Source organism: Apodemus sylvaticus, chromosome 2 (assembly GCF_947179515.1).
Source record: "Apodemus sylvaticus chromosome 2, mApoSyl1.1, whole genome shotgun sequence".
Classification (NCBI taxonomy): Eukaryota; Metazoa; Chordata; class Mammalia; order Rodentia; family Muridae; genus Apodemus; species Apodemus sylvaticus.
The window spans coordinates 48,372,792-48,428,471 of NC_067473.1; the positions used below are offsets into that span (position 1 = coordinate 48,372,792).

Consider the following 55,680-nt stretch of genomic DNA (forward strand, 5'->3'; position numbering starts at 1 on the left):
TTTCTTTCTTTCTTTCTTTCTTTCTTTCTTTCTTTTTTTTTTTTTTTTTGAGATATTTCACTAAAACTTCCTCCCCTGCATTTGCGTTTGTGATGCTGCTTGGCTGTGAAATGGCTAGAATGACATCAGCACCATGGGTTCTTCCATAGGTGTGTGACTCTCCTGGAGAAGTTTGGTGCTAACACATTTGACTCAGTGTTAGGACTTGGATTTCCGGCCTGAAGAAGCAAAGCAATCACCCAAGTACTTTGGAAGTAAGATAGAAATTGATGACTTCCTTCCTTTCATTTCTACTTGGTTCCTAACAGGATATACTGCTTACTGTCAACACAATGCTAGGATAACACAGGAGTCTCTAACAGTGCTAGAATAATAACAGTATTTTCCAGAAGGCAGAGCTTAGTCTTCAGGTCTGATAGGACTTTATAAAAATGAACTGGAGTAGTGGGAGTATTATAAATGGCTCGGAGGGACAGTGCATGGATTATGTGTAATGGTAGCAAGGGGTGTATTTCATTTCATGATGACAAGCCTGCAGACCTCATACTTGTTTTCAGGAACACAGAGTACCTGTGGTAAAGTGAGGCAGTCAGGGCCTTCAGGTACTTTAATTAAGTATGGACACAGGGATACTTCACCACTCCTTTGGAATTCCCATTCAATATCACCCAAAGTCTCTTATTCCCTAAATAGAAATGGCTGAGTCCAAGGGCGGTAACTACATCTCGGGCATTCTAACCTCAGATTCTCAATGTCCTGTGCTATAATTATCCCTTTGAACCAGGACATGCATGTGTTCCTAAATATAGAGAGAGGGGAGGTGTCTCTGCATGTCGTTCACATTACGTTGGCCTTTATCAGGATGGTGCTACCCAATAATGCTTTGCTGTTCAGTCAAACCTCCCTCTCAGACTCACTCCTACCAGCAAAGCAAAGGCATATTTAAACAAATTATTTACTAATTTACAATTTCATACGTACATTGAAATCAGATTCATTTCATTTTCACTTTGAGAAATGACACTTTCAAAAATGTCAATTGTGAAGGTAATTATTAATAACATGAGCAAATCACTTTTTACTCAAAGGATGTTATTACATATGTATATGGTTGGCTGCCTGCTTAAGGAATAGGCCTCATAAAGGTAGTGGATGACATGGGCATATTATTATTGTTATTATTGTTTCCAATATACTGGTGAGTACACTGAGTCTTGATATTTCTTGTTTTTTGGGAAGGGGTCTTAATCTTTAGGCCAAACTGGCCTTAAGCAAATGATGCCTCTGCCTCTGCCTCTGCCTCTGCCTCTGCCTCTGCCTCTGCCTCTGCCTCTACCTGCCCAGTTGGTAGTAAGTATTACAGGCACCCACTACTACACATGATTCAAAACTCTAAAGTAAATCAAAGGTGTTAGAGATCATTGGGTAAAGCAATATTTATATGTAAGTCTTTTATTCAATAGCTCAAGTCATTAACTGCAAAGGTTCTCATTTTTGCCTGTGTGTGTGTGTGTGTGTGTGTGTCACTTTAAAAGCTCTATTAAATCTGATTTGGAACAGAAATGTACAGTAACTGTTCTTTACATGTTACAGCACAAAATGATTTAAGATCAAGCATATCACTACAATGTGCTGAACCACATTTGAACATGTTGAGTTCACATTTTTCCCACAAGTTCTACTAAAGTCTGAATATTTAATTTCTAATATGGACATTAAAACAGCATTGTATAAAAACTGAAGCAGTTAGCATCTTGAGTGCCTTTGATAACAATTTTATGAAAAAGTTCTATCAGATTAATAATTTAGGAAATTTGCATGATTCTTTTTGTTTGTTTGTTTGTTTGTTTTTGTGTTTGATTTTCGAGACAGGATTTCTCTGTATAGTCCTGGCTATCCTGGAACTCACTCTGTAGACCAGGCTGGCCTTGAACTCAGAAATCTGCCTGCCTCTGCCTCCCAAGTGCTGGGATTAAAGGCATGTGCCACCACTGCCTAGCAATGTTCATGATTCTTAATCCCCATCCTTTACTCTTTCAGTCTTCGCAGTTTGCAGCGGTATAAATGTAAATTGTTTTTCAAAGTCTGCTCCAAGGATGACAGAAGCACTCCTTGTTTATCACAGCTAAAGGGCAGGCAGGAGGAATCCTCTTTCCATACTGTGTCTTTCTGAAGTGGAAGGTCACTGGCAGATTTAGTACACTATTCGTATTTCCTCAATAGCACCAAAGACAAAGAGGTGAAAAGAAAATTCAAGTCTAGCCTACTTCTGCTCCCAGAATCCTACAGTAAGAAAAGGCAGAGAGGTCATTGCCAATGAAGCCAACTTTGAGCTGTCAGGTGAGAGTTGAGAACTGTCACTCAACCCCAGAAGTCTGGAGGCTCATGAACCTTGGGCAGGCTTGTGTCACTGGAGAAGGGAGAGGGACAGACAGAAGCCAGATGGCCCTGTGAATGTTGACAGTGGCTGGGTAACAAAGATAGCCCTGTCAAAATACACTCAATGCAGGCTGTTCCCACCAGGAATCTGGAAAATAAAACAGCAGGTTTTATTGGCGGTAGTTAATTTTTTCCCTTCGGATTTGGTGGCCCTTTAAGGAAATAGCCCCTTAAACTAAAATACTTCTCTGTTTTGTTTTTGCTTGCTATGCATCTTCTAGATACTTTAAAAAAACACCATTTCATATATAGGTCAAAAATGACCTGTTCATTTTTTAGTCAGAATGGATACAGCTGAGAGCTTAGTATCTGTGCATATCTGGCAGTTCCTAAAAGCCAACCACAGTCAAGATGTAAATTGGTGTAAGATCATAGCATTCAGTGTCATTCAATTTGAGCCTAAAAGTTGAGGGATGAAACACATAATGGATACTGTAACTTGCCCTGAGGATGGGGATCCCCTGACCCATGAAATCACACATTTACGACTTGATGTCACACTACCACTACCGTCTGCTCTGACTCTGTGGGTGGACGGTCTCGCTCCTCCATCTTGGAGCCGGCCTGGAGCTGAGTCAGCAGATCATGTTTTCTGTAAACTCTTTGAACCAATCAGAACCCAGTTAATCTTATTATTCTTCCATGGGCTTGTGTTCCTTTTGATGAGAGTCAACAGAAGTCATGGGTAATTCTTTCCTGGGTGCCAGGGAACACTTGTGTTTCTGCTGCACAAGGTCAGATCTTAATTTAACAACCGACTGACTACTTAATTTTAGATACACCGAGGAACACATTAGCTCCACGGCACTTCCTCTGGTTGAGGAAGGCAAGGCCCTGGATAAGAATAACAAGACGATCATTCCAAAAGGTGAGATTATGAAATATTTGATCTGTACCTCGCCAGCTTGCTTATGGAGTATCAGCACTGGAAATATTTGGAACACATGGATACACTGGGTGTGGTGGAAACTCATCACTTCAAGTCTGATTGGTCACCTGTGGGCTCATCTATCTAATTATAGCATAAAGCTGGGATTGATTCATTGACTTAAAGAATATCATCTCAGTAATTATTATACATCACAGAATTATATCATGAGAAAAACAGATCAAGGAGGGATGTGTTAATGAGGAATACTCATGTGCTTGATGCAGATCCACAAGAGTCTTTTCTTTTCTCAGGGTTTCTAGGGGTGTAAACAACATTTGTGAGTAATTAACATAAATCTCTCTGAAGTCTTATTTTTTTAATCGTTGATTAAATGCAAAATGTAAATGTTTTATGTTCAGATTGAAAAATATCCTTTAAGATGGAAAAGAAAATTGCTGAACTGAGTAGATCTGGAAATGTATTTCTGTGGATGATACTATAGAGTTGTGGGCTCCAAGGCCTTAAGATGCAGCAGACACCAGTGCTCATCAGCTAATCACTGAAGAATTTCTGGGGAATTGTCTATATAGAAAGTGGCTTTATTTCTATAGAATTCCTATCACTTCTTTATTGTTGGAGCACTAAAAATATCATAATCTTATCCTTTAGTTGTTTTTATAAGGGTACCTAATAATTTATAATGAAAATATGCCCAATGTTTCCCCCTAGAGTGAATTAATTTGTGAATTGTTTAAATTATTTTACAAAACCTTTTCTGAGTTTATGAGTTTGTAGGTTAAGGAGTGGATGGTACCTGCACTTCATGAATCCTTCAGTTGCAGTGAACCAGCTAAACCTGTGTGGTCTGTTAGAGATGACCACATCTCCACCATCTCTTTGATGTGTACTCATGGGTAGATTGCCTGGCCAACTTGGCTTTGGAGTCACTTGTAGAACTGGAAGTAATCCAATGTTCACTTGTGTTGTGAACACTGGATTACTTAGTCCATATAATGCAGACAGTATAGGAAGCTTCAGTAGACCTTTGCTATGGTGACTATTAAATTCATTAAATACATACTTTCTGAGGGACAACTATGATTTGGCCTTAGTGCTAACTCTGAAAGAGCAGAAAGAGCATTGGGAAGGTGTCTACCATATATTATTTTTTAAAGGATTCATTTATTTATTTTAATTAGCTTTTCATTACATTTGTTTACATGTGTGCATACATGTGTAGGTGCATGTTCATGCCATGACAAACTTGTGAAGCTAGGAAGATTACCTTCAGGAGTAGGTTCTCTATTTCTACCAAATGAGAACCAAGGGTTGATCTTAGGTCATTTAGATTTGGCAGCGAGCAACTTCACTAACTAACCTATTTTGATAGCCCAGGTTTATTATTTTTCATTTGCACATGCACATGTGTATGTGTATATGTATACACATGTACATGTGCATATAGAGGCTTGAGATCAACACTGGGTATCTCTCACTATCACTCCACACCTTATCTTTTGAGAAAGGTTCTTCACCTGAACCTGGAGGAGTCCAGAGCAAGGGTTTCAGACATAGGTGATAATGCTGTGTTTTTTTGTTTGTTTGTTTGTTTGTTTGTTTGTGTTTGGTTTGGTTTTTATGTGGGTGCTGGGTATTCTAACTCATGTCTCCATACTTTTATGCAGTAGATGCTTTACTGATTGATCCATCCTTCAGCAACTAGAACACAATATTTAAAAGCAAGAAACTCTAATGTTGTCCACACTGTACTGGTAGGTAGGGCCTGGCGGGCCCTGAGCCTGAAACACAACTGGCATTGAATATGTATTTTTTGGATGATGGATAGAATAACCTAAATCCCTTAGGATGATTACTGCTGGGAATCCATGAAACAGTTTTCTTTTGTGTGTTTGTCCATCAGTAGAGGAATGCTGCCCATACTATGACGCTGTCTTTCAACAAGGTATTGTGCATATTCTGTGATGATCTGAGTACCAAAAAAGAGACAGTAGTACTGATAATGTCTTCAAGAGAATTCATAAGTGGATAAACAGCTTTTTTTAAGGATGCTTAGTAACAGACCGATGTCATCCTGGAGGCCTGTAATAATTTCTATTCTACATTTGTCCTTGTAGAGGACACATTGTAGCAGAGCACAAGAACATATAAGACTTGCTTATTAAGTCTGCGAATAGAGAAATAGATGAGAGGGGAGAGATGCATTCAGTCTTGGAAGATGGGAATAGAGGTCAAACTTTAGCAAGATGAAAGACAAGGGGAACAAACAAGGAGTGGCCTGGAGACTGGCTCAGCAAATGGTGTGAAAAATATAGATTGGAGAACTTAGAGCGGGAGAAGTTCAAATTCATCACACAACATGATAGCTTCCAAGCTTATCTCTTTTGGCCTAAGTGAATAGATGGGTCATGTATGAGAGAGAGGCATTTACCTTTCTTAAATGAGTAAGCCAAGGGCACGTTTTAAGTTATTTGAAATTGGCAAATTGGCCTCATCTCCCTTGGAAGCCGCCTCTCACTAATTATTGAGATATACACACTTCTTCTCATATAGACAGATGTAATAGCTAAGGGAATAACACCTGTGCTTGAACGAGACAGGTAACTGATTAATCTGTCAGTCTGCTGTTTTTCCCACACCAAGAACTGCCCCCACTGGGCCTCACATGTTTTTATGAAACTCAAGCATTTCAAGTGTAGGATATTGTATGTTAGCTGTAGAATCATTGCCATATGATAAATGCTTGGATTTCTTTATTTTGCATAATGGAAACTTTACACCCTTTTAGAGACATATCCCAAAATGCCCACCTCAAAGCCCTTGACTAGTCCTATCCAGTTCTGTTTCTGTGAGTCAGCATTTTTGGATTCCATGTTTTGAGACCTTGCAATATCTTTTCTGGAGTTTTATTTGTTTTCTGTACTGTAATGCTCTACAGTTTCATCCTTCTTGTCACAAATGACTTCATTCCCTTCTTTTTACGACAGTACAACATTCCACAGTAATGTACAGTGAGCATGAGAGTACAGACCTCAGATGCTCCAGAAATTCCCAGAAATAGAGTACATCACCATTTCTCTCTACTTAAAAGCATCTTTTGAGGAATTCCCATAGTGTTTTTAGTATGGTTGTTACAAAAATAAAACTAGCTATGTGCGATGGAATTTTCCAATCAGCTATACTGTGATGAGTAAATCACAATGCATATGTATACTGAATTTTCAAGTTAAAGTACCCGTGGTGGTTTGTGTACCTGAGATGTTTCCCCGTATTCTTGAGCATTTGCATACTCAGTTCAGATTTTGTGGCACTGTTTGCGTAGGATTAGGGGGTGTGGCCTTGCTGGAGGAAATGTGTCACTAAAGACTGGCTTTAAAAATTTAAAAGCCTCCATCTACTTCAAGTTTGTTCCTACTTCCTGCTTATGGTTTGAGATGTGAACTCTCAGCTGTTCCTGCTGCCTATAGTGCCTGCTGCCACACTTTGCTGCCATGATGGTAACAGATTCTTATTCCTCTGGAAACATAAGCCCTGAATAAACCTTTCCTTTTATAAGTTACTGTGATGGTTTGTATGTGCTTGGCCCAGGGAATGGCACAGTTAGGAGGTGTGGTTTTGTTAGAGTACCTTATTGGAGTAGGTGTGTCACTTTGGGCTTTAAAGACCTTCATCCTAAAAAAAAAATTGATAAAATAAAATAAAAGTAAAAATAAAGACCCTCATCTTAGATGTCTGGAAGCTAGTCTTCTCTTAGCAGCCTGTAGATGTAGAACCCTCAGCTCCTCCTGCCCCATGCCTGCCTGGATGCTGCCATGCTCCCACCTTGATGATACTGGACTAAACCTCTGAACCTATATGCCATCCCCAATTTAATGCTGTCATTATAAGAGCACCTTGGTCATGGTGTCTATTCACAGCAGTAAAAATCTAACTAAGACGGTTATCTTGGTCATAGTGTTTTATCACAACAGTAGAAAAGCAATACTGAGCTCTTAAGATACACTATTTTAAGTCTTGTTTTCCTTTACCTTAGTAAAACTGAGGGAATTAAAAAAAGAAATTAATCTCATTTTCTTAAAAGTATTTTATTGTATTTGGTTAAATGATGATTATTGAGTATGATACTAGGATTCTCCTCATATATTAATTTTAATAACTCTATTGTATTCTATTGAGTGTGTGTGTCACATTTATTAGTATAGGCTGTTTGAGTTGTTTCTAACGTTTTGGCTGTTTACATTCATATAAACATTCTCACATACATATCTTTCCCCCCAACCCTGATGATTTTCATAAGATAGATGTCTAGATGGAGAGTTAGAAAGAAAATATTTTTAGCTGTGATCATTTTTGCTTGTAAGGGAAGCTATTCTGTTGTGATCAGTCGTCCTTCGTGCAGGGGTCTTCCCTTTCCTGTGAGCTTGCTTCCTTCTGGAAGTCCACGCGAGTGGGTACAGTGAGCTCCTTCCTACACTCTGAGTCATTTCCTCAAGCTAGCATGCTTCCACCTACCTTTCTGTCACAAATGATTTTGACTTAGAAATTCATGGAGAAGAAAATATCTCCTTCTGCTGTGTGAAACTGGAGATGAACCAAGCTGATGGAGCAGGCCCTACCAATAGAAAATTTACCCAGAAACCAAATATTAATCAGTGAAATCCCAAAACTGAAAGTGAATTGGGATCTCCTCCCAATAAAAGGTATGAATGATGCAAAGAAAAGACAAGATGAACTTCTTCGAGTCTCATCTTAATGAGATGAAACGTAATGAATACGTTTGTCTACATATTCATTCTTCTAGCCACTCTATTAAATTCTCACCGTATATTAGCCATCACACTAGGATTTATTGTCATATCTGCCTTTTTAAATTTCTTTTTCCAAAATATAAAGTTATATATCTTTGAGGCAATGCAAAATTAATGTTTGTTTTTGGACTAATGTCTGCATGTGTGCATGTGTGGGTGCATGCATGTGTGTGGGGGGGCATGCATGTGTGTGTGTGTGTGTGTTTGTGTAAATATATGTGCCAGAGGACACCTTGTACCATTAAGAGATAAAGACAATATTTGGATCTATCAAATTCTTTCTATCATCCATAGACTTTCTTTTATAGAAAAGGCAAATGACATAAAGAAATAATTGCTAGTTGTGCTGTGTTAATTTTAAACAAGGATCGAATGTGACTGTAAGGTGAAGTCCTGATAGGACTTTCTCTGTTAACTCTTCAGGACTAGTGAACTCTGTTGCTCAAATCAGTGATTGAAAACCATGTATCTAGTTTGCTACTTAGTACTAAGGACTCTGGAAAAATAACAGTGTATGACCACTAATAAGCATCAAAGTCATAAAAATATTTTATTTTGTTATGTTCTTAAGATTAAAAATACAAATCACATAATGAAGATAAATAAAAATAAACAGCATTTAAAATAATTATAATAACTTTTCTTTTTTAATTTTATTCAATATATTTTTTTATTTACATTTCAAATGATTTCCCCTTTTCTGGTTCCCCACTCCCTGAAAGTCACATAAGCCCCCTTCCCTCCCTCTGTTCTCCCACCCATCCCTTCCCACTTCCCTGTTCTGGTTTTGTCTTATACTGCTACACTGGGTCTTTCCAGAACTAGGGGCCATTCCTCCGTTCTTCTTGTACTTCATTTGAAATGTGGATTATGTTTTGCATATTCCAGTTTTCCAAGCTAATATCCACTTATTAGTGAGTGCATACCATGACTGATCTTTTGAGTCTGGGTTACCTCACTTAGTATGATGTTCTCCAGCTCCATCCATTTGCCTAAGAATTTCATGAATTCATTGTTTCTAATGGCTGAATAGTACTCCATTGTGTAGATATACCACATTTTTTGCATCCATTCTTCTGTTGAGGGATACCTGTGTTCTTTCCAGCTTCTGGCTATTATAAATAGGGCTGCTATGAACATAGTGGAACATATATCCTTATTACATGCTGGGGAATCCTCTGGGTATATGCCCAGGAGTGGTATAGCAGGATCTTTCGGAAGTGACATGCCCAGTTTTCTGAGGGACTGCCAGACTGATTTCCAGAGTGGTTGTACTAATTTGCAACCCCACCAGCAGTGGAGGAGTGTTCCTCTTTCTCCACATCCTCGCTAACATCTGCTGTCTCCTGAATTTTTAATCTTAGCCATTCTGACTGGTGTAAGGTGAAATCTCAGGGTTGTTTTGATTTGCATTTCCCTAATGACTAGTGAAGTTGAGCATTTTTTAAGATGTTTCTCCGCCATCTGAAGTTCTTCAGGTGAGAATTCTTTGTTTAACTCTGTACCCCATTTTTAATAGGGTTATTTGGTTTTCTGGGGTCTAACTTCTTGAGTTCTTTGTATATATTGGATATTAGCCCTCTATCTGATGTAGGGTTGGTGAAGAACTTTTCCCAATTTGTTGGTTGCCAATTTGTCCTTTTGATGGTGTCCTTTGCTTTACAGAAACTTTATAATAACTTTTCTTAACAAAACCAAAAATTGGAAAATGTTCCTACTCAACTCTTGCCTTTCCTCTGGTTGAGTCAATGCCCATGATTGTCTCTGGGATGCGACCAGCTCACCAATCAGGAGACCCCTCTGTGAACTAGGCTCAGCATTCCACACAGCAGACACCTGTACTTCCTTTGGAAACCCGGGGTCTGAGTATGGGCTACAATTGCATAAGAGAAAAAAGATGTAATTTTTTTTTAGGTTTGTTCTGGTTTTAGTCCATTTTCACTTCCCAGGGTATTTCAGCCCATGACTGTCTACAATCTTTCCACACGCGCCCCTCCTGAAACTCTTTCTAGAAATCCTGGCTCTATAGTGGAGTCCAGCATGGTGCCCCAGGCATTTTTACTTCTGGTTTGTTCATCTGTGTCTTTGTTTTGAAGCAATCTCTGCTATGCAGCTCAGCCTGACCTCAGACACTGTGCATCAGTCATTAGATGCTACGTAGGAGTAGAGGATTGTGCCACAATGTCCAACTGCTACTGGCATCTTAAAAAAAAATACTGGAAGAGGGGACAATGTGCCCTAAAGACACTAATGTGACAGAATGATATTGATTGACACGTGCTGAGGACAGAGCTTGTCCTTGTATATTGGAAGCAATTGCCCACTCACCCCTCCCTTTGTTATTGACAGAATTTTTGTTTTGTTATGCCCAAGACAAAGTCATGGCAGGTGGGAAAACAAACTTGGATGTAATCAGGAGTGAACCTACAAAACAGTTCATGAAAAAATGTGACTGTTTTTAATCCTTGTTTTGGGAAAAGGGAAAGCCATGGCTTCATGACAGAGGAGTTAGCACAGTTCAAGCAATGCTCTGAGGGGTATCATGAACCTACCCATGGCCTTGACAGTGAGGCATCAGGGCCGATGGGACACCCTGCCCTGGAACTCTCTCCTTCATTGTGCCTTGCAACACCATCCCAACCACCTGACTACTTCAGTCAAGCACCAACTGGCATCCTGATCCTATTTTTTTGGACAGTGATGTTTCGACTCCAAAACAAAAAGTCCGGTGTGAAGAGAAGCTTAGGAAACCTCAGACCACCCTATGCAACATAACACCTCCCTGTACAGAGCCAAAGCAAATGATTTATGTGCCTTTGGAAGCTGGTGTTTATTTTTGGAAGTTATTGTCACTGAGAGCTGACTGTCAAGAACAGGATCAAAGTGTTTTTTCTGTTCAAAGCAACAGTGTGGCTTCTGAAAGGCCTTGGAAGAGTGAATCATCCTCCCTCTCCTCAGGCTCTGCTATCAGCTGTGAGAGTTTCCGGGGGAAGGCTCAACTTCCGCTTCTCTACAAGGATCCATAATGCCTTGCAATATACAGTCAGAATAAGGATTTAAAAACAGGCGTGTGTGTAAAGTACTTTGCAAGGTTATTGAGACAAAGCCAGCCCTCCATGATTCATGACTTATGGTACTATCCCCATCCTATTTCTTTCTAAACATATTCTATAGTTTGTGTAGTCACCAGACTTCTTTTTCTCCATATCTAAACTTTGGATATAACTCAGCCCATCTGTAAAACAAATTGATAACCATTTAGATCATAACTAAACATTTGGGACTTAGCATTTAGAAATATGGAATTCAGCTGTGTGGTTTATTTTTTGAAAATGTATCAAAAACATAGAAGAGCTTCAGTGTGTTCATGAGTTAAATTTGTATTCAAAGTTAGCATGTCCCTTCTGAGAAAGAATCTGTAATTTGCCATTAACTGTGTTTCTACCCTTAGCAAGGTTAACAAGCCTTGTAAATGAAATCAATTCACATAAAATTTTCTTGCTATTGAGAATGGGATATTAATCAGTAGGCAGTGCGTGCCTGCAGTGCAAATTCAGATCCCCAGCACCCGTGTAAAACACCAAGCACGGTGATGAACATCTGCGACCTCGGTGCTGAAGAGAAAGGAGGCATCTGGATCCTGGGAGCTCACTAGCCAGCTAGTCTGTCAGAAACTGTGAGCTCCAGATTCAGTGAGATGGTTTCTCTCAAAAGTAATGTGAGAACCACAGGGGAAGATACCCAACTTTGACTGCTGGCCTACACACACACACACACACACACACACACACACACACAGAGAGAGAGAGAGAGAGAGAGAGAGAGAGAGAGAGAGAGAGAGAGACAGACAGACGTGGAGACAGACAGACAGACAGACATGAAGACAGACAGACATGGAGACAGAAACAGAGACACAGAGAGAGGTGGGAGAAGGAGAGACAGAGATCTCCAGAACAATGTTAAGTGCTCTATAGCACATTTTTTCTTAATAGAGATCCAAGTAATTTCTCTAGACTGAGAAGTAAGATACTTGATGCCCCAGTGCCATCGGGCTTTTCTTCATATCCTCAAGCAGCACTTTCTTTAATAATTTCCCATTGAGCCATCAGGCTAGTCACTTCAAGTTTTCCATACAGATCAGTCACTCTCTACCTGCCCTTCTCATCTTCCTCGTTTGTCTTCATACCTCCAGGCCATTCCAGTGACACCCCTTCATGGCCATTCTGGCCCCTGAAGGCACTTACGTTGAACTTTTTTAGTCATCGAAACTATCAGTTCTTCTGGAGACAGCCTGTAGGGTGGGCCTGTTCTGTCGTGGTTTCCCCATGATTTTACCAGTTTTTTTGTTATGACTATAAAACAGTTAAAAATATTGATGACAGTCCCCCTGTTTGTTTGTTTGTTTGTTTGTTTGTTAAACAGGGCTTCTCTGTGTAACAGCCCTGGCTGTCCTGGAACTCACATAGATTGCCTGCCTCTACCTCCCAAGTGTTGGGATTAAAACTGTGGGCCACCATGCCCAACTGAGAACATCCCTCTTGATGATGTTTCAAAGATTATTGAAAATGTGAGGGACCCGTTTCACCAAACAACTCTAGCCTCTAAGGAACAAGCAATGGTTCATGCACTGGCCACCCACATTTCAATCAGGGTAAAGTTTCAACTGGGTATCTGAACAGGTGAGGGGCTCTGTGTCCCATACTAATTCCATAACCATGCAAGCACCACGTCTGTAGTCACATCACATCGGCAAAAAAGGCAGCAGTGCTTAAGGGTTAACTGTATCATGTACTTGTGTTGTCTGAAGAACTTAGTGCATACTTGTTTAAAAAAAAAGTATCAAGAACTTTTCCTGTCACCACAGAAAGAAGTCATTTGCCACTTTTGAAAGCAGATAAATTAGGGGTGGGAATAACAAAGAAAACACTGTAAAATACAAGAGAAAGCATGACCAAGGGTGGGGCTTACTGCTTGCCTTGCCTTGTGAAGCCCTGGGTCTCCAATACTGCAAGAAAGTGATTTGTTCCCTCTCAGGGAGGTGATAGTCCAATGAGAATAAAAACACAAGTATGCGAAGAATTTGCAAAGCAAATATGGAATGCATGCAAATTCAAATGACAGGAAAATGTCGCCTAAGAAGAGATCTTCACAGAAAGAGGGCAAGAGAGGAAGTGGAGAATTTTGGTAAGGCCTGCTGCAGGAGGAAGCCTCCGGTGGGCCAGGCTCGAGGCAGTGGGGACCAGTGTGCAGAGCAGCCAAGACAGCCTTCTGAAGTGAGCAGCAGAGCAGCCAAGACAGCCTTCTGAAGTGACCAGCAGATGTAAAAACACAGAGCAGAGGGAAAGGAAGACAGATCCAGAGTCAGCAGTCGATTTGTTCCGTTGGAAGAACTGCATTCCTGAGAGAAATGGTCAGTTGTAAGAACAAGGAAGACCTAGATACTCCTCATCCATTTATTAACTCCTTCACTCACCATTCAAGGTATATGTGGGAACCCCAGATCATTCGGACATTCTTCTCCAGACACCAAGGTTGCACCCTAGCTCTCTGATCTAGTCTACTTGCAGTCGATGTTCAAGAGGCAATGGGCCAGTTTATACTAAATAAATAAGTACCATTTGAATCTATTTGGTGAAGAAGATCCCAGACACGCACATTGGTCTGCAAGGAGACAGTTCTGCCAGCATTAGGGAGGATGCGCTGTAGAGCCTGGGTCCTTCTTACATCTATCCCCCCTCTTTGTCCTGTTCCAAAACAGTCCTAAGTCTGCTTATCCAGAATTTGTTGTTGGTGGTGGTTTTGTTTTGATATTTTGACAAGGTCCCATCCTTGAAACTCAAGGCTTGAAACTCGAGAGCTCCTACCTCAGCCTCCTGAGTGCTGGTACTACAAAGGCTATACCACCCAACAAGGCTCATTACAACAAAATGAACAAAATCCTCACAATGTTACAGTCTCGGTGCAGTCTGTCCTGAGATCGGAGACCTTAGCTATCCGAATATTTAGATCTGTCTTTCAAGATTATCTGACCTTGAAAGCTGAGAAGATGCACATTCAACTGTATCTGGAAATTGCTTGCAGACCTTGCTTCTGTTTCTCCCCTTTAAAAAAAAACTCAGTGCTGTGTCAAGTGTCAGAAGGAATGCATTGGGCTTGGCAGAACTGCTAACTAATAATAATTTCATATTGCTTAGTCACCCCACTGTCGGACTATTTTCAGCTTCTATACTTAACTAAATTTCCTGCCTTTCACCAAAGGAGCTAACTTAACGTTAAAGAGATATATTTACTTTTCTAATTAGATATCTTTTTTGTTTGTTTGTTTTTTAGATATCTTTTTAAAAAGCATAGTGAATACTTACTTTCATTTTGTATAGTATCCTCAGGGGAGACAGGCTGGTCAAAAGCAGTGACTTGTAACAGGGTGGACAGAAATGGTCAGAGGAATTAATGGGCATCTACAGAAGTGCTAGTCCTAGGTATAACAGACGTTAAGATGGTCCTCATCTCCAATGTGCCAATGATGTTCTGAGAGCAGCAGACCTGGCATCCAAGGACTGACGATGAAAGGATCTGTGCTGACCGATCCCCTTTGCTTCAGTTGAGTTCTAAGGTTCTAATGTGCTGGGTAAAATAAGGAGGCTGAGTTAGTATCCATTGGATACTAGCAGGATGAAAGATGAAGCGCCCTTCTGGAGACAGCACTGCAAAGTCAAAGTTAGGAAGCCTAAACACTCAAGGGGCAGGTAATTAAAGTTTCAACAGAATCTCTGAAGTTAATAGGATGGAGTTTACATATACATGGATTAAGATCTTAAGTATTTGCGTGTATTTACCAAGAGAAGGTAAATATATTGGGTTTTTTTCATTTTGCATTTGTTATGTTATCGCACCTATTGCTCTGAATCCTTGTTGAGACTGAGAGATCACCTCTTTTAAAATTATTTGCAGATATGGATATTGATGATGAGCCTAACGATGACCATCTTGCAAGTTATGACATTCAGCTCTGTATTCAGGAATCCATTGAAGCCAGCCAAGCTGTATTCCATCCTGAAAGGTAGCGTTCTCACCAATTCCCCTCAGCATGTTTCCATGTTTCTTTATGGCAACCACTTGCTGTGAGAATCAGTCCGTCTCTATAAAAATGCTTATTTCCCTCACGACACTCCTTACTCTTTTTATGATGTGAGGCCTAACAACTTAAAAGTGCCAACTTTGCAAATATTTTAATAATCTGTTCTACAAATATGCGGCTCATGTAGAAAATGGAAATTTCCCAAGTGGGAATTCCACAGCTGAATTTGTTTGGAGATTGCCTATAATTTAAATTATAAATTATAAATTTAATTATTAAATTATAAATTTATAAAATTAAATTATAAATTTAAATCCTCTGCGGCCTTCAGAGGAACAATACGTAGATCTTGAACACATTTGTGATGACTGTAAAATACACAGACAGAGGTCTGTATGTATGCCAGCTGCCACCTTGTCAGCTAGCTAACCCTTGTGAGTAGATACATTAAACCATACATAAAATTGACGTTACAAGCATAGTAACAACAGAATCTAAAACTGCAAAAACAAGTACTTGTTATACATGACATATCATGAAAAATTAGGCCTTGGTTAACCTTTACATTCTATGATCGTGCTTAGAATTTTATAGTCTGGAACTTACTAGTGCTTATGAGTATACTCATTGCTATGAAATTATTGCTTTTGAGTTGTGTGTGAAGTGCATGTGTATCTGTGTGCTTTGTGCTGTGCTGTGTGTGTGTGTGTACAGTGTATGTGTGTGTGTGTGTGTGTGTGTGTGTGTGTGCTTGCATGCACTCATGAGCACAGTAGCACACCCCTCTGAAAAGGTCAGAGGTTAATATTGAGTGGCTTCTTCTTACCTTTCTGTTTAAAATGGGATCTCTCACTGTATCTGGCATTTAGCTAGACTGCCTAGCTGGGCAAGCCCCGGGCATCCCCTTGCCTTTACCTGGGATCTCAGGCATGGGCTGAGGAATATGGATTCAGGTCCTTATGCCTCTACCAGCTAGCTATCTTTCCAACTCTTCTACTCTTGAACTTTTGAAAGGGAACACAGAACTAGATCATATAAATCTTTTAACTTTTAAAAGGGTACCGTACAATATATGATGGTCTTTAAACTTTTTCATAGTATTGAAACCTCAGACTGATTTTTGGCTCTGAGCACTCCCCACATGACATTCAGAAACCTGTAATGTTAGCAGACACTTCTGCTGAGGAAAGCTACTACCTGTGTTATGAAGTTCCTGTTTCCATCTAAGAAGCAATGTGCCACACAATTGCCCCATGAGCTTAACTCCGGACTGCTGGGTCACTGAACAGGAGTATATTCAGTAAATGTTCTGTCTGTTAATCAATTGGTTAAATACTTCTAACATGCACACGGGCTATCAACTCTCAGTATCTCTCAGCAATTACTAAGAGCCAGGTAACATTTACTGAGCACAGAGTTTTGAAAATAGGAAGAGTCTTCTTATTTAATCCCACCCAGATGAAGAAAACAACAACCAGAAAGGCTAACATGCTTTTCCAGAGCCATGAAGTCGGGCTATGACCTGCACCCAACCCCTTGATTCTGACAACAGTCATTTATCCTATTTCTATTACTTGGAAAGACTGCGCCCCCACAAAACCTCTTAATCCTGTACTTTTGCTCTCTTTACTAGTGTATTCTGTGTCTGGCTTCGGTGAGATTTTCAAGTGGAGAAATTCAGCTATATGATTTTCTTGAAAATTGATATGATTACAGATGTTTATAAAAACTCAAGTGTACTGTTTAGATCCTCAAAATGCATCACCAGGACAAATGAGGTTTGATTGTTTTTCTTTTTCTCTGCTAGATTGGTACAACTAAGTGACCAAAACAGAAAGCTCGTGAAGGCCATTAGGCAAGGTGAGTGGGCATGGATGCTACAAGGGGGCAGAACTGAGTGTTCACCTCCTCAGGGCCAGTGTGTAACACATCCATACATTTTGTGTAGGTCACATTTTTGAGCTCCAGGAGTATGTGCAATATAAATATGCACTCGAAGAAGCAGATGAGAAAGGATGGTTCCCATTGCATGAAGCTGTAGTTCAACCCATTCAACAGATACTTGAGACCGTTCTGGATGGTAAGAAAACACGCAAAAACTAGAGCAAAAATGTAGACATTGTTGTTGTACCAACTGAACATAGCAAAGAAAAATAAAAGGCAGAAGGAAAGTCTCCCACAGTTGGTGGCCTCTGCACCTGAACTTTTGCATCTGTTCACCTAGGAATGCTGTCAGAAAGTTACTGTCACCATGTGTGATTGATAAAAGTGTGTCCTAAGTCCCAAGTTAGTTTGTCATATCTTCTCTTATCATTTCATTTATCATTAATTATTTTAATCAATATTATGTGTATAATATTAGGTGATTTTGGCTTATATGAAAATCACAGAAGCAGATGTGGTTTTTAACTTCTCAACAAAATGTTTTCATGTCTCAGCATCCTTTAAGACACTCTGGGAATTCAAGACCTGTGATGGAGAAACACCCTTGACTCTGGCAGTCAAAGCTGGTCTGGTGGAAAATGTCAGGACGTTGCTAGAGAAAGGGGTCTGGCCCAACACCAAAAATGACAAAGGAGAGACACCTCTTCTGATTGGTAAATGATTTTTTTTTCTAGAATTTTGATAATTTGAGACAAATACAAATATTTAATAAGTGTTTTATAGAAGCCACTGAGCACTGGCTAAAATTTTGCCCAAATGCCTTCCCTTCCCCAACTTTCCTACACTCCCAGTCATATTTCACCTGCCCACGGATTTCATTAACTTGTCCCAGAAAAAGCACCGTGAAAGTTGGCTATGTAGTTTAACTCTTAATTCAGGAGGGTCCTAAATTATTAGTTCAGTGGCACCATAGGTGTCAAATCTAAAGGAATACCCTTGAGATGGGGTCAGGCTGAAAGGGAGAGTTGTATGTGCAAGATGCTGCCAGAGAATGTTCTAGAGAGGGGATGACCAAGAAAAAAGAAAGAAAGAAAGAAAGAAAGAAAGAAAGAAAGAAAGAAAGAAAGAAAGAAAGAAAGAAAGAAAGAAAGAAAGAAAGAAAGAAAGACCATTTCTCCATCAGAACAGTCAAAGGAGACTGAAGAGAAGAGGAGCTGGGGACAACACTGAGCTTGGCCCCCAACAGCACTGTACAGTGTTACAGTGTTAAGAGGTTACAGCAGTGGCACTGTGTAGAAAGGGTGGCATTGACACTTGCTGTGCATCAGCTTCTCAGTGTGTGTCTCTTACTAATGTTGAATAAGAATCTGATGACTGGCTGAGTAGTGGTGCTCCATGTTCTTTAATTCCAGCACTTGGGAAGCAGAGGCAGGCAGGCTTCTGAGTCTGAGGGCGGGTTGGTCTACAGAACAGGAAACCAGGACAACACAGAGAAACCCTGTCTTGAAAAACAAACAAACAAACAAACAAACAATAACAACAAAAAGAATCTGATGACTGAAGAACAAAGAGGTGAGCCTGACTGTGTAGGACCCAAGATAACATTGGCTTTCCTGAGGGACGTGTGGATGGAATAAGAAGTTGTTGGGGTTTGGTACCTGAGATCTGTGGGTTTGGTACCTGACATCTGTGGACTTATATCTTGGCTGTGAAGCTATGATAAGGGACTTAGTAGTTCCCCAAGAAAAGAGAAGTCATATTAAGCCAGATGCGCTGCTGGGCATTCTGGCTATAAAGACAAATTGATTACCCTTTTGCTTAAAATTTGTTGAAGCGATAAATACACATAAGTTGAAATTTAATGTAAATGCTACAAAGGAAGCACATACTGAAAGTAAATTAAGGGAATTTTAAAGAAGTCATTGTATCTGAAAACATTAAGGGCCTTAATTTCCTGAACTGTCCTGAGAAATACAGAGACAGCACCAATAGGACTTTAATAAGAAAATGGATTATCCATGGGAGTTTATCAATTTTGCTCTTGGGCTACTTTGAAATCTGTGGCTCATGGATCATTAACACACAAAGAAGAGATATGAGGGGGAATGGTCCTTTATGTAAGTCCATTTCTAACAATTTTCTTGACTTAATCTTTTATTTTTGTGTCTATTAATGAAGTATGCTCAGATGGCAAAAATAATTGGTCCTTAAATCGACCCAGGACTCTTCCTCCAGCTCAGCCATCTGGCTCTGACTTGCAATGCTAGATGCAATACAGTCGTGTTAGCGTTCCTTGATGAGTAGCAAAGTATCAGATTTGTGGCAATCTGACACTTATGATGTTTTTTGCCCTTGGATGGACTCTGTGTTCATTGAGGGGATGTGGTGTCACCTTTCCTCTGCTGGATTGCCATGTTTGCCCTAGCCAGCACAGCTGGGTGTGGAAGAAGCTCTGAGAACTGTTTGTCCTGGGGTCTCACATGCACAGGTCTCCTTTCTCCACAACTCTCCACATTTACACGTCAGTTCAAGTCACTTCCGATAGTTTACCTCACAAGTCAAAGTGCACCCTCCTCTGCTCAATCCTCTTTCACGTTCTCTGTCCTTACCCAAACGTCTCAGAGTTCCCCTCTCTGTGCGTTTTCTGAGTCAGAAAAATCACTTGAAGATGCTATGTAAGTTACTAATAAAAGTTATGTATTCAGAAAAAGAAAGAAAATGACAAAGTAGAAATAAACATGGAAGGGTTGGAGAGATGTCTCAGCGATTAAAGGCTAGGCTCACAACCAAAAATATAAGAAATAAACAGAGGAAACCACAGATTTCCAAGGATATCTTAAATAATACTAAGTCTAATTAAATAGAATTCTAATTAAAACTTTGACTATGTGAACCATATAACTAATTCTGTTTTGTTTTGTTTTGTTTGTTTTGTTTCCAAGACAGGGTTTCTCTGTGTAGCCCTGGCTGTCCTAGAACTCACTCTGTAGACCAGGATGGCCTCAAACTCAGAAATCTGCCTGCCTCTGCCTCCCAAGTCCTGGGATTAAAGGTGTGAGCCACCACTGCCCAGCTAACTAATTCTAATAAAGCAATTGAAATCTGATTTTCAAATTCAAATTTATGCATAAATACTCACAGATAAAAGAGTGTTATAAAACTATACATAAGCTCACATTTTATTATCAACTGTATTAAACTAATAATGTGCCTTATGGGTTTAATTATTTCAGTTGGTTATTAGTTTAGACAATCTTTACATGTTATCTGTAAAGGATGAATCCCCACTTTTGGAATTATTATTTCTATGGAAAATACATTCTTCCAAAGTATTAAATAAGAAGTGAAAATGTAAATTTTAAGAAAGTACTTTAATTGAAGATCCCCTGCATACACTTTTTGTTTTCATGAAGAAAGGTTAACCATGCTAATAGAATCTTCAAGAAGGAAGTAGAAAAGCAAGAAACCCGTTATCATGAGATTTTTCCTCCCAAAGTTTAAAATTCTGAAGCAATAACAGTAAGATTAAATCAAGCTCACCCCTCTTGGCAGTGATGGCAGCTAGGATGAGGTAATGCGTCTTAGAATGGTAGTAGCAGGTGGGGAGTTCAGGAAGAGGCGTTTTATCAGTATCTAGTGTAAGGGAAGAGATGCATTTCACCTTCCTCTTCTGAGGTAGGGTCCAGCTCTTCACCCATTCCTTGTATGAAGTACAATTTGCTGATGAATACTATCTTTGATAAGGAAAAATATTTGTTTCAATGGCAAAGAAACCAGATAAATCTTTATTTATGGAGAACATCCTATAAATAATACCAACCAATACTAAGAATAATTTATTATGCTCATATTTTAAACTATACAAAATGGTTCACATACATTATTTAATTGTACAACATACATAATATGTTCCCAATTTTTTTTTGCAAAGAGATTGAAGTTTGGAATGAGTACACACAAAATTCTACCTTGGTGATGAACACTTTTCGTGAAATTCTTACTCACTCTGAGTCCTGAAGACTCAGAATGCGCAAATAGAAATTTGGGCATGAGAAAGCAAAAGCCCATGATAAAGGATATCCTTTCATAGAAGAAACGGAATGGCTTCTACCTATTTTGATATTAGTTTATATAAATTAGTTCCATATAAAGTCTTCGTGTTGATAAGGCACCTTCTTATTAATCTTCCTGTTCAAGCTATAAAGAGGGGCTCCTATGACATGGTCTCTGCACTGATTAAATACAACACCAGCCTTGACCAGCCCTGCGTCAAACGGTGGTCAGCAATGCATGAAGCAGCTAAGCAAGGCCGCAAAGATATTATTACTTTGCTACTGAACCACAGAGGCAACGTTCACCTAAGAGATGGATTCGGAGTCACGCCCTTAGGAGTCGCTGCTGAGTATGGCCACTGTGATGTGTTAGAGCATCTTATTCACAAAGGTATGTATGTGTAGGGAGTTCTTCTGTCCTATTCTCAGTCTCTCTTCATTTAGCATGGGTTCCTCCTTCTCTCCTGAATAAATGGGTGGGGCTTTATCCTAGCCCCTCATTAAACCCCTGTTTCACCAGGTAAGCTCTATCCATTATGACCAGCAGAGATCTAAAAGACCAGCCCTGATTGCTTTCTCTAGAGGCAGCCTGGTTTCCACATAGATTTGGGAAGGCCTTTACCATTATCTTTGCTGGAATTCTCTTCTCTTCCACTTGCTGATGTCCCCATCCTTCTTAACCGGGATGGAAAGGTTGGGTTTATCTGTAAATCTTCTATCATTTTCTTTCCCAAATCCAACTGCCACAGAGTACCAAAGTCTGTCTTATCTTCATGCTGCCACCTGTCAGGTACTTCCTGTCTGACCAGTGTGATCATTTGCTAACTATTCTCCAGATCCCCATTCTTCCTGTCAGGGAATCCATACATAGTGCCTCTTGCTCAGGTGCAACGTCAATAATATACTCTACTCAAAACACCATTGCAATGGAATTGTTTTCCCAGGCTTATGGTTCACATCTCCAACCCTGTGCTTCCCCGTCCAGGCAACATAGAATACAGGTGTTCACTCTGCATCAATTTAGGTCAGATCCTTGCTCTCTTTTAGGATGCTATTCAGAAAAGCTCAAAGTGAGTCTCTCGAGACATTCTCACAAATCCTTTCCCATCTCTCCAACAGATGGTGTCATTCCCTACCCTTCAGACCTCAAATAGTTCAACTCTACAGCTAGGAAGAAAGAAACTCAATTCCTACCCGCTACCTCCTAGCTTCACCTCCTCTCTAGGAGACCCTTGTCTACCTACATGTCCAAACCCCAGACTCCTCACCCATAAGTGAATCACAGGATCCTCAAAGACGCTTATATGGGCAAAAGTTAGCATTTTTTTGTGTGTTTCCAAGTGAACTACATTGAATTATCACATAATCCCTGAGGAATAAGTTATATTTGTTTTCAGAGGAAGAATCAGAGACACATAAAAACCCTGTCCCAATTCAGGAAATAAGCAGCAGGTCCATTAACAGAGATGGCTCTCTTCCCTCTATGGTATGTGGTCTACTAACGCTGTCACTGCAGCTGGCTACACTGTATGTCCTCTGATTATCTGATCCTTTGATTTTATGTGGCCCTAAGATGAATAAGTAGTATTTATGCCCTGTAGGTAGCCATAAATATTTTGTTGATTGAAAGAATGCTACCTGTTATCACCAAATTAAAAAGTCTCGTGATCATATTGCTCAAAGCATGGGTCCATTGTGGCACCTGACTTGTTTTCACTCACGTTTTTGTGACTCCCTCTCCTTGAAAGTTTAATGAAATGAAGCATGTTGCCTAGCTGTTATTGAACAGTTTGGCTTTTATCAGAAAGAAAAAAAAAAGACAGACTACTTTAGCAGGCTCTCTTAACACTGCTCAGCTGTCTAAGCCACGTGCTTTGCACTGCCAGGTGGTGATGTGTTTGCTTTGGCGGATGATGGGGCATCTGTGCTGTTCGAGGCAGCTGGAGGAGGAAACCCTGACTGCATCTCCCTCCTGCTGAAGTATGGAGGAAGCGGCAACGTGCCCAACAGAGCAGGGCATCTTCCCATACACCGGGCTGCCTATGAGGGGCATTATCTGTAAGTAAGATACTGAGGCAATCGCTTTAAGTTATAAAACACTAAGGTTTGTCTACAGTACAATCTCTTGTTATATGATACTCCCCAAATCTCAAAGGGAAATATCCACACGGTTTTTTTTTATTCCAATGCTTATAAATGATTTCATAGCTTTTCCTCTTTCATTCTATGCTCTTGACCTTCACAGAATGCATTTATAACATTCTTTAAATAAAAAGTATTCCTTGTAGAAGAATAAAGTTGTAATTGATAAATCTTCACCAACTGGCATTTCTGTATTTAAAAAAAAGGTTCAACAAATGACTACAAAGTCTCTGAACATTTTGCCATTGACTAAGGATTACAATTTGTAATGATGCTGTGTTGTACTTCAGTTATTTCCTTGCACTGCAGGATGTATATGATACTGCACTGGTGAATACATTGTTAAATAGAAAAGATTCATTTCATTGTAACTTAGATTGAGTGGAACTTTCAACCCCAAAATGTTATAAGCAACACAGTAATAGAAACCTAGAATCACAACATTAAACTATCCACTAAGAGAAGATGGTTTTAAGAAATTAAAAATATGTTACAAGTTCAAAAACCTTGAGACAGCTTGGCTTTATTATTTCTGCTAGACACACTGGCAAAGTTAAAGGGCCAGTGACGCATAATTGATGCGAAGTGACATGTTGTTAAAGTTTACCTGGATTTACTCCCAGTGTTCATAAATTCACACATGATAGCTCTGAATTAGGCACAGGAGATCAAGTTATCCTTGCCTGTGGCTCTCCTGAGTGTCTACATGGTTAGTGAAGTGTGAAGTTCACAAGCATTCATCACATGTATTTAGAAACATGAGCTAGGAACAGTTATTTCATCTGGGTGGATACAAGTTTGGTGGAATACTGAAGATTCTGCTTTTCACTAAGAATTCATTATGAGCTGTATAGGAGACAGAATGTGCATGGGCAATATTAGTAGATGGCTTAAGAAAAATCAATAAGATAGAAGGGATGAATAAGAATCAAAAGATTAAAACTCCATCCCTTCCTTTTGCACAGAATGTAGGACCTTGGACAAGTCCTGGTTCTCCTTAAGTCTTTATATTTTTTGTCTTTAAATGGCTATGCTTATACAGTGCCAGTCATTTGTCAAGATTGCATGGTTTCTAGTGGTCAGGATTATGCAGTGTGCTTCTACACCATCACAGGAGATGACTCTCTTTGGCAAATTTTGCAGTCACGTCTATTGATTTACAAACTTTATTGTCAAGAGGCAAAACTGTGGGGAAAGCCCCGAGGACTCAAAGCTAGAACCAAACATGGAAGATCCAGGATGCTACTTGAGAATATTTAGCATGGGAAACTAAATCAGAACTCAACCGAATCACAGTAAATTAAACGGGAGTCTCTGGACTCCCAAAGGTTAAACAAGTCTCACAAAGTTATGAAGAGGAAATATGGAAAACAAAACAAAGTGAATTCACTTGCCCAATGAGAAAGTTTTATTTTCTTTATGCAATGGTGTATTTAAGGAGGTATTTTCCCCCCTCTAGTGCTCTGAAATATCTTATCCCAGTGACATCCAAACACGCCATTCAGAAAAGTGGCCTAACTCCAATTCACTCAGCAGCAGACGGACAAAATGCCCAGTGCCTGGAATTGCTCATCGATAACGGTTTTGATGTCAACGCCCTGCTTGCTGACCACATTTCCCAGAGCTACGATGATGAGAGAAAGACTGCACTATATTTTGCCGTCTCAAATAATGATATCCACTGCACAGAAGTCCTTCTGGCTGCAGGGGCAGACCCCAACTTAGATCCCCTCAACTGTCTCCTTGTGGCCGTGAGGGCAAATAGACATGAGATCGTCCGACTGCTTCTCTCCTATGGGGCTAATGTCAATTGTTATTTTATGCATGTGAATGACACTCGATTCCCCAGTGCCATTCAATATGCCCTAAACGATGAGCTTATGCTGAGGCTCCTGCTGAATAACGGTTACCAAGTGGAGCTATGTTTTGACTGCATGCACGGAGACATCTTTGGAAATTCCTTTGTGTGGTCAGAGACAGAGGAGGAGGGACTGCCAGGATGGACATCTTGCATAATAAAAGATAATCCGGTGAGTTCCTTCCCTTATTTGTTTTGGATCAGTACCTCAATACATTTTTCTCTGGAACTGTTAAGTTTTGATTTTTTAAAAATCCTTTTGATTTATTCATTGACAGCCAAAGTAGATCAAGAGTATGATGTTTAATTTTTAGTTATTTATAAAATATCCAATTTTTTCCCTGTTACTGATTCCTAGATATATACCATTGTGGTCCTAAAATATAATTGAAATGGCTTTAGTATTATTAATAGTATTAAGTCTTGTTTTATAGCTGAATGTATAATCTATTCTGGGAGATATTTTATGTTCTAAGTAAAGTACACAATCTCCCAGTTTGACCCATAAAATGTCACTCATTTGAGTATGTTAGAGCAAAGAAAATAAATTTTAATTTATACGCTTCTCAGTTTTTACTTATTACTGTAGACAGATAAGCATAAAGAGGGCCAGGAAACAAGGCTATATCTTGTCTTGGGTTGGAAAAACAGTGTCATAGAATTTTAAAATGCAATTATTCACCTGTGCCTACTTGGTGGAATATTAGAACTATAGAGAAAAAGAAATCTTCTATGTCATGTTCACTGTGATCCCAACAGAAGCATGAAAATGCATTTAGTACTATTAGTTCAAAGTAATAATAATTCTAATGGCATTACTTTTTCTTTTGTCATCATAATCATGAGTATTTTCTTTCTTGTAAAAAGACAGAGTAACTTTTCATATAATGCTGATCATACATATGATATATTAAAATACCACTAAATCATCTGTTATCATTTTTCTCAGTTCTGTGAGTTTATTACAGTTCCGTGGATGAAGCACCTGGTGGGCAGCATTGTCCGGATACTGATAGATTACATGGATTATGTCCCTCTGTGTGCAAAACTGAAATCTGTGTTAGAAGTACAGAGAGAATGGCCAGAAATACGCCAAATAATAGGTAAAAACAAATATTTCCTTTACTTTAAATTGTATTTGCTTCATGTGTGTGTGTGTGTGTGTGTGTGTGTGTGTGTGTGTGTTATTGTGAATGTGATTATGAGTGTGTTTTTCTATCCTTGGAGAAGCTTACAATTAGCAATGACCATACTAGTTCTGAGCATCGTTCTCACACAGGATTTGGTGTGGGAATGTAAATTCCAAAAGAAAAAATAAATGATGGTTCCAGATCTGAGGAAGGAAATTTGTAAGGATGAACCCAGAGCACCTGCTCATATCATGCAGGCAAGAACCTCAGTGACTCTCAGAACTGGGTCAGAAGAGTCCAGGAGGAATCCTAAAGAGACTCTCAGTGGCCAAACAAGACCATTCAAGTTTCAAAAACACAGTTGTTTTAATGAGTAACATTAATATGCCCAAAATGTCTAAATACATGATACCTTAAAAACTGATCATTTCAGAGGGTTTATAGAAAACCAACTTACCTTGAAATTTGTTAGAAACACATAAGCCATTTTTTCTGCCTTGTTTATATGAACCATGTCACAAGTAACCAAAAGTAGATGAGCAAAAAAAAAAAAAAAAAATCTCTTCCTGTAGTGTCTCAAATAATAAGTAAAAATTTATGTAACTATCATTTTATACTCTGAATAAACAAATAGATATGTTTTCTATACCTTGACTATTGCCAGTAACATATTATGGAGGTCCCAGAGAAGAGAAAATCATTTGCCAAAGAGATCAGACATAAGTAGGCTTGTCTCTGGATTTAGTTACCAGCTTTCAAAAAATAGAGGAGAATGGAGCTACACTGTGGCAATACACTCCAACCATGGGAAAACATAGGAATGTGGGTTCTTTAATGATTAAGTGACACAATAAAAATGGATAGAGAAAGAACTTAAAGACCATAAGCTATTTAAACAATATTCTGTAACTTTTTAACCCTCCAGCCAAAGGAGAGCCCCAGACGATTGGCATCTGATGTTGACTGCTGACCTACATATTCGCACATTCATTCACTTAACTGCCACACTCATGTGTCACACACACACAAACATAACAAGAAGAAGCATTAGGAGCTATTTACTTCAAGGATAAAAGCCATCACATTTTGTTATACTTGATTATAAATTTTAAAGTACATTTTTTTATTACTAAAGCAAAGGCATAGGCCCATAATCCCAGCATTTGGAGGCCAAGGCAGGAAGGTCACATTTTTTTTGTCAGTCCAATACTTAGCATAGGTACAGATCACTTAGATGATGAGACTTCAAAGGGGTGACTGCTGTACACACAAGAATTGTGGTTTATGGGAGAAGGGGGAATGAAGGTTGTAAGGCTGTGCAACCATCTTCTGTGGCTGACGAAGTTCTATTTCATGACCTATGAGGTAGGAGAAGTTGTTCGTCTACATGATACTTGCAATGCATGAACCTATGTGTGTATGCAGTTAGTCCCATGTTTAAAATTTCAGAAGGCTTAAATAGTTTGTCTATTTCAACATGACAACACAACTAAAGTACAAATAAATTAATTTCTTAAAGTTTTGAGCATAACCCCAAAGCCAGGGGTTGAGCCTTGCGTGTCTTAATAACAGAGGCTTTTCCTGCAGTAATCACTGTCATCTCTGTCATAAGTAGCACAGATCTATGTGTGCCACTGTAAATGGGGTTCTAGTTGTGATGAGTTTAGAAAGATACTCCAGGTAAGAGTGATGTTAGGATGCTTTTCTGAGATTTCAGTGGTATATTTCTGCAGCAGCTTCAGCTGGTTGCTGTGAGCCTGCTAAGCCACTGGGTGTCAGTCCTCCTCCAGCTACAGGTAAGGTGGCTTGTTTGTCAAGGCACAAAATAAAACTGCAACTTACACAACATGGGAAGGTACCTATTTTGATCATAGTCTTTTTGCCTCACGTTTGTAGAAAATGGCCTAATTTATTTGAGATGGGGATTTGCCCTGTAGCCCAGTCCAGTCGGAAACTCTTGTTTGTAACTCAGGCTGACCTCAAACCTATGACCTTCCTGCCTTGTCCTCCAAATGTTGGGATTATAGGTACATGCCACCAAGGCTAACTTTGTTTTAATATTAAAAGAATGTAGATTGAAACTTTATAATCAAATATAGCAAAATTTATCACTTTCATATTTCCTAAGGTTTATTTTTATTATGTTTCTGTGTGTGTACCCACATAAGCGTAGCACTTCAAGTGAGTGTGTGTGTGTGTGTGTGTGTGTGTGTAGGTCAGAAGTGAACATCAGATGTCATTCCTCTGGGGCTTTCTGATTAAGTAGACAAGCTGGCCAGTGAGCTTCCAATATCTACCTGTTTCTGCCTTTCTAATAAATTGAACTCTTAGAACAGCAAATATTTTAGCTACTTAGCTGCCCCCCTCCCCCAACATTTATTGAATGTTATAGCCCAATGTATCAAAGATTTTTCTAGTAGTTTATATGAACTGTTTAGCCTTCAGACACTCCTATGAAGTAGATACTATTGTTACCAACCTTACATAAACGAGAATACTAATTATAGGGGTTAATCCTCTGTGCAAGGTCATACAAAGTAACACAGGCAGGGTGTTAATCCCAGCTGACTGAGTCCAGAGCCAGCATTTACTCATGTTCTTGTTCTATGCTGCCCTTTCACAGGTTCTTTTTATCCGTATAAAACATCAGTGTTATAATCCTAAGAAAGAGTGAGCAGTTGAAAAATATATTTACATATCACCAGATCTGTAAATGTTAGTATCTAGTGTGTTGCAGACACTGGAAACAAGCCTCAGATTGAATCGTGAATGATTTATGAAATTGTCTAGTGATGTTTTACTAATAATTATTCATCAGAAAAACTAGTAGAAAAGAGAGGAAATAAAGAAATATGTCCAAATAATATTTAGTTCTAAAATAAAACAAAGAAGAAATGTAGGACCATTCGCTATTTAACATCCAATCTATTTGTTTATTTAACAAATTGGACACCTACTGAGAGCCAGACTGGCTCCTGGCACAGACACAGACGGAATTCCTGCCCTCACGGAGCTCAGATCATGAGGCAAGGACTAGAGTACTTAATTGAAATGTGAATTGAGGTCAGCGTCATCAGCTGCTAAAGTGCCTATTTTCAGAAATACACTGCATGCTACTCTGAGACAATCTGTAGCTAACATGTGAAGCCAATAAAACTTTCAAATTTTCTGCTTGTTTCCCCATTTATTTTAGAGAATCCTTGCTCCTTAAAGCATCTGTGCCGATTAAAAATTCGCAGAGTTATGGGACTCCAGCGACTCTGCCAGCCAGCCTCCATGGAGAAGCTTCCTCTCCCATCAGCGATACGAAGATACTTATTATTTAAAGAATATGATCTCTACGGACAATCACTAAAGTTAATATAACTTTAAAATGATATTTTTAAAATGTGATCCCTAAAGTATTTTTTTTTAAATGTGATTCCCCTAGAGAAGTCACTGGAATCATTTTTGTATTCTTAAGTGTATTTAACACCACTGAGAATTTTGTAGCTGTGTCATGTCCCTATGGGAAGAACATGTACACTTTTAAAGACTTTTAAGCTTCTAAGACAAGTAATATGCTGTATTTGAATTTCTATTGATTGTCTTTAGTTGTTATGAGTCTTCAAATTCTCCCTATCAACTGAATATCAATGACTAAGAGTCTAGGCTTAACAGGTAAATAACTGTTCTCTCACCCCCGCCCCGCACACATATGCCAGAAGCTGCCCTGCCTATTATTAGAACCACTACTCTAGAAGAGCTCCTTTGTGCGTGCAGATTTGCCCTGTAATCCAGCCTCTCCTGAGCTCCTTGGCCCAGTCCCTAACAACTTCCTTGCTGCTAAATTCTATAAACAACTTTCGCTCCCTTTCCTGATGGTTCTTGCAGCATCTAACTCCATTTCCTGTTAGTCCTTGGGTTTTGCCATACTGATATCCCGCTCTTTCCCCTCTCTCCCTGTTTCTCTAAGCTGCTCCTCTTCCTGCAGGCCTCTAGTGATGGGTCCTTTGTCCTTTTCTGATAAGCTGTTTTCTCTGGGAAATTCCATTCACTAACTGTGGTTGTGATCCGTTTGCTGGGAACCCTAATGTTTACAGCTGAAGTTCAACCTTTTCTCTCCTATGCTTCAGACCTGTTGGACATTGACCTAATAGACCTCTAAACACAAAGATTTCTGTAGTGCAACACGTCCTCAAATCCTTCCTTCACAGAACACTTGTCTCTTACATTCTGCACTTCAATATTAGCACAGTTAATTCTGTTTCCAAATGAAAGACTTGGCATCTGTCTTGACACACACTCCCATCCCTATTTTCTCACACAGCATGCAAACTCAGCAAATGCCACTGGGTTTCTCTCTTAAATCCACCATTTCCTGCTCAGTCCCACAAATTCCACTATGCATCTGTCTGTGTTCTTCCTCTTACTGAGACAGTACAGTGCCACTTACCCAACTCCCTGGTCTTTCTTTTCTCTGTCCTTTACAGAGTCCACACACAGCATTTCAGAATGAACTTTCAGAGACTTTAATATAGCTCATTCCCTTGCTGAAAATAACTCCCTATTATTTTGGGATAAAAATCTCACATTCTCCCAGGCCCTTCCTGCTTTAATGCACCCTCTGTAGCCTATCTGCATATCCCCAACCCCTTTTGGCGATGTCATCGTGACACATCTTCAACAGCAATTCCTAGGCCTTATGGAATTGTAAGACCAGAGGTTTTCATTTTATTAATAAAAAATAAGGTCTTCTTTTTAAAGGATACCAACTATTATCACCAATTCAGTTTGAAGGGGGCTTATTCTTTAGAATGCTAGAAAACGACATGGTGGTAAGCTCACTCATTAAAATGGATTGCCATTTGCTTTGAAAAGACAGACCACGCTGTTATCTGTTCACTGACAAGCAAAACTTCACTGTGGTCCACAAGTGTCTGAGTCTCTTTGATGGGAACCATTGTGAACCTCAGGACCTTTACATTTCCTTCACCCTCTCTCTCTAAAGTGTTCTTTCCTCTCTTTTCTGCCTCTCTCCCACTGATTAACTGATGCTTACACTGCAGATCCTGACTCAACTGTGGCTTCCTCTGGATGAAAGCCACTGAGGAGAGCTGCTCATGTGGTATTGTAGCACTTTATTTCACACTAGACTGGAAGCTCCAAGAGGGCAGGGTCGTGTCTGCTTTATTTCCCAGTATGTCCTCAAAGCCAAACACACGTCCTAGAATGTGAATATTATATAAGAACCAGACCAAAATAAGCAGTGACTTGGTGGTAATATGATAGGCTAGAGTTTCAACTTGGTGTGTAAACCCAGTAATATACTTATTTAAATTGTTTATTCTTTCATTTGTAATAGTGTTTTTTAACATTTATTTTATCATAAAAGTAAATATTCTTTTGGTAGTAATACCTTACTAGTTTGTAAAATTTTCTGAATTACATTTACTTTCAGTTACCTTTGAAAGATAAATAAGTCTGGAAAGAAAATTATATAATTAGTGTTTATGGTTTCAATGTATCTTCTTGAGGATTTTTTAATACAAATTATACCATAATGTATTTAGCTCAAACTGTGATGTTTCATGTACAATATATCATAATTCTTGTGTTGCTTTCTTTATTGTGCTTAAAGTCATTTATAAAATATTGCTCTAAATAAATGAAAAATAGAAATGAAGATGTGAGTCTGCTGTCTGTACAAGAACTATTTGGGTATAAAGTGTTAACTGGATACACATGGAAAAGGTTTGTAAAGTTATTGCCTTGACTTCTTGAAAGGACAAAACCTATCTTAAGACTTGGAAATGGTGACATATCTGAAGCACATTGCGACTGAGGCCTTTCCTGTAACAGGGTTCTTGGTGGTGAGAACACTAGATGGAAGGAGGAATGGATTCCTGTCTAACTAGAACTGTGTATCTCCTCCCGTGTCAGTGGCTCCCCAGAGTCAGGCTATGAAGCCAAACACTCTACACTGGGGTCAACGTCTCCATGTGCGCTGATAAGGCGGGGCATGGATGCCGTCTCCCTCGTGCTGCCAAGATGCTTGTGGCTGTGTTTAGCTCCTGTTTAGTGTCATTCAGAGAGTCTGAGTGGGAAAGAGTGAAAATGATCTCTGAGATGGGTGGGTTTGGGTGAATGTTTCTCTAGGTTGCAGTCAATTCACATTTTGATTTCTGGTTAAATATATTCAGCAGCAGCACTGAAAGTATGTTTTCTTGAAGAATATGGTTTAATGATTTAAATTGATTTCAGAAGATACTTCTGGGCAAAAGAAAGACAATGCAGAAAGGCGAGAAAACCATTACTTAAACGTGTACTACACCCTTCAATGCAGTCTTTAAAAAAAATCAGTACATGTATGTACCACACAGCATGAAAAATACAAGAAATTCATGACACAGAGAAAATAATCTTTTTAATAGTCATTGACTTTCCATTACATATTTCTATAAAAATTTGGGTTTTAAGTCCCATTATTCTGTGTACCTCTCAAATCATAAATTATTTGAATAAATAAAAATTGTATCTGTTTCAATTTATTCATTAAAAATTAGCATTACATATAAATACATAAATATATATATGTGTGTATAATACAATATGTGTATGGTAAATGAGTACTTAAGAGAACACGTGTGTGTGTGTGTGTGTGTGTGTGTGTGTGTGTGTGTGTGTATTTAATATGGGTCGTGGTGGCCCACGCCTTTAATCCCAGCACTTGGGAGGCAGAGGCAGGCGGATTTCTGAGTTCAAGGCTGGCCTGGTCTACAGAGTGAGTTCCAGGACAGCCAGAGCTACACAGAGAAACCCTGTCTTGAAAAAACAAAACACAACAACAACAACAACAAAAAATACCATGACCAAAAGCAACCTGGAGAGGAAATGGTTTATTTTATTTTATATTATATCTTGTAGCCCACCATCCAGGGAAGTCAGGGCAGGAACTCAAATCAGAAACCTAAAGCAAAAGCCATGGAGGAGTACGGCTTACTGCCTTGCTCGCTGTGGATTGCTTGGCCTTCACACTTCTGTCATCCAGGATCACTTGCCCAGGGGTAGCACTGACCACAAAGGGCTGGGCTCTCCCATATCAATCTATAATCAAGTAAATGAGTGACAGACTTGCCTATGCTAATCTTATGGAGGCATTTTGGAAAGAGTTCCTCTTTCCAAAACGCCTTTAGTGTATGTCAAAACAAAAGCAAAACTAACCAATAACATATATGAAGCAGGATCATGTACTTTGTATTAAGCAGCCATTTCCTTAAGTGGACTAAGTAAGTAAGAAAAAGACAGAAATCACAGGATCTCACTTAAATGCAGAATCTAAAAAGGCAGAAAGATGTAGAAAGTAGTAATTACCTGAAATGGGTAGCTTAGAAAGGGGACTGGTATCCATCAAGTAATATCAATTAGACATGAATATGTTGTTCAACATGGTGGCCATCTTTAAAAACAATGTTTTAATACTTTTAGTCACTTTTAATATATCTTTTATATAATTATGTCATTTATATCTTTATATAATATAGTATTATATATTTTTATAATTTTATATGATTTATATATACTTAGTTTCCTTTTTATAATGAAATACTTGAAAGTAGGCAACTTAAGGAAGGAATGGTTTGTTTTAGCTTATGGGTTGGTTTGAGACGGTTCCAGTCTTTGCGGTAGAAGAGGCATGGCCATGAGACATGAGGTTGTCTTCTCACATCTGTCTGAATGAAGAAAACCCTGAAGGTTGAAAGTTGTTTGGTACTCATCTAGTTTTATTTGGCTTGTTTATTTAGTCCAGATCCCTATCCCATGGAATAGTTTCACAAACTTTAGGGTGGGTCTTCCTTCCTACATTAATTTTTTTCTAGAAATACCCTCACAAGCCCAGAAGACAAGCCCAGAAGTGTATCTTCTAAGTGATTCTAAATTTATATAAGTTAACAATGCATATTAGGCATCACAATGTAAAGCTACTGTGGTGGTTTGTATATGTTTGGAAGTGACACTGTTAGGAGGTGTTGTCTTATTAGAGTAGGTGTGCCCTTGTTGGAGGAAGTATGCCACTCTGTAGGTGGGCTTTGAGGTCTCTGAGTGCTCAAGCTCTGCCCAGTGCAGAAAAGACTCTTCCTGGCTGCCTGTGGAACAACAACCTCCTGGCTGCCTGCAGAAGAGTCCCCTCCTCGTTGCCTTTGGATAGAGATGCAGAACTGCCATATCTTCCACCACGACGGAGGAACTAATACAGGAAATTAGTATCTTAGGCTATTGCCCTGCTGAAGATATTGAGGTGGATCATAGACTTTCTGAACTAGTTTGTAGAAGTGAGGAAGTCTGGAACTGCAAGCTAAAAATGTCCACGAGTGGCCGAGAGTGTTGATTCTGATGACAGCTTGAAAGGTGAGATGCCAATTAAAAGACAGATAATGCAAACTTGATCATGAGCTTTTACCGGAAAGTGAAGGACTACCCCTGGACCTGGGACAGATGTTATATTACTGCAAAGAGTGTGACTGCATTCTGCCCATGTCTTTCATAGTTTTTTTTTTTAAAGATTTATATATTTATTTCATGAATGCGAGTGCACTGTCACTGTCTTCAGACACACCAGAAGAGGGCATCAGATCCCCATTACAGGTGGTTGTGAGCCACCCTGTGGTTTCTGGGAATTGAACTCAGGACCTCTGGAAGAGCAGTCAGAACTCTTAACCATTGAGCCATCTCTCCAACCCTCTGCCCACGTCTTAAAGATTTGAATGACGCTAAATTAAGGAGTAATCAACTAGGTATTTCGGAGGAAGATATCTAAATACAGGATAATATCCAGGCTGTAGCATAGTTTGTACTCACTTCTGATAGCCAGAATTATGTGAGCAAATAGAGCAGAAAAATAGGAAAATATAACAAAAAAGAAATGTAAATCTAATCAAGTTAAGGACAGTTCAGTGTTGACAAAGTGGATCGAATTTTAGCTCCTATAGCCATGATCTAAGAGGTCCACACATCTTGAGCTGGCACCAAAACTTGATGTAGTAGTGTGTTTATAGGCATGCAAGATGGAAGTGTGAGAGGTCATGTAAGCTTACTCCAAACTTCAGAAAGCTTCTGAGAGCAAACAATATGTAGCAAGGTTGGATTCTACAAGGCCCCTTGAGTAGGCTTTATGTGAAGCTACGGATGTATAGCCTATGCTGCGGTGGAGACCCTGGGATAGTGGAGATGCCAGAAATCTGGATATCAACTGAGAAAAGCTGAAAGCACTAAAAGTACCAAGTGGAGGTGACCCGAGGGAGGCCGTATAGGACACAAGCAAACTGGTTGTAATGGAAGGTCTACGTAAGCCCATTAGTTCCCCAATGATTCCACATGACCTGGCTCAAGAGCCGCAATGCCTGGTACTTGCTTACTGGGTTACAGTCTTCTTTTGGTCTGATCTTTTTTTGTTGTGTCTCTTTCCTCCCTTTTAGAATGAGAATGTCTGCTTTTCCATTTTTAGATGTATTATGATTTTTATTTTACATGGGTTCACAGTTTAAGGGATCACCTTGTGATTTAGAACAGGCCTTGGTCTTTCAAATAGTATCAGAACTCTAAGACTAAGGTTAGACTGAATGGATTTGATAAGATGGCCATTGTCAATGAATGGCAGGGATAGAATGCTATGGTTTGAATGTAAGATGTTTCTCAAAGATTCATGGCTTTGAACACTTGTATATTCCAACATACATTTGAACAGATGCTGTTTGCTGGGTTTGTAGGTTGTAGAGATTTTAGGATAGTGGTTCTCAACCTTTAGGTTGCAACCTCTTTGGAAAACCAAACCAAAAAAAAATGTTAGCATTATTGGTTCATAATGTAGCAAAATTGCAGGTATGAAGTAGTAACAAGAATAATTTTATGGTTGGTGTCAGCACAACACAGGAACTATATTAAATGATAGTGGCATTAGGAAGGTTAAAACCCACTGCACCAGGAGGTAAGACTGAGCTGAAGGAAATATGGCATTATTAAGACATTATAACCTGGTCTATTTCCTAACCAGTGTCTGTTTTGTGACTTCAGAGCCAATGTAACCAGCTCCTGTATACTCCTGCTGCTATGTTGCCAGATGTTAAACCTCCATAACCATGGCGAACTATATTCCCTCAAACTGTAAACCAGAACACCTGCCTCTCCACAGGAAAAAACAAAGGAAAAGATAGCTTCGATTTGAGGTATTCTCACTGTAGGATAAGTATGTGAGGCAATGTATATGCTAATTGGCTTGATTTAGCCATTCTACAATATATATACATATTTTAAAACAGCATGTTCTATATCATATAGATGTATATATTCTTTTCAACTAACAAACATTGAGAATTAGATTGCTTTAGCATTCTTAGATACAGCATTCAAATATATCTGATCATTAAAACTGACACTGAAAAAGATTGAACCCTGCTTTGCAGATTATTTATCTTCTTGAGTGATATAAGTATCATTATACATACATAAAATAGGAGCATTTCCATTGTTATTATCACAGAGTGATAGAATTACTCATAAGCAGCAGAAATTAAAATATTGGTCTCGAGGAACGGAATTACACATTTGAGAATATATATACCTGGCCAGGCGGCAGTGGTACACGCCTTTAATCCCAGCACTTGGGATGCAGAGGCAGACAGATTTTTGAGTTTGAGGCCAGCCTGGTCTACAGAGTGAATTCCAGCACAGCCAGGGCTATACAGAGAAACCCTGTCTAGAAAAAACCCAAGAAAGAGAGAGAGAGAGAGAGAGAGAGAGACAGAGAGAGACAGAGAGAGACAGAGAGAGAGAGAGAGAGAGAGAGACAGAGAGAGAGAGAGAGACAGAGAGAGAGAGAGAGAGAGAATATATACATACCTATGTTAGAGCCCTATGTGGCAACTCACTGTCATCTCTAAATATTTTTACAGCATTCACAGAATGAAAACTTAGCACAGAACTTTTGAACCTAGCACATAAAAACCTCACATCTTCTTTGGTTTTATGGCTCCCTAGTCATCTATTATGGCCAAGAGGAGAAAGAGACTTCTTAGAGGAAGAGCTGTGTAGGAAGAGGAAGAATAGACTCATTTGACCTCCATAGCCCATGTTGTGTAACCTCAGGGAGTGCTGGACATGTCTGGGGATTTGCTGTTTTCAACAAGAGACAGTCTAGTAATTTGAATCGGGCACTGGGAGTGTCTGAGTTCTAACATTGGACTGACCAGCAATTCCATCAGAAGGCCTAGACTGGCACAGGCATCCTGCACTTCAGATTCTTGTAAGAAGACGGCCTTTGCTTCTTGAGTTGTCCTGCTTGGATTTCCCAAGGAGACTTCGGCTGACTTGTTTTGGAAGTCACCTATATTATTAAGTTAGAAAAAGTGGGGAGCATGCGTTGAGTTGTGTGAGTGGGAGACGCCAGTGTCCATTCTTTTCCATCTGAGGTAAAGCCATATTCTCTCAGCATTTGTCATACTCTGGAAATTAAGGTATGGCACTGAGGGGGCTGCCAATCTGTGCTCCAGAGTGTCTCAATACCTCTGAAATCCTGAGACTACATTACTTTAAAATTATTTCAGACACAGCAATCTGTGTAAGCACCTTTGTCGGGAAGATACTGACACCCACTTAGGCTTTGCATTGAGTCATTGGGACCCCTTAGCCTGCGTTCTGTCCCCTCACTAGTGGCCCTTGAAGGGCTCAAGCTGAGTATCACTGATGCTGAACTGTATATGTCTCTCATCAACAGATATCTGCTCAAAAGGAAATGAGTCCTCTTACTTGACAGCCAAAAAGAGAATTTAAAGAAGGAGTTGTGCTGTTTACCTATAATCCTAGAACTCATATGGAGGGTCATGAGTTTGAGACAAGCTTGGCTTGCTCACCAAGTTCCAGGCTAGCCTATGCAATTGTACGTTCTCTAAAATCTTAGTAAAATATAAGATATAGCTTAATTTTAAATATATGAAAAATATTCTACATGTGTTTATATATAACACATAAAATTAGAATTTTAGTATTTATATGAAATATAAGATTAAAAATAGTTTAGAAAATAGTTAAGAAAATAGCCAATTCTTTAAAAATGAGTGATTTCAGACCGCTTAAGAATAACAAACTTTGCTAAGGGCGAGTAGAAACCCGAAAGCCACAGACGATCTTAATTTTTTTCTACCACCTCAGATGTATCATCATTTGTTACAGAAATGGGAACAGGACCTTGAGAAATATCCAGACCATTCTAGTACACAAGGAAAGACCACCTTGGTACAACACCCTTCACTTGTCCTGTGTGTCACAGTCCACAGAGCACTTCACATGCACCTCTCTCTTGATTATTATTACTATTCTAAATGCAGAGCAGGACATGGTTAATTTCCTCCATTCTATATACAGAAATACTCCCTACAATTAGTTAAGGTTGTGAAAATTAGACATAAGACTCTGTCTGTAAGCCTTGGCTCCAACTCCAAAGCTGTAGCATGATACAGTTCATCAAGAATGGGGGTGGCGGTGTAGCTACTTAAGGAGTCTCAAGCAGCAACAGCTCAAGGTCCTTCAGCAGGATATATACACAGGGGTGGAGAAAACCTTCAGCCAAAAAGCCCCAGCTGGGTGAACTCCCCAAACATATGGTGAAATGGAAAAGCCAGGTGGCCACAGACAGTATAGCTCTGGTCATTTAAATTATCCAAACATGGGTAATAGACACAGACAGAAAACATATTAGTAGGTGTCTGGGTCTCTGTTAGGAAGATGGTTAATTGCAAATGAACATTAAAAAATATTTGAGAACCAAAAGAAATGTTCAGAACTTGGTTTCTAATGATGGTGACACAACTTGGTAAATTTATTTTATTTATTTTTTTAAAAAGCCATTTAACATTAATACTTACAATAGATGATCTTTATAGTACATAAGTTGCAACCTAAAAAGTCACTTTAAAAGAAACAAGAGGGGGAATATTTCTCTGACATGGAGTGACAGTGTTTGTAGGCTGCTCAGGGGCTCCTGTCTAAACAGTGGTAATCTTCTGGCTTAGAGAAAGCATATGGTCTTGTGCTGGTAGATTGATTTATGTTGTTGTTGTTATGCTGATAAGACCATTAAGAGGAGAAGATGAGAACCCTCAGGGCAACATGTGACATGCCTGCTGCTTTCACCAATCTCATTGGCCCCAAATCTCAGATCAACAGAGCTTGGTTTTTGCCAGCTTCTGATATTTTCATACTGGTTCTCAACGGGCATTTGCACACACACACACACACACACACACACACACCCCAATATCCAAATGTATAACTTGAAGAGCTGAAAGGGTTTCCAGTCCTGTGAAGGGTGTGAATTGGCAAAGAATCATACAATAACCTTGGAAAATAGTTCCAGATAGGAAATGGATGCGGGGGTGGGGGGGTGAGGGGGGTGGGGGGTGGTGGATGAGGGTTGCAGAAAAGAGTGAGCATCGTGGGAAAATCATTTAAGATTGTTAATCTCAAGAAGTCAGGAGATCTTTGGAAGGAAAGGTCAGTTATGCCTGTGAGTCTGAAAAGACAGTGCTTCGGATTTCTCTGACAGAACTACTAAAGAAAGAGCCCCAGTGTCTGTGGCGCAGAGGCATTCCCCACATTCCCACACTCTTCTCTGACCCTTCTGCCCTCCCAACCTCCCCACAACAGGACCTAAGGACTTGAGCTGCTGCTTCCTGCCTGCACTAGCTTCTTAGCAGAGGCTGTCCTGAAGCCGCGAGAGCTGCCTGGAAAGCATCCACACTGTGGATAACTGGTCCTAACACCACAAGTGAGCAAATCTGCCCCCAACGCTGACACAGCTCTCTGGGTGCTCTCCGGGTTACAGCCCAGCTAGCTGAGGAATGAGTGGAAGAGCTTCTCCTCCACCCCAAAGGAAAACTTTGCTTATTAGCACTTCAGATGATGAGTATAAAATGTTTCCTGTCTCGTTAGTGGAATTGCCGTGTAAGAGGAAAGGCTTGATCGACTGAATTCAGTAATTTCTTTCCCATTTTTTTTATTTTTACCTCAAAATTATATTTTTATCTTCACAGTTTTAATGCTGTCAGTTCATCTTTTCATTTGCATACATTACAATTATTTATATATGCTTAAGTTAGGGAAACACAGATCACCTATACATGAACAACAGCCATAGAGGCTCCATTCCCATGTCTAGTCTTTCATTTTGATACATTTTAAAATGAAAAACTTGTAACACCATTTGAGAAGCAGTTTGATTTAAAGAACATAATCATGTTCATCACCTGTTAGCTGGATGAATGCAAAGATATTTTTAAATTTTCAGAACACATTTTTATCTTTTGTAAAATGGAATAAATCATCAAGTGTTATCTTACACATTAACAGAGGGTGATTATAGACTGCTTGGCACACTGGCTATATAAAATCTGTTTTGTAAACTATAAATGTTATACAGTTGTGCGATGTTATTATAAATAGCCCTAATAATTTTAAATTTGACTCACACTCTCCACCCCAAGTTGGCATAGCTGGAAGATTTGCTAGTCTGCCAAGCTTGAGAGTGCAGGCTTGATAAGGGAATCGCCAGTACTCATCTGATCCCTGGGGCCTGTGGTTTGCTATCTGTCCAGAGCTTGGCGGATCTCTGACCTTTCTCCAGTCTTCTGAGAGGCCGGAGAGTAAACAGACTGAGCAAAGTCGGAAGCTTAGCTTCCTCAGGGACTACTTCAGCCTTGATACAAATTATCTGTAAGAAGTGGGGGGACTGCAAATCCTTCTGTGTAAGCGGAAAACATGTTAGACTTATTTGAGATAGCTACGCATCTGTACAGGGAGGGATTCGATAAAGCTTAAAATAGTAGTAATTAAAAAACAGGTAAAAACATCTGAGGTAGCTACGCATCTGTATAGGGAGGGATTCGATAAAGCTTAAAATAGTAGTAATTAAAAAACAGGTAAAAACATCCTAAATCATTGTGAGAATAAAAGAATTTTCCATTTTCCTATGCAAACAGATGGCAATACATGTTTCCTGTTCTTTTCAGCCACTTAGAAACAATTAAAAAAAAAAAGTTAGCCTGGCCTGGTGGCAATTGCCTGTATTCCCAGCCACATTGGCGGCTAATGTATGATGTTCACAACTTCAACTTTCATTGAGGCTATAGAGTGAGCTCAAGGCAGTGTAGGAAACTTGGGGAGATCCTACCTCAAAAGAAAATAGGACCAGGAGAGTAGTAGCTCTGGTTAGGATGGTTCTCTGATATGAACAAGGTCCCAGATCCACAATAATCAAAACAGACAGATAAGAGATACATAGATGGATAGATGGATGGGTGAGTGGGTGGATGATAGATAGATATATACTTAGATAGCTACATAGATACATACATAGGTAGATAGATAGGTAGGTAGATAGGTAGGTAGATAGGTAGATATAGGTAGATAGGTAGATATTCGTTTATGAACAAAATATCTCCCTGAGGTTGGAATACTCCTGGGTAGTTGGGCTGCTTCTCAGCTGTGGATCTCAGAGAGATGAAGAAACAGTGACCAAAAATCATGGCCCGGTGGGCCTGTGTGAGCGTTCAGATGTCCGGGAGCAAGAGAAAATTCAGGAAGGTGCTCACTCTGTTGCAAATAGGAAGGCTTTCTCTGAAGGCAGTTTTAGTACACAAGAAGATCCTAGGGCAGGGGTATAGCACAGCACTGCAATGTTTGCCTAGCATGCAAGAAGCCTCGGGTTTGAGCACAGTGAATTAAAAATGAATAGATCAGAAAACACAGAAACCTTCAATTATCTCACATCGAGTAGTTGTCATGATTTCTGCCATTTTGAAAAATCCATTTTCACTCACATGACTAAATCACTCTTGTCCCACCGCTTTGTGGTGCTTTGTTTGTTTTTAAAATACTCCCTGAACACTTAACTGTGCTAGGTCTTGGAGATAGCAAGTGGAGCTGGCACTACTCCTGCCTTCAGAAAAGCATTCTCCCTTCTTAGACGTGATTAAAACAAGCAATCCCAAGTGCAAGGCGTCCCGAGGACCGGGAGAAATCACCTGACCTGGGGCCTCAGCACATGCGCATGCGCATGCCGGCCTGAGCGCAGCTCGAAAGGCCATAGGTTTTACAGGCTGAGAGGCAGCAAGTAAGGTGGCTAAAAGGCAGAGCAGCCCGGAGTGGGCTCACATTCATACTAGCATGGCTCAAGTGTGGGGTTCTGGCAGGTGATCCAAGCCAGACAGGAAAGGTGAGCCACACACCTGGCTAAAGGTTCAGCCTTAAGAACAATGGAAGGCATTCAGGTAGAGGATGACCTGGTGAGTTCTGTGCTCTTAAAAGGCTGAGGATGGGGGCCGAGGGGTAGGTGGTGGGTGGGGTTGACAATAGATAAAACATAAGAGAGATTTAGTCCATGCTGGCTCCAGCCGAGAAAATGAAAACAGCATAAAGTCATATTGAGACCAAGGAGAACGACCAGAAATAAAGCAGGAATGCAGAGGCCGGTAGAGCAGAGGAGCCCAGAGCTATCCTTCCACAGTACAACCCTAGGAGAGAAGCAGGTGAAACACCAAGGCCCTAGCGAGTGGGGGCGAAGGATGTAGGAGCTGAGCATTGAGCTGCAAAGAGAGAAAGCGAGAGGCTCATCTTAGGCAGTTTGAGACATTCAGGCATATCAGGGCATTTTCACAGAAAGTCCTTCAGCTCAGTAGGATGACAAAATGGTGCCCGTTTTGGACTTTCGAGATCCCTTGCACTTATTGAAATTAAATACTCTCTACTAAATCTCATAAGGGTGGGGTCTATGGTACGATGACGCCCAGGACCCATAGAAATGAATTTTAATTACTAAATAGATATTGATGTGTTAGAATAGTGGCTCGCGTCTGAACATAGCACACCAGGCCAAAGCAGTTCAACGCGTAAGAGGTTTTACTGGGGACAAAGAGGGGAGAGAGAGAAAGACAAAGGGGAAAAGAAAAAAAAAGAGGTGAAAGTGGGGAAAGGCCTCTCTTTATATATGCTGTGGCGTAATCTGTTCGAAGGTGAGTGTGGGAAGTGGGCTTCTGGGAAGGTATGTGGTAACCATAGCAAGAGGTGACACCCATGTGTGACATCCTGAGCTTGGAGCCGGTCTACAAAACTGGTCATTTGATGCCAATAGATATTATATGTGATATAACATAAATATTAGCTATGATTTAAAATTAAATTCACATAATGCATAGCTTGAGCTGTCTTTAGTAGTTTCAGACGCTATCAATGTTCTGACATATGAACAAGTCCTGAAGTTACCAAGCACTTCCTTAAATTTGAGCTTAAAGTAAATTGACAATTACATTCCCTCTTAACACTTCTAAATAATAGTCATCATTATGGAAACCATCACCAAAATAGTCCTTAACAAGTGGGGTCTGTCTCTCTGTAGTGTTAGGTTGAATAGCTCTGTGCCTAGGGATATTAGTTACTGCCCTTTCTATGCGGAGTCCACATTAGAAAGCAAAGATGGACATAGGTGGATTTTCCAGAAGCAGGAGGGGAGGGGAGAATGCATAGTGTGTATATAGATGACCATGTCAATATGGGGGCTGGAGAAATGGCTGAGCAGCTAAAAACACTAACCACTCTTGCCAAGGACCCAGGCTCAGTTCCCAGTACCCACCCAGTGGCTCACAACTGTATTCAAAACAAGAAAGTGTCACAGTCAACTCCATCACGTGTGTAACATATTCAAACAAAACACCAAAAAAAAAAGTAAAGAAACAAAATATAAATGGAGAGCCAGCTTGCTGGAAAGACTGGTACTACTGACCTCTGGAGGTACTGATGACCTCTGTTCCCCGTCTTCTGGAGTTCCTATGGGTATCAAAGCACTTGCCTAAACATAATGGTCTTTGAGGCAACTCAACACATGGCAGCTATGTGGAGAAATGGTAGAGATAAGCATAGTGCGATGGTCTTAGAGAACCCCTTAGCATGGCTTACAGAACTTCCATATCGAATGCCCAACACCCACGAGCAGTCCTGTGAGTAGGGCACTGTGCTGGTAGAGAATGTCTTGAGGCGGGGCTGGGGTTGGGGGGCATAAGGAGGTGGGAGGAGGGTGCTACCTTCCTAAGCAATTCCTTGAAGTTTCTGCCTAGTCTCTGCCTACACCCCTACTCTGTCAAACAAAGTTCCCTTTTGATTCCTCTCTCCTGGGCACTTACTCAGAGGCTGCTCTGGCCTGAAAACTCTTCCCACCCCTGTGCCTTCTCTGCCCCAGCCCATGTCTCCGGCTGTGCAGGGCTCTGGCTCCTCCCCTGGCGCCTGGCTGGTTTACTCTGCCCTGCTCTTGCCAGCTGTCTACCCTCGAGTCTCTACTCCTTGAGGGTAGAAACTGCTTCAGTTTCTGTTTTCCTGTCTTCAGTCTTAGCTTGCAGTGCACCCGTATCTCACAAATTGTGAGTGACTGTGTGGACGGACAGCTAGGGACGTTTTCAGGGAGAAACTAAAAGGGGAAGAAAAAAAAACAGCTGGATGAAAGAGAAAATTCAGTTTCCCCTTAACAAAGAATTGGCATTATCATGAGACATATGTTTTAGCAAATCAGTGAATCAAGAACAACAAAAAAATTCTCGACAAGGCATGGATTTAAAAAAAAACAACAAAGCATACTAAATTTGAAAAGGCTTTGTACTATCTTACACTACATTGTTTCAAAAATATTTTTGAACAAAAACACAAAGCAAAAATTTCAAAATATAAAATGCTGACTCTTAGAGCACATATACAACTGGATTTTTTTCCCTTGATTTAAGAAATAGTTCCGAGAAAATTTGCATTATCAATTATTTGTTAGTCAAAGCCTGGGGTGGGTAGCAGTGTTAAGCCACATGTCAGAACTTTAAGAAATGGCTTAATGTTTGTAGGAAATACTTCTAAGTAGATACCATGAAGTCTGGTAGGGTGTGAGTTGTGGTTGTTATAATCAGACTGCCAGACAGTATCTATACTTGGTGTTTCCGATGGCCAGTCTTCTTTATTATTATTTTTAAGATTTATTTATTTATTTTATGTGAGTACACTGTTGCTGCCTTCAGATACACCAGAAGAGGGCATCTGATCTCATTACAGACGGTTGTGAGCCACCATGTAGTTGCTGGGAATTGAACTCAGGACCTCTGGAAGAGCAGTCAGTGCTCTTAACTGCTGAGCCATCTCTCCAGCCCACCATTATTCTTAAGACCAGGTATTATAAAGACACGATTTTTTTTTCTTTCTGTGATTGGGAAGACATTTTAACACTGATTCTTTGGAAATATTTTCAGAGCCATTCATGACTCAAGACTTTAAGAAGCTACAGAAGAAGCTAGTACAAACTTATATTCAGTCTGTGTCATTCCCATGATGAATGTGTATGCGTGTGCGTGTGCGTGTGTGTGTGTGTGTGTGTGTGTGTGTGTGTGTAATGGTTTTCTAATTCTTTTTCAGAACCATAGAAAGGAGTTTTCTATAGATCTGAGTCACTTGTCAAGAATTACTTTTATTGATGATGTCCAAAATACAACAAGGAGAGAAACTACAGAGTACTGAGTATTTAAAAGACCCTTCGTTGGGGCTGGAGAAATGGATTAGTGGTTAAGTGCACTGGTTGTTCTTCCGAAGGACCCAGGCTCAGTTCTCAGCACCCACCTGGCAGCTCACAACTGTCTGTAACTCTAGTTCCAGGGGAATCTGACACCTTTACATCAATGCACATAAAATAAAATGTTTAAAAGATCCTTTGAAATCCAAGTCTATTATTCTAAGAACATCTGTGCAACTATTTCATGACCATACATCATGTAGTTTATAATCTGCATGCATAGAGCACTTCTCCAGATCTGTGTACAAATGCTATCTTATTACAAAAGCCTTCTGAAATGAAATATTACCCTTCCCAAATCATTGTGCTTCCCCCTACCCTGTCTGACCTTCTCTGTAGACCTCCTGTCTGATATGTTCTGCATTTATACGTTTATGTAGTTCTCCACAAAGAAAAGAACTTGGTTGGTTTTGTTCATTGCTCTAACCCATATAATTAAATTGAAATCTAACATGTACTGTGTATTAAATAAATTTTGAGACAAAAATGAGTTAAAATATCAAAAACTTAGAAGGAAAAGAGTCAAGAACAGTTCTTCTAATTCTACATAATTATTTCTTCCCAAATATTTGCACTGACAATGTGCCAAGTGTAGAATGCTTCATTAATGATAAGGTTGTGCTACAACTTATGCATATTTTTTTCTCTTAAAAGCAAACTTGTCTAGCATACTTGTGACTATTTTTATGTAAAATGACACTGTTAAGCTGAATAACTCATCTCATTCACCAGATTTCGATATCTGTCTTAACTCCGTGGCACTATCAAAACTCAAATTTATCTTTTAATTTAAAAAAACTTAGCACATAGTCCACAAACGCATATGCTATTGGTTCAAGGTCAAAACCAAGCCCCAATGATGTTAATAAACTTGGCTTACTCATCACTCTCCATGTCAGTAAATCCCAATCACACTGCGTCTCAGAAATATGAACTATTCTGTATCTTCAAAACACAAAAGTAATTAATTAATCATTCATAGTGTCAGTATTCACTCTATAAACGTTCTTTCTGGATATGTTGTTTGATTCTGAAGGCAGAATACCATGAGTTAAAATGAAATATATTGAGCCGAACAATTCATGCCAAAGAATGAATTGAGAGAACTCAGACTCCCTAACTTAACTGCACTACAAAGCTACAGAAAGTGAGAGTAAAGGGCGTTGGCAGAGAGATGGACACACATCAGCAGACCAGAACTGCCCAGAAGACTGTCCTTACATCAGTGGTCAGTTACTTTTCCACAGAGGTACCAAACAATTTACCAGAGAAGAGTCTTCCTGACAAATAATTTTAAGAAGAGTAGATATCTATTATATCTCTATCTCTATCTCTATCTCTATCTCTATCTCTATCTCTATCTCTATCTCTATCTCTATCTCTATCTCTATCTCTATCTCTATCTCTCTATCTCTATCTCCTCTCTATCTCTATCTATCTATAATATATATATATATATATATATATATATATAAATATAAATCTTACTTTCTACATAGATAAAAATTTAGACAACATAGGCCATAAGCGTAAACCTAACAAGCAAAATCTGAAAAACTTTTGAGCAAAACACGGGGGTAAGCCTCTGTGGTCTGGGATTAGGAAATTACTTTTTAAACGATAAACACCAAGAAACAGCCAATAGAATAAGAAATGATAAGGTGAACCTCATCAAAATTAAAAAAAACAATCACTCTTCTAAAAACACTAAAAGTCAGATGGAAAAATCATTTGTCTCCTTGAAGTATTTGTTTCTCGAGTAGATAAACAACTCACAACTGGGTAAAAAAGACAACTCTAGAAATAAGCACAAAACTTGAATATTTTACCAAAGGCCATAAACGCATGAAGCCACACTCCATTAGTAATAGGAAACTGAAAACCACCAATTGGTTCTCACCGGACATGGCTGTGACTAGGGACACCAATAATAACGGGCAATGTAAGGAAATGGGAGCAATCTCCATCCATTGTGGGAAATGCACGGGGAAGCCATTTTATAGAATGGTTTTGCATCTTCATTAAAACTGAGTTTGTCCTATAACCTAACGCTTCTACTACAGAGCAGTAAAATCCATGTGAGCATTAGAAGATTTTCAGGTAAGTATCAGCTTTTGTCATAGCCCAATCCTAGAAATAATCCAAATATCAGCAGCAACTTAATACATATATATTATATATTATATATTGTGCATGTGTTGATATATGTATGCACACATATTACTATAGTCTTATACATCTGTAGTCTATAATTAGTATGAAAATTCTACAAACTTTATAAACATTATAATACCTTCACAAGAATGAAAACATATGTATAATTAAAAATTATCCAGATACCACTTTGGTTAAAAGTTATAAACCCTTCTACTCTTTAGCTTTGTTTTTCCAGGTTAGTTACTCAACCTTCCCAGGGGTCTATGCTTGTCAGATATGGGCAAGGATAATACTCCTCATTAGATTATGGGGCTAAATGACATAAAACATGCAGAGTGCTTAGCATTGGACTGTCTTAGTGACAATCTCTCTTAAATTGGAACAATCCAGTTTCTACTCACACATAGGAAGGAGAAGGCAGCCATTTGGTGAAGTGGAGAAGATTCCTGCCCTTCCAGCTGTCGGTTTTCATTTTCCCCCCTAGTTTTTCAATCTTGATTGCCAAAAATCTGTAAATGAAGGTCTAAAGTCCAGACAGCTAGAGCATCATAGGACAGGTACTGCAAAGCACAATAAACGATAAAACCTTATTTTATCATAGCTTCCGTCCTCGTCACACCACCCACGGTATGTTTACAGGAGAACCAGACTAACTACCCATAGGACAATGGGGGATTGTTTCTCAACCCCAAAGTTCATACTGAAAGGGTCCGTTCATGGCCGCAGTGTCTGTGGTAAGACATTCTCAAAACAAAGTTTAGCCTCCGTTGTTTGAACTCAAAGAAAAGAACCATGGCACCTCCTATCTGAAACACTCCGCCCGCCCTCGCCGGCTATCGGGCTCAGCTAAATATGGCTCTGGGCACTGTGTGAATAATCCCTGCTGGTTCTGGGACCTCCATCCACCACTGATGTGACATTCTTTGTGTTCAAATGTCTAGCTGACGTCTGATGCCTAAAACAGCCCATGCTTTCACCCTCTCCACATTGTCACGGCCCTGCATCACCGCTCTTAAAAGGTTCCCGAGGCCACTCCTCACTCACACCAGCTGCCGACCAGCCTGACACTTGCCCTGTCTGCCTCTGCTTGCCTTGAATGCCTGGTTCTTTAAGCTCTTGGGGAGTCTGACAAGGCCGGGACCATGTCTACATTTGGCTACAGAAGGGGACTTAGTAAATATGAATCCATCGATGAGGATGAACTTCTCGCCTCCCTCTCAGCTGAAGAGCTGAAGGAACTTGAGAGGGAGCTGGAAGACATTGAACCTGACCGAAACCTTCCCGTGGGGCTAAGGCAAAAGAGTCTGACAGAGAAAACCCCAACGGGGAACTTCAGCCGAGAGGCGCTGATGGCGTATTGGGAAAAGGAGTCCCAAAAACTTTTGGAGAAGGAACGGCTGGGGGAATATGGAAAGGTAGGCTCTGAGGACCATAGACATCTGTGCCCATCGTCCTGATCCCCACCCTCACTCCAAAGCCAAACAACCCTGTTTTCTGTAGCTTCTCAGTCGTTATCTCTTTAGCTTTCTTATAACCCAATTGCATCTATTACTAAATATTTTCCAGGCCAAAATGGTCCCACCCATTTTGTATGTAAAAAACTCCTGGTGAGAATTTTTGTTTTTCTTTTTGTTATTTTTTGGGGGGGGATTGTTTTTTGTTGTTGTTGTTTTGTTATATTCTGTCTCTAATTAAAAAAAGGGGGGGGAGGGGAACCTGGAGAGAAAAAGTGCTTCACAACCAGAGTACCAGTTTGAAGGAGACATCAGATACTCTAAGGCACTGATATTGTAGAGCTATTGTATAGCAATATTTTTCAGAGAAATACAGTCATTTCCTGATTCTTTGACAGTAAGAATGGCAACAGTAAAATTAGTTTTACTTTTCCAATGCCCACAAATTCAAGGCTGTGGAGAAAATATGGGAACAAGAGTCTCATTAAGTTGTTAGAGTTTGCACAGATAAACATTTCTTCAGGGTTCTCTTGCTATCCATCCATCCATCCATCCATCCATCCCTCCGTCCATCGAGGGAGCTCAATTTTTTGTTCCTTTTTGTGAACCAAGATCCTCTCTTCTGAGGTTTTAAGATGTTCTAGAGTCTTCCCCAAAGACAAAGCACACTTTTGTGTACAATTCTAAATGATGAAACCCACTAAGGGTTAGGGTTAAGAATGCATGTAACTCAGACCCATCTCTTGAGAGTCTTCCTACTTCCTGATGGGGATTCCAAGACTGGGAAACACACTTGTGTTAGAAGAGTCATGTTGAATATGCCAATAAGTCATCTCTGAAAGGAAGTTCAGGAGACTGATCTCTGGGAAAGTCCTTACAGCAGTAGAATGTTTAAAGAGACCCTGAATTCACGGAAGAAAACAGGCCCCGGGAACAACTGCTCAAAAGCCCGTGTGCTCCACTGAAGTCACCTATAATCAAAAAGGTTCACGGTGGCCAGCTTTCTCCAGTACTAATCTGAGAGCGGTACTGATCTCTAGGATAGCTGCATGCACCACATTTGCAGCTAGATATGTGTGAGCTTTGCCCATGTCAGCCAGACATCACGGGGAGGGCCACTGGCACCAAGGCAGGATGTCCCAAGGCCACTATGGCTGCAGTAGTGAGGACCAAGAGGAGGAGATTCGGAGGGAATGCCCCGGACCAGTCAGGATTTCAGCTAGTCAGTGCTTCTGAGAGCAGCACATCAGAGTTGGATCGTGGTTTCTTTATCTGTTTTTGGTTTGGAATACAACTAAGAGTCAACAGCCTGATGTCACAGAATGACATCGCATTATACTTACTAAAGAATTCCCTTCAAAATAAGAATACGACTGTCCGTAAGCAGCCCGGACATAGAGTCACCTACAACAATAACAGGACAAAGGCATCTTAATGTCATGATGTTATGACAGCAGAAGGTACCGAAGGGCAAAGCCTGCTGTCAGCTGTTGCTGAGCCCCACCTTGTGCTGCCAAAGGTTTTTCTGATCCTGCCAATGGCTTATCGGTCCAATTAGAACGGCTGTCTTCTTTCCCAGCTCTGATTCCTTTCTCGGCTGCTTCACTTTTCTCCCACTTCACTGTTCCAGACAGCTGTCCCTGGAGCCACAGGGGTGCTGAGTAGAGGGAGCTACCCACAGCAGCTGAGGGGAGAGGGGGAGGGGCCTGGGATGCTACGATGGGGAGGAGCTGGGGTCTGAATGGCGCGTGTGAGATCGATCAGGCTTCGTAAAGGTTTCAGAATATTCTTAGTAGTGCTTCCTAAGGGACAGCCTTTTTTTTCCTTGCCACCGAGGTTGACCCAAATGTGTACTATATCAGCTCTAGGCACCCTGGACATGCGACAGTACTGTTCTCCTCACTAGAGTATCCACAGGGTTTAAGGCACGGGTGCCAATGGCTTTTCTCACAGTATCTGATTTCTTACCGTTTTCTTCACTTGAGAGCCGAGACCAGGAGAAATTAAGGAACTTATGTGAGAATAGCGGCTTGTCAGTCAAGTTGGAATTGAAACTAGAGACTCTTGGCACCGGGGCCATCTTTCAGACGTGTAGGTGCCTGGACCGCAGGATAGACTTCACGTGGTTCTACAAAAAGCACAAATTCTAAGCCTCTTCAGTATCTGCAGACGAGGAACTCTTGAGGGTAGGGTCCAAGCGGCTGCAGCCTACCAATTCTGCCCAGTAATTTGGACACTTGCTAACATGGACAACAAGAACCATTCAATTCCTTGAGGCCCAGACGATTTAGTGATTTGTCTAAAGGCAACTACCTATTTATAGGGAGAGCCGGGACAAGGGCTGAAAGCCAGGCCTCTTGCTTCCGTGTAGATGTGATGGCGTCGTAGACACAATTAGAAGATGCTGGCGCTGGCTAGCAGGCTCCTTGTTCCTTCCACCCCATCTTCCACCTCTTCTTCTGTGCACACCTTTCCACCATTCCCCAAAGGATCAAACCTAACTCCAAAGCAGCAGATGCAGGAAGCGTTACCCACACCCCTCCTGTGTAGGACTGATTTATAAAGGAGCAGATGTTGCCCTGGGGAGAATTCTATCTTCCCCTTTCCCCCTCCATTATTTTACTCCCACATGCTCCCCTCCTGGGGTGATCAAAGATCTCAGATTGCCCTGGACTGCTTTCGAAATGTCCTGTATCCTGGTAAACCTCTCGGGCTCAGACAAACAGCCAGGACGCTTGGTGACCTAGCCCTACCAGACCGACCTTATCAGTATTTTTTCTAGATGTATTCCTGACTATGAGATGCTCTTAATTAATGTCGACTTAGATAATCTAGCCAGTAAACAATGTTTGCTGAGCCTCTATAATGTGCTCATCACTGTGCTAAGTGGAAAAGATACAGGCCCACATCCATTTTAACCATCGATTGGGAAAATGGCAAACAAACAGTTAAAGCGCTAGCTTACTGGGAGAAGTGTTCTGGGCAAGCATCGGGCAAGTATTGCAGGGACAAACTCAGGAAGTGTTAAAGAAGGACTTCAGGAAGCGGCATTATTAGACATTACATAAGAGCTCACATTGCTAGAGAGCTGACAGGATTTTCAGATGTCTTTTGATGGGGAATGGCTTTTGCAGATAGAGTCTAAAGACTGTTAAATACTAAAGGAGATGAGATTTCATGATCTTAGGAAAGGCTTTGGATTTTTCCAAATACTCTGGATTTTTGAGGCAGGCCAGTAGCGTTAGGGACTCCGCTTACAAGAACTTACACAAAGCAAAGGGACTTGGGGTTGGAGTGTCGGAACTCTCTCTAGCTGATCCGTTTACTTCTTAGCAGGGTGTTTTGTATCACTGACTTAAGACTCTTGTCCCTCCACCAACCCTTTGACAGACAGACAGACAGACAGACACACACACACACACACACACACACACACACACACTCCCTTCTTCTCTTAATACATCAAGTAAACTGACACTGGACAGGTCATCCCAGGAGAGGCTGACCCTTTCCGAGGCCATCACTTGGCGCCTGCCACTCCAGACAAGTGTGGCTTACTGGAGGCTATTCTGTGACAGCAACTGGGCAGACAAGCCTGGAGCCCAACAGAGTGTTTCCCAGAGTCCCATCCATCTACACGCCACAGACAACACCCAGTCCCCAAACACCAGAAGTGAAAAGCAAACGTGCTTCCAATGTAGAGTTAAGCGTTCAGGCAGTGGGGGAGCAAGGGAAACAGCAAGGGCTGGGAAGAAGATAAGAAGGATTTACAAGAGTCCTCTTAAGACCTTGTCTAATAAAACATGACATGGAGCAGAGAAAGTAGTCTTTTGGGAGTCTGTGCAGAGTGATCAGAAGTGACAATGTTAGGATCAAATCCTATTTGCCTGAATGCCTTTTTTACAATTGACCAATGCTAAATAAGTTTAAAGCATCAGGCCAGTCCAGGACTTGCTTTGAGCTATGGCTGTTTGCAATGCTGCTGGTTGGGATCTAGGGAGGATGTCCTGTTTTACCATGGCTTCCACCGATGGTTTTGTTTGTTGTTTTTCCAGAGAGCAGGTTTTGATCTGCCCCAATCAGCATCTCTATGGGAGTGTGACATTTCCACATTCTTGTGCTTAGTGCCATCACATAACAGAAAAAATGCCAGAGCAGCAAACTACATCTGCTTCTCCACATGAAGACAGACAGGACAGAGGGCACTTGGCGTGGCCTCATCTGCAACTGATTGAGAACTCAGTCGCTCAGCTCTGCCCACAGCCCTGGCCCCTCACTTTGAGACAGAGTCCAAGTTGTCTTGGCTGACTTCGAACTTACTCTCTATCCCAGACAAGCCGTGAACTCCCTTCTTCCTTTAACCTTCCAATTAGCCAGGAATACATGTGTGTACCAACGGGCCTGGTAAAGTTTTGAGCATTAAGAAAGAGAACTCAGTACCATACTGTTTATTTTCATTGTGCTTGCTTGTTTGGACAAGGCAGTGAACTCATTCCAGAGGGAGGCATAGATTGGCAAAACTGGAACAAATTGAGTCAGGAAGTCAACACGCTAACATGTTCTTGGTTTAGTTTACTTACACTGGCACACGTAGAGGTCAAAGGGCAGTTTTGTGCAGTCATTCTCTCCTTTCACCTTTATGTGGGACCCGGGGATTGGACTCTATCGGGCTTATGCCATGAGTACCTTTATCTGTTGAGACATCTTGCTAGGCTTAAAATGTTGAAAAATTTACTCAACATTTTCCAGTGCTGAAGCTCTGACTTGTGTGTTCAACTGAGAAAATCATCACATATATTTTGTTCAGTAAAAGCTGGCTGTTTGGTAAAAGACAGACGTTTGCAGAAAAGCTGTTAGTGGTTATGCAACAAAATGTTGACCTTGGTCACTTGAACCAGAGAGTCAGAAACAAGGGCTTGTAATCCTGTTCACTCTGTGGTACACGTGTTGGTTTTGTAAACTTCAAAATGTACTTCAAGTGAAAAAGCTTAATGATGTCACTACATTCTTTAGGTTGCTGAAGAAGACAAAGAGGAGAGTGAGGAGGAACTGATCTTCACAGAGAGCAACAGTGAAGTCTCCGAGGAGGTGTGTACAGAAGAGGAGGAGGAGTCTCAAGAGGAGGAAGAAGAAGAGGAAGAAGAGGACAGCGAGGAAGAGGAAGTGCCAACGGAAGCCACAAAACATATGAACGGAACTGTAAGCTACAATAGTGTTAATACTGATAACGTTAAGCCAAAGACATTTAAAAGCCAAATAGAAAATATAAATTTAAGCAACGGCAACAGTGGAGGAACGCAGAGGAACACAGAGTCGCCAGCTGCCATCCACCCTTGTGGCAATCCCACCGTTATTGAGGATGCTCTGGAAAAGATTAGAAACAACGACCCTGACACGACAGAAGTCAATCTGAACAATATCGAGAACATCACCAGCCAGACCTTATCCCGATTTGCCGACGCTCTCAAGGAGAACACGGTGGTGAAGACGTTCAGTCTGGCCAACACGCACGCCGATGACGCTGCAGCCATCGCCATTGCAGAAATGCTCAAGGTCAACGAACACATTACCAGCATAAACGTGGAGTCCAACTTCATCACTGGCAAGGGGATCCTGGCCATCATGAGGGCCCTGCAGCACAACACAGTGCTCACGGAGCTGCGCTTCCACAACCAGAGGCACATCATGGGCTCCCAGGTGGAGATGGAGATCGTCAAGCTACTCAAGGAGAACACCACGCTGCTGAGGCTGGGCTACCATTTTGAACTCCCAGGACCAAGAATGAGTATGACGAGTATTTTAACAAGGAATATGGATAAGCAGAGACAAAAACGCATGCAGGAGCAAAAGCAGCAAGAGGGGCATGAAGGAGGGGCTACTCTTAGGACCAAAGTCTGGCAAAGAGGGACGCCTGGCTCTTCTCCATATGCGTCTCCGAGGCAATCTCCCTGGTCATCTCCCAAAGTCTCCAAGAAAGTTTCCACTGGGAGGAGCAGACCTCCATCTCCTGTGGCCCCGCCCCCGCCCCCTCCTCCTCTTCCTCCCCACCTGCTGCCTCCTCCCCCCCCTCCCCCTGCTCCTCCACTCCCAGAGAAAAAGCTCATCACCAGAAACATCGCAGAAGTCATTAAACAACAGGAAAGTGCCCAGCGGGCCCTACAAAATGGA

At 40.5% G+C, this 55,680-nt stretch overlaps 2 protein-coding genes across 2 annotated transcripts in view; both read left to right on the forward strand.

The window, feature by feature from the left end:
- The first annotated feature begins 15,089 nt into the window (after positions 1-15,089).
- Asb15 (ankyrin repeat and SOCS box containing 15) lies at positions 15,090-31,789 on the forward strand. The gene is made up of 9 exons (XM_052172447.1): positions 15,090-15,196; positions 17,022-17,074; positions 17,163-17,294; positions 17,653-17,811; positions 21,296-21,541; positions 23,037-23,208; positions 24,752-25,322; positions 26,100-26,253; positions 29,474-31,789. The coding sequence occupies exons 1-9, from the start codon at positions 15,090-15,092 to the stop codon at positions 29,644-29,646; spliced, it is 1,767 nt and encodes a 588-aa protein (XP_052028407.1). The 3' UTR covers positions 29,647-31,789.
- Positions 31,790-49,200: 17,411 nt separating this feature from the next.
- The window catches only part of Lmod2 (leiomodin 2), a 7,713-nt gene continuing 1,233 nt past the window's right edge, over positions 49,201-55,680 (forward strand). Inside the window, exons 1-2 of the mRNA XM_052172448.1 lie at positions 49,201-49,473; positions 54,526-55,670. Coding sequence (XP_052028408.1) covers positions 49,201-49,473; positions 54,526-55,670 — 1,418 coding nt within the window. The remainder of the gene's footprint in view (positions 49,474-54,525; positions 55,671-55,680) is intronic.

Coding starts and splice junctions, on each gene's coding strand:
- Asb15 (XM_052172447.1), top strand. CDS start 15,090: ATGGATATTGATGATGAGCCTAACGATGACCATCTTGCAAGTTATGAC. Junction 23,209..24,751: donor GCCTATGAGGGGCATTATCT/GTAAGTAAGATA, acceptor TCCCCCCTCTAG/TGCTCTGAAATATCTTATCC. Junction 25,323..26,099: donor GCATAATAAAAGATAATCCG/GTGAGTTCCTTC, acceptor CATTTTTCTCAG/TTCTGTGAGTTTATTACAGT.